The 66,140-nt window shown below is 42.5% G+C and overlaps 1 protein-coding gene across 1 annotated transcript; it reads right to left on the bottom strand.

Annotated features, from left to right (window-relative positions):
- Positions 1-9,291: 9,291 nt before the first annotated feature.
- LOC129705100 (V-type proton ATPase subunit d 1) lies at positions 9,292-53,493 on the bottom strand. Its single transcript, XM_055648496.1, has 8 exons — positions 53,263-53,493; positions 23,871-24,042; positions 17,903-18,081; positions 15,758-15,837; positions 15,175-15,252; positions 12,040-12,216; positions 11,525-11,602; positions 9,292-10,609 (listed from the first exon to the last, which is right to left on the bottom strand). Exons 1-8 carry the CDS (start codon positions 53,390-53,392, stop codon positions 10,448-10,450), a joined length of 1,056 nt encoding a protein of 351 aa, XP_055504471.1. The 5' UTR covers positions 53,393-53,493; the 3' UTR covers positions 9,292-10,447.
- Positions 53,494-66,140: the final 12,647 nt, after the last annotated feature.

The raw sequence follows: 66,140 nt of genomic DNA, 5'->3' as shown, positions 1-66,140 counted from the left end.
ATGTTCAAAAGGTACGTCAGGAATCTCATTGGAATATTCTAGTCATAGGGTGACACAGTGTGGAAACAGGCCCCTCGGACCAACTTGCCCATATCCACCAACATGTACCACATTAGTCCCAATAGGAATATGCTTTTGGCCCATATCCCTCTAAACCTATCTTATCTAAATGTTTCTTAAACAATGCGATAGTACCTGTCTCAACTACCTCCTTGATTTTGCCTCAATTAATGCAGTTCCAATAATTCTTAAGCAGCCTGGTCCTGCACTAAACATTATACACTTTATCATGTATCTGTACACTGTGGACAGCGTGTTCTAGTCAAGTACCTGTATAGTCTTTTCGCTGACTAAATTGCATGCAATAAAAAGCTTTTCACTATACCTCAGTACACGTGACAATAATAATCTAACCTAAACAACACCCTTCATTTACCCCATCCTGCCCCTCCCCCTGCCCATAATCAACTAGCCTAAACATTCATTCCCTTCACCACAGGCACACGGTGGCATCAGGAGGTACTATTTATAATGCATTGAGGAACAGATCGGGTGGACACACAGAGTCTCTTGCCCAGAGTGGGGTAATCAAGAACTAGAGGGTATAGGTTTAAGGTGAAGGGGAAAATATTTTAATAGGAATTTGAGGGGTAACCTTTTTCATGCAAAGGGTTGTGTGTGTATGGAACGAGCTGCCGGAGGAAATAGTTGAGGCAGGGACTATCGCAACGTTTAAGAAACAATTAGACAGGTACATGGGTAGAACGGGTTTAGAGTGATATGGGCCAAACGCAGGCATGTGGGACTCATGTAGATGAGACATATCGGTCAGTGTGGGCAAGTTGGGCCTGTTTCCACACTGTATGACTATGACTTATTGCAGTTACTCACCTAGTCCAGTCCAGCAGCACTTCTCAACCCCATGACCCCCAATCCCAAGGACAAGGGCTTCAGGCACTTGGAAGCACCATCATCTGTAATTTCTTTTCCACTTGCCAACCTCCCAGACAAGGATGTATATCGTCCTTCACTATTACTGATTTTAAATGCTAGAACTCCACAAAACCACCAGCACTGAGGAAGCACTTTCACCAAGTGGGGTACAGTGCGGTTCACAGTTTTAGCTAATTACCACCTTAGAATCATAGTCTTACAACATGGAAACAGGTCCTTTGGCCCAACTTGTCCACACCGGCCAACATGTCCCATCCACGCTAGTTCCAACTGCCTATGATTGACCCATATCCCTCTAAACCTGACCCATCCATGTACCTGTCTAAATGTTTCTTAACCATTGCAATAGTACCTGCCTCAACTATCTCCTCCGGCTGCTCATTCCATACACCCACCACACCATTGCGTGAAAAAATTACCCCTGGGTTTCCTATTAAATCTTCAAGGATAATGAGATATGTGCAATAAACGTTTACCTTGTTCGTATGTCCTGATCCCAAAGAATGAATTAAAAAAATTGGAAACTCACTCTGTGGTATGTTGAGTTGTATGAACCTGAAATGTTATTGAATTTTAACTTAAGTTTAATTTAAGTCTGAATATGTTCTGATCTGCATTTAAATGATGGGTGGGGTTTGCATGTCTTGCACTTTTGTTAAATCTAAGATTTAGATTCTTTCAGTCGTTGTAGTTAAGCCCTAAATGACTGTTTAAACAATGCCCTTTCGGATACACAGTTGTTGCTGACAAAAAAGAGTTGGTTCTTTATTTTAATCCCAGTAACCACAGGCAGGAAAGGATTTCATGCTGGAGACACTGCAGAAAGCAGACTCATTGTCTGTATATTGTGGGGCTATTATACTGTAGCTATTTGACACTGGGCTTAGCTTGGGGCACAGTACAGCTGGTAGTGCTGAGTCAGGGCACCGGCTTTACACTAATTTCTGAAAAGACAAGTAAAAAATACTTATGTGAAACTCTAATTGCTCTACTAATGGCCGAGTTTCGATTTAACTATTTCTTCCCATTCCATGCTAACGTAGGTTTAACTAAAAGTGGCGCAGTGACAGAGCTGCTGCTGCCGCTGGAGGCCTGGGTTTGATCCCGACTACAGCTGCTGCCTACACGGAGTTTATACGTTCTCCCAGTGACCCATGCGGGTTTTCTCCGAGATCTTTGGTTTCCTCCCACACTCCAAAGACCTGCAAGGAAGTAAGTTAATTGGCTTGGTGTATGTGTAAATCGTCCCTTGTGTGTAGGATAGTATTAATATGTGGGGATCACTGGTCAGTGTGCCGAATGGCCTGTTTCCACGCTGTATCTCTAAAACAAAAGGGGAAAGAATAGCTTTCCTCTGATCACATCTATACAAGGATTCTAGTCAGCAGTAGTTTGGTTTTTAGTTTAGTTTAGAGATGCAGGGTGGAAACAGGCTCTTTGGCCCACCGACCAATGATTATCCCATATACTAGTTCTATCCTACAAACTCGGGACAATTTGCAGAAGCCAATTGAACTACAAACCTGCACGTCTTTGTAGTGTGGGAGGCACCCAGAGAAAAACTACGCTGTCACCGGGAGAACTTGCAAACTCCGTACAGACAACATCCCTAGTCAGGATTGAACCCAGGTCTCTGGCGCTGTAAGGCCGTAACTCTACACCTGCGCCACTGCTGCCCAAATCTTTGGTAAAAAAGGAGGCAAAGGGCCTGATTCAACGCTGTGTCTCTAAACTAAACTAAGATTATTGCCATACACAAGTACAATGTGTACATAAAACAGACGCAGCCCACTGAGACTATGTGCAATAGTCACCAGGTTTAGGTGCCATTTTACATTCCCAGCTGACACTGGCCATAAAAGCCTGTTGCAGTTGCTGCCTCCATCCAGTCGATTCTGACCTCCGGCACCACCTGTGTGGAGTTTGCACATTTTCCCTGGAACCGCAGAGGTTTCCTTTTGGGTGCTCCAGTTTCCTCCTAGATCCCAAACACTGGCGAGTTGGTAGGCTAAATGGCCTCTAAAATAAGCCACAATGTGCAGGGAGTGGATGAGAAAAAGTGGGATAACATGGAAGAGTGGGCCAAAGTGCCTGTTTCCATGCTGTATCTCTGAACAACAGCTTCAGTAAAATACGTCAACATTTTAATTGCGATAGTAACTGGACTTCAGATGGTTGGTCGCCAAACACCTTGTCGATCAATTCTGATGTCGATTGTTTGTTGAGAAGGAACCCTCACAAGTAGACTTTTTGGTTGATTATATGGAAACTGATAACTTTCCCCCAATTGTTTTTTACAATTTCAAAGCTCCTTTCCTCAAAGGTGGCTCCAAAGTTCAGGAGGAAAAGGGGGTTGAAGGTCAAACAGTCCCGTCTCTCTTGGCGACGTGCCCAGGCTGTGGACTTCAACCATGTGGAGGTCAAACACTTCCTGGATTTTTAAATGAACTTCAATAATAGGTTTGGATTGTTCAGCCAGACATACTGCAATCAGTAAAACTGATCTGCCCTTTCAAGTTTGAAATCAAGACATTTATAAACAGGCATTCAGCATGTGAACTTAGAAAAAGGTAAACTTCAAAGTAGTGTTTATCTTGTATCAAATTTGTCAAGATAGGCAAGAACATAAAATAAGGCTTCTTGGTGGAAAAAAATAGCTTTAAAGTAAATTAGGTTGATTTTCAAATTGGTATTTGGGCCAAAAACTGTTGTTGGACAATCAAGCATTTCTACAGCTTTGATATTAAAAATAGTCAAACTTCACTGCCAGCTTTATAGCTGAGCAGCATTTTGGATATACACACTATCCTTGCTCTGCTAACTCAGTTGATGTACAACTTCTTCCTCTTACACAGTGGAGTCCTGGCATCTAACTATTTACGTAATTCTCAAGCCTTTGCCAGCGCAGTACAATCAGACAAATTTTCTTCCTGTTTCATCATGCATAATGTGTGGACATTATGCATTTAGAAGCATTAACATAAACATGGGCAGCACAGTGGCAGAGTTGCTGCCGTACAGCACCAGAGACCCAGATTCAATCCTGCCAACGGGTGCTGTCTATACGGAGTTTGTACGTTCTCCTTGTGACCTCCGGGGGCTCCAGTTTCCTCCCACACTTCAAAGACGTAAAGGTTTGTAAGTTAATTGACTTCAGTATAAGTTGTAACTAGTCCCTGGTGTGTAGTGTACGGGGTCAGTATGGACTCGGTGGGTCGAAGGGCCTGTTTCCACCCAGTATCTCTAAAACTCGTGTTATCCAGCTTGGTGAAGGAACATTTTCTTTGACACAAGTACTGGGTGGCTGGAATATGTCGACATGGGTGGCAATGAAGGCAGAAACTATGATGCCATTTAAGATGTTTTTAAGATACTGTAGGTTCATGGATATGCAGGGACTGGAGGGATATGGAGCACAAACTGGCTGGGGAGATTAGTTTAATTTGGCACGATGTTCGCCCCGGACATTGTGGGCTGAAGGGGCTGTTCCTGCGCTGCATTGTTCTATTAATAATTGATTTTCATAACACTTAATTCTTTCTGACCAAAACCACAACAAAGTAGCAAGAACTAGGTTCTGCACAAAGATTATAGAGTTCTGCACAAGTGTTGGATTAAAAGTGAATCTGTAGTTTCAGGAAACCCCACAAGGCGTTGGTACAGATTGAAACTGTGGTCTGACATCTCCTGGGGCTCAGCATGTTCTGAATCTGGAGAACGGATCTGTACTAATTAACTAATTCTAAGATCCAACAATGTCCAAGAACTATGCTGGCTTGGAGCTAATTAAACTAAACTTTGGGTTACCAATAGTTCTCAGAATCCTTGCATGACCTGCAAATATTTACACTGGGAAAGAACAGCCTCTTGCTCACAAGGAAATATTGGGGCCAATCTGTGTCAGGTCTCAAAGGTACCACCAGAGAACTTTAACCTGTGCTGCAAATCTGTATCAAAACCAGCTGAAGCAATTACTTTATTGCACTGAAAAACTTATCTAGGCTCCATTTAGACTTATTTGCAGTCTTAATTCTTAGGGCAGCACAGTGGTGCAGCAGTAGAGTTGCTGCCTTACAGCGCCAGAGACCCGGGGTACGATCCGGGGTGCTCTGGTTGCCTCCCACACTTGGCTTGGTAAAATTGTAAATTGGGTGTAGGATAGCATTATCGTGCAGAGATCGCTGGTCGGTGCAGACCGGGTGGGTCGAAGAGCCTGTTTCTGTGGCATATGTCTAAACAAAAACATTCTTGGCCAGAGCTCCATTAGATGAAAACCTCACAAAGCTGCCCAGCAGGAAATCCAGAAACATGAACGTTAGTCCAGAAAGTGCGAGTGGACATGGTTTATTTTCCCCATTGTGAGGAGCAAGATCAAATCAAGGAGAAGCTGATTTGCCATTTTGTTTGGCAGACGACTAGCTAACATGCAAAGTTTATCGGTCTCATCTTGCCATATGTTTCTCGGTATTATTTTTTTTTTTAGAAACAGGAAAGACATTCGAGGATTTCTGCAAAACAAAAGCTTAACTCCTTCAGAATATTCATTAAAATATTTTTCTTGTTAGTAAGCATTATCACATTTGGCAAGGCAGTACATAAAAACAGTTGAGCAGTTGGGGATTAAGAGGAAAGGGTACATTCAACCACTACTTGTAATGATCAGCACCACACATTCCTAGAGTCAGTCCCTTATTGTATCAAAGCACACAGACCCAAATAAAAACTGGAAAGACTAGCTTATGCTAATATTTGGGTAAACCACAGGATTGCGATACACTATTTCATTATTAATCAACGTTGGCAGCTGTGTATCAGCATCCTATGCCTCATATCTGGAGTTCTACAAATCTGGAAATGTTAACTTCACGGAGGTGGATAGCAAGATTATTCTATTGTTTAAAATATTTGTTTTGCAGAAGAGATCAGCACTAAGAACATGGCACCCTAAACTTTACGTAAAAACAAGACCCGCAGGTGCTGGCTTACACAAAAGCAAATAGGATGCTGCCTGATCACCATTTACTCTAATCTTTATGCTGTAGACTTTAAAGACACAGCGTGAAAATAAGCTCTTCAGCCAGTCTAGACCGGGCCAACCAGTGATCACCCTGTACACTAGCACTAACCTACACACTAGGGTCAATTTATAATTTTTCCGAAGCCAATTAACCTACAATTCTGCACGCCTTTGGAATATGGGAGGAAACCAGAGCACCCACAGAAAACCCACGTGGTCACAGGGAGAACGTACAAACTCCATACAGATATCACCCATAACCATGAACCTGGGTCTCTGGCGCCATGAAGGGCCTGTCCCACGAGCATGCGACTCCATGCGGCAAGCGCAACCTAACCAGAAGCGGGGGCCGCTCGGAGGTCGAGTGAGTGACATAAAGTGCGAGCGAAGTCCGCGCGTGACGTACGGCGTCGAGGAGGCTGCGGGCCGGCAGGCCGTTGCCGCGCGGAATTTTTGAACGCGGTCAGTTTTGCGGAGCCCCGCGCGGTGTCGGGACCAGCTCCGCACAACTCCATACGGCTCCACCGATCGAAGTGGGACCAGCCCCGCGAGGCCGTACGGCTCAAGCGACCACGTTAGGTAGCGTTGCCGCATGGAGTCTCTTAGGTCGCGCTTGCCGCATGGGGTCACATGCTCGTGGGACAGGCCCTTAAGGCAGCAACTCTACCACTTCACCACTGTGCCGCCCAAGAGGCTTGGTTAGTACTTACTACCTACCACATCAATTAAAATGGTTGTTAACACTGTGCTGTCCACAAAAACAGAACAGTTTAATCCCATTACACGTGTTAAGCATAACTGCAAGATTAAGATAAAACATGCATATTATTTGCTTGCAAGAAGGTACGCCGAGTATAAGAGTCTTGGCATTTGCATTACTATCAAGGCAGAAAAAGACAGCTCAAATATTGAGGTGCAAATAGTTAAGTTGAGCATAGACTTTTAGAATAGACGCATAAAATAGGGGGATGGCAATAGATTGACCAAAAACATGGTACAATAATAATGCCAGCGACGAGGGTTACAGGAAGGAAATATAATAGTGTTGTAAGTTATGATACTCAAGGACATAAAAGGTCTGTTAAGATAATATCATCAAGCATGCCTGCCTCCCTGTGCAAGAGAAGGTTATACCAATTAACTTCCATAGATATGATCAGAATGTAAGGCACCATGGCCAAGAATGCCAGGCACAAGAATGGCAGAGTTTTTGGCAGGGCTCTATGCAGGGTTGTGACCGGAAGGATCATTCCTTCGTGCTGTGTGCCACATTGGTGGGATGTCCAACTTAGATACAAGACCAGAGTGCGATAGACCAAATACTTGTTGGGGAAGAAGACACGAGGTACAAAAGTTGAATATTTTTAGACAATATGATGGAAATTTATTTATCCCAGGAGGGAAATTGGTCTGCCAACAATCGTTAAGCAAGATACAAGAAACATGAAATTAAAGTGATATGGAGTCCAGGACTGGGGATGTGCAAAGATTGGGGAGGGGATTCAGTGTACCCCACGACAGAAGGAGGAGTTGTACAGTTTCATAGCCACAGGGAAAAAGTATCTCCTGTGGCTTTCTGTGCTGCATCTTGGCGGAACCAGTCTGTTGCTGATGGTGCTCCTCAGGTTGACCAGTGTGTCATGGAGGGGATGAGCTGTATTGTCCAAGATGCTCCGCAGTTTGAGGAGCATCCTTCCCTCCAAGACCACCTCCCATGAATCCAACTCCTCCCCCAGGACATAGCCAGCCGTCCTGATGAGCTTGTTAATTGTGTTAGCATCCACGGCATTCACCCTACTGCCCAAGGGCGAAGATGGCACTGGCCACCACCAATTGATAGAACATCTGCAGCAGCTTACCGAACATGTTTAATCTTTTATGTCACAACACGTTTTAAGTTCAATCCTACTTCAGTGACCAACATAACACCAAGCAAACATACTTTTTATACTTAATGGGTAAATATCAATGATTCATATTTTGCAATTGGCAGTGAATGATAGGTTCCAACCATTCATCTCACTACCCAAAGCCAAAGACCTGCTTTGGGAGCTGGCATTGGAATGTAATTAGGAATTCACCTTGGCGTAGCAGCCTCTACCAAGGAATCTCTGACGTGTGAAGAGGACAAGCCGTTGATGTCCTTAACTAAACTAAGCAAATCCACAAGACATTCACTAATTCTTCATTCAGAAGACCTATTACTGGTTTAAATAGCCAATGTAGAATGCAAGAGGCACAGGACATTGAAATCTGACGGAGTGAAGGTACTTTAGAATGAAAATGAAGTTGCGACATAATCCATAGTCATTTTACTGTGCGGCAGTACTGTCAAAGGGCTGCACAGTGGCGCAGCAGCAGAGTGGCTGCCTTACAGCACCAGAGGCCCAGTTTCATTCCAACTATGGGTGCTGTCTATATGGAATTTGCACATTCTCCCTGTAACTGTGTTGGTTTCCTCCCATATTCCAAAGACGTGCAGGTTTGTAGGTTAATTGACTTCTGTAACTTGGCCCTACAATACAATACAATTTATTTGTCACTTGAACCTCATAGGGGCTCAAGTGAAATGTGGCCCTAGAGTGTAGAATGAAACGTGTATGGGTTGAATGTTAATTGGTGTGGACGCCATGGGCTGTAGGGCCTGTTTCCACACTATATCTCTAAAGTAAACTAATTTTACAAGCTTACTTAGGAATACAAATCAAACAAAAGACTTTTGCTTTTAGAAATACCAGTTTTACAGAAATCCTGTAAGCAACAGGCAACCAAAGGGGGGGGGGGGAAAAGAGAAAAAAGTTGAGAGGCTATGGAGAAATTTTATCCAAGAAATTGCGAAATTCTACCATTCTCTCCGCCAATGGATTGTGGATGTGCGGTTGTGTATCATTAAGGCAGAGATGGAAAGATCTAAACAAAACCAGAGAGGTTGAAAATCTGAAGTATTATTGCAGAGATAGAAATAGTGGCTCTCAAGATGGATGTTTGGATTCAAGCTAAGAAAGCCTTAAGTCAGTTGGCAGGAAATTGGACAAAATCAAGGATCAGAAAGAAGCTTATTGTATAAAACAGCAACCGTGACTTTTAAGTTTGGCTTGCCCTATTTGTTTAGGTGTATACATGCAACGAAAATCCTTCACAATATTCTTGCACTGTAAGGAAGGTAAAGAAACAAATTAGAACTTTAATTCTCAAGCGAATGGAATGGGTGAATACCACACACATAATCTAAATTATATTGACTGATCAATTCCAGGCTACAAATGTTTAACCGAATGGTTCAAAAATGCTGTTTAAATAAATGAAAAACTCAGAAGATCTACAATAATTAGGAAAGATTTATTGACCTGTCTTCAAAGAAGCACATTTAGAATAAACAAAAAGAAAAGAAAAATATAACTAAAACTAAATCTGGAACTGTTCAATGCATTTTTGAACATCTGGACCCAACTTGGTTTCACATTAAAATATTTAATTATAACTAAATACATCTGAGTTGAGCCATTGTTTTGTTGAAGGACCTGATCACATATACAATATACAGCTGTCAACAAATCACAGGATTAACTTTTAATTTCAGGTTAATCAGAATGCCTCCTAATTATTACACAAAATTATTTCACAAATACAGTTAGCACATGAATTACCAAACACAGAAATCACTGGTGCATACTCAGGTATCTACCATTCATTTTCAAAATTTCCATTTTTATATTTCAACATGACAAGAAAAATTGCTCAGTGAATAGGAGTCAAGCAAGCAATCCTTTTCCCAATGTAAACAGTTTAGCGTGAATGCTGGGGTAATACTAAAATACCACGTGCACAAATAAACGTTCCAAGAACAATTCTGAAAGAATAAGATCAGACAATTGGCTCCAACATTTAAAAATAAAACATTTTTTAGCTCCCAAGTGCTATTTGGAGTATTTGCTGGAAATAGCACATTGCACTACCATCGATCACAGGAAATCGTTACATGGACTGACAGTCTGAAAAGATAATGCTGACTTTCTGATCCATCTGTTCACCTTGACTGCACTGAAATTAAGACACTGCAATTTATAAAGATTTTTTATGCACTCCAAGAGAGAATAGTAACATTGCCAAAAGCTCAGTTAGTTTGCCACACAATATTTGGTAAATCAGGTATCAAAAAAAAAAAGTCACTACAATTAAGCAGAGAAAATAGCATTGGTGTTGAATTTAGCAAAATCAACTTGCAAATGCTGCAAAGATTACCATAATTAAAATTATTTATAAGTATTAACAAGGATCTGGTGTTACATCGTCTTAATGTTAGATCAAGGAAGTGGTTACAGGTTAGATTGCCAGCAATGTCTTTTAAATAAAAATGACGTGGAATATATCCAGGAAACGCAACACAAGCTTTACAAATGAAAACATTCTTAACTAGAAACAGTGCAGGGAGATGAATGCAATTAGCACTTCATGTATCAGCAGCAGATTGAGATTTCAGAAGATGGGAATATAGTTATCAATCTTGGCCCTGTGCCTCTGTGCAATACACTCTGCGATCCATACAATATTCCTGCATTCCTGTTCTTTAAGCTTCACATATGCATAGAAGACACCAAAGTGGAATTGATTCAAGAATGCCAACTTGTTCAGTTTTACCTGAAAATATACCATAGTTAATGTTAGTCTTGCATAAAGGTTAGAATTCTTGCATTTTGTTCATCCCAAACATTAATTTTTTTATTTTTTTTTAATCGAACTAGAGGCTAATTGGGTTAGCACACCCATTTCTTAATAAAAAAGCACAAGGCTTGACGACATTTCCTCAGAGCTAATGATATTTTGACGGCACCTTAAAGAAACTAATTTCGATATCTAAATGTTCCAATAACTTCCAAGCATTTTACTTATTCTTCCAGTGACTTAAAAAAAAGGCTCATCTAATGAAAACTCAGAATATTTCATAGAAAATTGACGAATTTATCAAATTGTTGCCAATCTCCCCGTTAATAAAAAAGTAAATATTTCATCTAAATGGATCAGTGATGTTCCACTTAATGTGTATGACCAAAGTAACTGCCTGGATAGAGTGGATGTTTCCATAAGTGGAACAGTCTAGGACCAGAGGCCATAGCCTCGGAATAAAAGGACGTACCTTTAGGAAGGAGATGAGAAGGAATTTCTTTAGTCAGACGGTGGTGAATCTGTGGAATTCATTGCCACAGAAAACTGTGGAGACCAAGTCAATGGATATTTTTCAGGCAGAGATTGATAAAAATCTTGATTAGTATCGGCGTCAGGGCTAATGGGGAGAAGGCAGGAGAATGGGGTTGAAATGAGTCGTGATTGAATGGCGGAGTAGACTTGATGGGCCAAATGACCTAATTCTGCTCCTATCACTGATGAACCTCATTGCTTTCACCTTTAAGTTTATATCAATACTGTGGGAGGGTGAAAAGTGTAATAATAAATTATAATATAATAAAATAATTTTCACATTCTGGGTGAAGAACTTAAACAAACACCTCATGCAGTCCTCCACTTCTCACTCTAGCACTGATTAATTTAGCATACCTCGTGTTCAAAAAATCTATCCTCAAGTGTTTTGTCTCCAGGATTACTGCCAGCTCCTTCAAACAGTAGTTTGTATTCCTGTGGAAGAGACAACAGTGCAGTAGGAATCAATACTTGTCTCCATGAGAAGCACAGACAAATAATTTGTCACAGGCGACTGGTTATAAAATGTGCACTAATAGTTTTTGTTGAATATTCACTTTATTCAATATCCGCCAATTTACACAACTTGGAAGTCAATAATACTTACTTAGATACATGTAACAATAAAAACCCATTGAACTCAGAACCATCGATTTGCACTATGTCAAAGGATAATGCAGGAGATGAGCATCCTGAATATATTAAATTACGTGTTTTAAAACAAAACCACATGCTTTTTTGATGATATTAAAACAAGAAATTAATTATATTCAAGGATGTAGAAATCAAAATTATATTAAACAGGTATCATGTATGAAATTAGGCAATTATTTTACAATTCTTCGCAACACAACTTCCCCAACAATACTTACTGGATAATAGTCCGCAACAGTCTTCACCTGCTCATAGTCATCAGCTCTAGCTAATTGAGCAAGTCCTTCAGGATATAGTTTTCCGCAATGAGGGAACAGTTTAGCTCGATCTTCTTTAGAAAGTTCGGTCCCAAAAGAGTTTATGGTGATGATGAAAGCACGCCTGTCTGCTTCAAACTAAATGATGCAGAAAATACATTTTACAAGCTGCCCTTTCAACATCATGCTCATTTGGTAATGCAACCCACATTAATAATGACATTAAAAGATTGCAGCATTGAAATGAATTCGGATTTTACGTATGTGATTACTCAGCACTTCAAATATAACATGCTTTAAAACATTTTTATTGAAATATTTAGTTTTGGTTTGTTATTGTGTACCAAGGCATTTTGTGCTTGTGTATGGCATGATTTGCCAGTCTTTTGGTGAAGTTTTACACTGAGGAATTTGAAGCTCTTGATCATAAGTGATAGGAGATGAATTAGGCTACTCGGCCCATCAAGTTTACTCCACCATTCAACCCTGGCTGATCTATCTTCCCCTCTTATCCCCATTCTCCTGCCTTCTCCCCACAACCCCTGACACCCATACAAATCAAGAATCTAACTCTGCCGTAAAAGAATATCCATTGACTTGGCCTTCCACCTTTTGTGGCAAATAATTCCAGATTCACCACCATCTGACTAAAGGAATTTCTCCTCATCATCTTCCTAAAGGAACGTCCTTTTATTGAGGCAATGGCCTCTGGTCCTAGACTCTCGCACTCGTAGAAACATCCTTTCCACATCCACTCTATCCAGGCATCTGAAGAGGATCATCTCCACTTCAGCAACATTGATAAATACTAGGAAGTGTATTCCACATACTTCCTAAAGTCCATGGCCAGTTACTTTGTTTTGCTGACATTGAGAGGCGGTTGTCTTAGCATCATGCATACTCTCTCTCCTGCATGTACTCCATCTTATTCTTATTTGAGATTCAGTCCACTATGGTCATGCCATCTACAAACTTGTAAATGTAGCTGGAGCAGATTTTGGATGCACAATATTGTGTATAGAGGGAGTATAGCAAGGATCCAAAAAAGCAGCCTTGCAGGGTATCGGTGTTGAGACTCATCACGGAGAATGTTTTGTTGCCTATCCTTGCTGATAATGGTCTATGGACCAGGAAGTCAAGTTGCAGATGAGGGTGCATAGTCCTAGGTCCAGGCATTTGGCGTTTGGCTGGAATTATGAAGTTGAAAGCACAGGTATAACCAATAAATAGGAGGTTGATATAATTATCTATATTATCATGATAAAGACATGGTCAGAGCACAGAAACAGACCCTCCGGCCTGATGCATCCATGCCAACCAAGATGTCCTTTGCTCCGTTTCCCTACATTTGACGCATACCCCGCTAAACCTTTCCTATCTATGTACTGCCTATTTTAGTATCATCTCTGCAGACTTGCTAATTGAGCCATGTACATTTTCATGCAAATCAATGACATAGATAACAAACAGCTATGGGCCAGCACTGAGACACACCACTGACCGCATGCACCAGTCTGAATAACAACCTTCCACCAAAATCTGCTTCCTACCATTGTCAACTCTGCATCTAGTTAGCCAGCACCCCGTAACCCATGCAATGCTCCAGGGATGAGCCTAGGGCCAAGGAGATGGCATCCGTCCTGTACCTCTTGCGGATGCAAGGGAATTGCAGTGGATTTGGGCTGAATGGAGGCTGGAGTTGATGCTTCCTATAACGATCCTCACAAAGCACTTCACAATGTCACATGTCAAGGTACTGGATGGTACTCATTAAGGGATGCTGCCATGTTTATCTTTGGCACCAGAATGATAGTGACCTTCTTAAGGAAGATTGGAGTAGGAAAATATTACATATGCTCATGGATACTCCTGCCACTTAGTTCATGCAGGTTCTGAGCACATGGCTGGATACACCATCTGTGGGTTCTCTCAGGAAGGCAGATCTTAAATCTAGTGACTGAGGGTACAGGTGCTCCCAAGGCTGTCAGGCAGTAAACCTTAACCCACTAGCCTTCTGTTCAAAATGGGCCTAAAATCCATTAACCTTTTCGGGGAGGGATGCGTTGTTGCCAGTGGCACTGCCCACCTTCACTTTGTTGTCCGTTACAGCATGCAAGCGCCTTGCTAAAAACAGACTGGCACCACATGGTTTGTCTGGGACTCTAGCTTGTCCCAGAAAGTTTTCTTGGTGTCCCTGATGGCTATTCAAAGATTGTACCTAGATTTCCCGTACAGGTCAGAATCATCTGCTTTGAATGCCACAGACTTGGACTTCATCTGGGAGTGGATCTCACTGCTCATCCCTGGTTTTGGGTTAAAGAATACTCAGATTGCCTTCTTACACACGCAGTCCTCTACACTCTTACTGATAAAGATGGAAATGGCGTACTCATTGAAGTTGCTTGCAGAGTCTTTGAATATGGACCAATCCAGCGACTCAAAGCAGTCAAGAATGAGTTCAAGTTTTTCCAGACCAGCTCCGTACAACTTTCTGTACTGGATCCATATGCTTTAGTTTCTACTTGTATACTGGGAGTAGGAACAGTCAGGTGGATATGTTTTAATCAAAATTATGAGGGCTGGTCGGGTTGGGACAACATCCGCAAGGACTGATGATCAGCCAAGAACAAAACCCAAATGAGGATTAAAGTTTTCTTAATCAGATAGCCTAACAATCTAAACATTTTCCCAGAAGAGTGCAGTAGAGATCAGTATTCAGCTCTCAGCTAATCAATTTATATTGGTGGCATAGATAAAGAGATGGGGTGCAACATATCCAAGCTTGCATCAGATAAACAGCTTGGTTGGAAAATGAGCTGAAGATTTTTAAAAAAAACAAAAAAAAAACAATGTCAGGTTGAGCAAATAGCAGGAGAAATAAAGTGCAATTAGAAATTTAATTAATCAGAAATTAATCAGAAATTTCAACCAACAAATAAAATAACAATATTACAGATCTCTGAAGACAAGGTCTGGGTTTATATTGACTGGTAAAAGAAGCTTTAGGAGATGACCTACAATTTTTGGTAAACGTGATATATTAAATTAATGCTGAAAACAAGAAAACATATCAGAAGATTGAGTCAGAATTCTCACCTCCAAAATAGGACACATGGCATCAGCAGTTGTACCTCCCAACATTTTGCAGAACTTGTAAAACGATTCAAGATATGCCTTAAGGGTTTGGTGGTAAAGGGGCAAGAAAAGCAACAACATTAATTACACAGCAGACAAAGTTATGCATAATAGCTCAGCGAATTCCACCGCCTTTAAATTGTAGAGCCTACGGCACTGGCTAACAAAACCAATGTAATCAGATGGCATGCCATTGAAATGCAAGTCTCACATTGAAAAGTTATTGAAGGGAAACATTGAAAGAACTTGCATAAATCTTTTCAGTTGGCACTCAGTCATATGCCAAACCACCCAGAATTTAATATGATTGGCACCACCAATGCTGGTACAGAGCTTTGGTTTGATATTTATGGGACTGTTGTTCATGTTTTTAGTTCTACAATGTATAATAGGGAATTTACTGGCTTTGTTGCATCAACCTATGCATGTTAACTATGGCTGTCCAAGATGAAGACATGTGGCATTTCTTATCGTTGGCATCTTTTACGGTCGTGGAGAGAACTTAATTTCAATTTTCAGAAGCACAAGCAAATTAGAACATTACCTTGTACAGCGTATTACGAATAATTTCAATATTCATTTCATCAAGGTCCTGTTCTGATATACAGTCCTGGAAAAATGCAGCTGAAATGAAGACAAAGACCTCATTGAACTCATCATTTTGTATTCCAAGCAGAGGTTCAAAACCAAATGAGTTTACTTAAAAATATATATCAAGGACTGTTCTAGTTATATAATGTTTATGCTTCAAAATACACAGGACCACTAACTCAATATGCAAGTTCAAATCTGGAAGTAAGAAAATTTAATTTAAAGGGTATCCTATGGATACACAGCACAAGGACAGGGTCTTAAGCCCATGCTGAGCATGATGCCAAGTCAAACCAATGTCCTCTGCCTGCATGTGATCCATATCCCATCATTCTTTGCATATCCATGTTCCTATCCAAAAGTATATTAAGTATCCCACTTGTATTCCTGTCCCTTTCCTGGCTGGAATACATTTAGAAAAGACCCCTGCTTAAAGGCAAATGGAAGAAATGGAAAAACAGGATAATAACAGGTACCCTAACATTATAGTCAAAGGTTAGTTAGGTTTCCAAAATATTCAGGGTTACAAAAGTTTAAAAATAAAAAGTGTTATGTGTAATCTAGCATGATTTAAACATCAGCTTGGTAATAGAATGGATATCACAGTCACGGTGGCGCAGCGGTAGAGTCGCTGCCTTACAGTGAATGCAGCGCCGGAGACCCGGTTTCGATCCCGATTATGGGTGCTGTCTGTACAGAGTTTTACATTCTCCCCGTGACCTGCGTGGATTTTCTCCAAGATCTTCAGTTTCCTCCCACATTCCAAAGACGTACAGGTTTGTAGGTTAATTGCCTCAATAAATGTAAAAACATTGTCCAGTATAAAATTGCCCAACTTCCAATATATTCCCTGGTGGACTCTTCGGAAATGATGACTACAAGGTACAAGATACCTGGCAGTTTGCCAAGAATAAACAGGCATTTGATGTTGCAGTGACATGGATTGTAAAACAAAACTATAAACTTGCATATCTTCTGGACTGTCAGCATGTCAACAAAAGATTTAATGAAATAAATTATCTAGGACGTTGAACCTAGCCAAGGATTTGTGCAGCACTGTTTTAATAGATTCTAATTCACACAAATAGGATCCTTAAATATTCTCACGTTGTCAACAATATTCCATTGTTTTTAACAAAACAGCTTTTATTTTCCTGCAGAATTCATCTTTTTTTCCTGTTTTGATCATTTATACCTTAATCTTAGTTTTACTTTTGAAGGATAAAGACTAGCTGTATTCCAGTTTCAGAGAACACTGGAACTTGGAGAATTCCTTTGTACAGCATTCTATACTCTCAATTTGATTTTTTTTTAAGTTAACTCACTAACATACTGCAATTTAAATTCAAAAGTAATTTCCAATCTGCACTGCCCACCTGTATACCCAACCAGTAAAAATTGTGTCAACGAAAATTACACTTTATTTCTCTGTAATGCTGCCTAACTTGCACAATATTTCCAGCAGTATTACTTTCAAAATCTAAATTTGTGTTAATTAGAAAAGATACCCGTTAACATCTAATTAACACGCAAGGACTACAGCCACCTTTCTAGTTTATGCAAGGTAAAAGAGGAATGACTGGGTAGCAGAGCTGTCAGTCCCAGGGCAATCTTCCATTTTATGCAGTTTGTCCAAATAGGAAAGCCAAACCTGTTATCATACGTGTTCCTCAACTCTGTGCAAAATCAATACTCTATAATTCCAAGAAAGATTATTAGACATTTAGGAAATAAAATAGCATTTCTCCTATTCAAATAACGACTATGCAAAGACCAACAACCATGTTTTAGGTTGGCAGACTTTTAAATGCAGCTCTTATCGTGAGCAATCATCCTATTCTGGTCTCCAAGAATCAGCTCTTTCCTAGGCCCAGTCTCTCAAAATGGACTAAAAATTGTATTTAACAAAGTAAATAGCATCCGGCTTCGTCTTGAAGTTCCAAGTCAAGGAAGGAAGAATTTAAATCTTTATCTTCACGGACAAACTCTGAATCATGAGCAAAACTTTAATAACAAAAGATGTTTGGATGAATCATGTTACAAATGTACATCTTTCATTAGAACACAACTCTTTAATGCTCGCCGACGCATACCTTACCTAAAGGAGTATCAACCAAGATGGCATTGTAAAGTTCTGCTGGTGTCTGAGCAATATTTACAGCCTCCATTTGTTCAAAGCTGCCTAAGGGATGGCACTTTGGAACTAGTTCAGAAATGGATCGTTGGTGTAACGTTCCAGTGATCAGGAGAATTACGTTATCGATCATGTAGCTGTACCTACACAAAATAAAATTGCCTATTAATGTTCAGCTTTACATGGCCATTGCAAATATAAGAGAATACCATTATATTGAAGAAACATCCAAAATCAGCATCTCACATTTAGAAAGTGCCTTTAACAGCAAAATTTCATGGCAAAAAATTGTAAATGTTAAAAATACTCAGGAGGTCAGGCAGTATCTGGAGAGAGAAGCATTTAGTATTTCTGGTTGATGGCTTTCTTCAAAACTGGAAACAAAAATTTCAGACAAGAGAGTCAAGAGTCGAGGGCGTTTTATTGTCATATGTTCCAAAACGGAACAATGAAATTCTTACTTGCAGCAGCACAACAGATATGTAAGCACAGTACTCTAAATACTGTATGTACTATTAACATTTACGGTTTCTAGTCTCCTACACCTTCTTCACGACGGCAGGAGTAAAATGAGGGTGTGGCTAGAGTGTGGGTCGGTGATGATTCCAGCTGCCTTTGATGGGGGGGGGGGGGGGAGAGAAGAGAGGGGGAGAAAGGGCTTCTGATCCATCTGGAGTGGTAGCGAACAGAGCGGCAGCACACAGAAGGAGAGCCGCTACCTCAGTGCCAGCTCAATCCTGATCTTGGATACTGTGTTAAGCCTACAAACTCTCCTTGTGACCGCTTGAGTTTTCTCTGGGTGCATTGGCTTCCTCCCCACATCCCAAAGACATGTAGGTTTTGTAATTCAATTGGCCAGTTCAATTCACACTGCTCCTAGTGTGTGGGTAATTGACAGAATCTGGAGAGAGTTGAAGAGAATGTGGGAGAATAAATGAGATTCATGCAGGATTTGTATAAGTAACTGGCTGATGCTTTGGGTCAGGTCGGGGGGGGGAGTTCCCCACCGCCACGGGTACCATGTAATCCCGTGCTACCTGCTCCATGGTCGGATTGTCGGCGACTAAACCGTCTCCCCCACTAAGTATGCCAGGTGAAGAGGGGGCTGTGGACCCCCAGAGGACCAGAAACAAGACCTGTAAAAGGGCGGATGAGTTCCTAGTGAGCCAACGGCCATCCACACTTCAGTAGAGGTTGCGATCACTGTCGCACATAGCATTGTAAGGCACCGTGCCCGTTGATGTTTTCAACGATGATGATGTTCAGTGTAAACTTAATGGACTCATGAGAAGTAGCTAGGGATTGAAAAGTAAATTCTTGCACATACTGAAAATCTGAAACAAATATATAGTGCTGGTAAAACTCAGCAGGCCAGGCAGCACCCACGGAATAGGAAATAGGTGTGCTCCAAGCGATTAATCCATCCACTGGGAGAGGTAAATGGCCCAAAATATTAACCGTGCGCCTACACTCCACATGTCAGAACATGTCAACTCCATACAGATTGCAGACGAGGTCAGGATTGAACCATAGTCTATGGTGCTGTGAGACTGCAGCTTTTCCAGCTATACCACTGTGCCAGATTTAGTGCATAGTTCTGGTGCAAGTTGGAAATGCTTGCTTATGGGTCAGGAAGCAGGTCAGCATCCTGAATTATTATTGACCCATCCTGGGTATAACCCAGCATTCTGGGCTATTGGCTCTCTTACTCCCTGTGTGTATGCTGCTGGTCTAGTTTTCACCTTTTGTTTCAGATTTCTTGTTTTTGCAGTCTCTGGCCTGTTCTGGTGCAACTCTGTTGTTCTCACTTCACATTGTTGACCTGTGAATGTTTCCAGATTTTCTCCTTTGCTTCAAGACTGCCAGCGAATGTTGTTTTGAATCTCAGTTCTAGCAGCTTTTTTCCCTCACCTATTTACGCCTCCTCCAGACTAATTAACTGCTATTAACAAATGTTCACCATTCTCTCCTCATCAATACCAATCCTAATCAGCCTTTGCCTACATCATTCCCTTTGACACCCCCTTCCCCATTTTCTTTTTTTTTCCTCCAGAGTTTTGAGGAATAGTAAACAAAATGTGATTTTTTTTTCTTTCTCACACACATGTCCACAAGTCATAGGAATAAGATTAGGCTGGGTTAGAACAGGGTCTGAAGAAGGGTTTCGGCCCTAAACATTACCCATCTCCTTCGCTCCATAGAAGGGTTTTGGCCCGAAACATTACCTATCTCCTTCGCTCCATAGATGCTGCTGCACCCGCTGAGTTTCTCCAGCATTTTTGTGTACCTTAGAATTAGGTTATTCGGCCCATCAGGTCTACTCTGCCATACAATCATGGCTGACATCACAGGTGTTTCCTGACCTGCTGACTATTTCTAGCATTCTCTGTTCATATTTCACATTTCTAGTATCCGCAGCTTTTTTGTTTGCTTTTTATAATCATGAAGACACTTCACCCGAAAGGCAAGAGGCTTTGACACAGTAGGAAAACAAACAGGTGAGCTTTATTCTGGGGGAGGTGAAAGAAGGTGCTAAGAAGAGAGAATGAGGGAGATTTTGAAGATGGAGGGAGCTATAACATTTTGATGCTGCAGAACCATCCCAATGATACAGGAACTCAAGGGCATAATAGATCACATAAGCAAAAAACTCCAAAAAGCTGGAAGAGGTACTGTGGCATACCAAAGACCTGGGTTCGATCCTGACTATGGGTGCTGTCTGTTCCGGGTTTGTGCGTTCTCCCTACAACCCTGTGGGTTTTCTCCGGATGCTCAGGTTTCCTCCCACACTCCAACTAATTTGCTTTGGTTAAATTTCAAAATTGTCCCCAGTGTGTGCGATAGTGTTAATGTACGGGGTGATCGCTAGTTGAGTTTAATGGCCCGTTTCCGTGCTGTATCTCTAAAGTTTAAAGGTTTCGTAAGTGAGCACCACTCAGCGGGCACAAGACACAGACAGTACATTTCTGAAAAGGAGGTATAGTGAACGCCTACAAAAGACAAGAAAGGAAATGAGAATATTTTGAATTCTTAAAGGCAAATCTGTTTCTATTAATTCCATCAGTATAATATTCAATTACACAATTCTGCTGGCAATGAAGAAAATCTTACAATCTGAGGTTTAGACTAGACTATTTATGTGTCTGCAGCGATTAAAACAACCACAGTTGTTGACAGTCGCCTTCTCCATTTCACTTAATCAGACCGGGTTCAGTTATTCCCAAGTTGCTTCTTGCCCATTGTTTTGTTTTTTTTTTAATTTAAATTAACAGCCCAGCCTAAAAGTAACACAATGTTTTGATAAAAAACATCACTTCCTTCAACTAAAAAACTTCAAAAGTTATGAGTAGCTTCAAAAGCTGCAGGAGGGCTTACGGCAAATACGATTTTCTTTGGCAAACAACACTACCAACATTTTAAATGTATTTTTGCTTAAATACAAAAAAGATTTGAGGTGTGAAGTTAAAAGAAAATAGACTGACAATAGACAATAGGTGCAGGAGTAGGCCATTCGGCCCTTCGAGTCAGCACCGCCATTCAATGTGATCATGGCTGATCATCCCCAATCAGTACCCCATTCCTGCCTTCTCCTCATATCGCCTGACTTCGCTCTTTTTAAGAGCCCTATCTAGCTCTCTTGAAAGTATCCAGAGAACAGGTCTCCACCACCCTCTGAGGCAGAGAATTCCACAGACTCACAACCCTGTGAGAAAAAGTGTTTCCTCGTCACCGTTCTAAACGGCTTACCCCTTATTCTTAAACTGTGGCCCCTGGTTCTGGACTCCCCCAACATCGGGAACATGTTCGCCTCTAGCCCCTGTGCAAAGCCCAATAATCTAGTAGATTTCAATAAGATCCCCTTCGAAAGTATCCTGGTTACATAGAAAAATTCCAGAAGATTAGTCCATCTTTTCCCTCTGAGCAGATCATCCACCATGTCAGGCTACCACGATTCGTGAGATCGATCTGTTCTGCCTGTCCGGCTATTTCTCTTTTATAATTGACTCCAGCATCCCCCACCACCGATGTCAGGCTAACTGGTCTAGAATTCCCTGTTTTCTCTCTCCTGCCTTTCTTAAAAAGTGGTAGTGCTGGTAATGCTCAGGTCTGGCATCATTTGTGGAGAGAACACCAGTTTAATACTTCACATCAATGATCATTTTTCGAGGATGTAACTAGTAGCGTGGATAGGGGAGAACCAGTGGATGTGGTGTATCTGGACTTCCAGAAGGCTTTCGACAAGGTCCCACATAAGAGATTAGTATACAAACTTAAAGCACATGGCATTGGGGGTTCAGAATTGATGTGGATAGAGAACTGGCTGGCAAACAGGAAGCAAAGAGTAGGAGTAAACGGGTCCTTTTCACAATGGCAGGCAGTGACTAGTGGGTACCGCAAGGCTCAGTACTGGGACCCCAGCTATTTACAATATATATTAATGATCTGGATGAGGGAATTGAAGGCAATATCTCCAAGTTTGCGGATTACACTAAGCTGGGGGGCAGTGTTAGGTGTGAGGAGGATGCTAGGAGACTGCAAGGTGACTTGGATAGGCTGGGTGAGTGGGCAAATGTTTGGCAGATGCAGTTTAATGTGGATAAATGTGAGGTTATCCATTTTGGTGGCAAAAACGGGAAAGCAGATTATTATCTAAACGGTGGCCGATTGGGAAACGGGGAGATGCAGTGAGACCTGGGTGTCATGGTACACCAGTCATTGAAGGTAGGCATGCAGGTGCAGCAGGCAGTAAAGAAAGCGAATGGCATGTTGGCCTTCATAGCAAGAGGATTTGAGTATAGGAGCAGGGAGGTTCTACTGCAGTTGTATAGGGTCTTGGTGAGACCACACCTGGAGTATTGCGTGCAGTTTTGGTCTCCAAATCTGAGGAAGGACATTATTGCCATAGAGGGAGTGCAGAGAAGGTTCACCAGACTGATTCCTGGGATGTCAGGACTGTCTTATGAAGAAAGACTGGATAGACTTGGTTTATACTCTCTAGAGTTTAGGAGATTGAGAGGGGATCTTATAGAAACTTACAAAATTCTTAAGGGGTTGGATAGGCTAGATGCAGGAAGATTGTTTCCGGTGTTGGGGAAGTCCAGGACAAGGGGTCACAGCTTAAGGATAAGGGGGAAATCCTTTAAAACCGAGATGAGGAGAACTTTTTTCACACAGAGAGTGGTGAATCTCTGGAACTCTCTGCCACAGAGGGTAGTTGAGGCCAGTTCATTGGCTATATTTAAGAGGGAGTTAGATGTGGCCCTTGTGGCCAAGGGGATCAGAGGGTATGGAGAAAAGGCAGGTACGGGATACTGAGTTGGATGATCAGCCATGATCATATTAAATGGCGGTGCAGGCTCGAAGGGCCGAATGGCCTACTCCTGCACCTAATTTCTATGTTTTCTATCATTCACTAGAAGTAATGAAAGTGCATTCATCAATTCAAGTCGACAACCTTTCATTATTTTTGATGGAAGGTCATTGACAGGAAATGTTAAATGCTACAGTCAAGCGCATTTAGTCGCCATGTGTATCAACAGAACATTGCAATTCTCACTTGTAGCAGGTAACAGGCCCGTAAACACAATGCACATAGATAATATAACAACAATTCAATGTTAACAAACCCAAATACTAGTGCACAGAAAACACCCCTCCAGACTTAGTCACACTTACTTTGAACTGATCGTGTTAATGTTTCTGCTGTGCCAATAACCCTTTCTAGCTTAAGCCCTCCCTTCACCACCTCCAGTTTAAATTTCATTTGGAATATTTTGGAGGACCAAGAAACCAAGAACTCCAAATCCTCTGTAACCAAAGACAATCCGTAGTTCTTAGTTGAGGTTAGTGTTGTGCAGTGTGCAAGAGCTTGTTGGTCTCGAGCTAGAGCCCCAAGAGCTCCTTTGTTCTTCCCTTACAATTTATGACTCACGTGATAAAGTCCAGAAAGCTCGCCAGTGGCTCGTATGCATGGTTCCTCATGTGCCTGAATTCAACCACCATCTTCTCCTTCAATTTGTCATCAATTACTGACACGGTGAGTGGGGAGGCCTCGTTTGCCAGGAAATTGCCATAGTCCGTGCTCTGAAGATGGAGCTTCAGATCTGCAAGATGCAAGTTGAGATGCAAACATAATGAAACAAATAGTTCTAGCCAAGCTTTTCCACTCAAAACATAGCTTTCAAACTATACATTTAATGAATTGGGGCACAGTTGAAGGTGTTCCCCAACAACCTCCCCCACCCATCGCCCAATGTTTGCAAGTGGGCATTCACATAAATATTACAAGCAACTTCACTTTGCTCCTATATCAAACATCAAGACAAACTATTTGCAAAACCCGACTTGTATTCTCCATGATTCTCAAAGATTACACAATACATCACTTGTGGGGCAATTTTCCAGTTGGTTCAAACTTTGGCTTTGGGTTACAATTTCTTATTCTTTCATTTGGTATGTGCAGAAATGCCTGCAATTACTGCTCGACAGGTGGTGGTGTTTGTAAGTCAGGAAACAGTGAAAATGCTCCGTAGAGTGCTGTTTAGGAGGCAGTTCTAGGATGTTGACACCAAGCTGTATGAATGGTGGTTTGCAGCTTTAAACCAATACAGACGGTAGATTTCACATGGTGTCCGTGCCTTTGGTGGTAGAGTCTCACCTCGCTGAAGGTTCTTCGACTATACCTCACTAAGTCCTTGCAGTGTACCAGTACACGCCCACAGCAGCTTTTAATGGGAGAGACCTGACTTATAGACAACATTCCTGAGAAATGATCCGGTGAGGTTGTAAGTGCAAATACATCCTCACGCGCGTCAAATCTTCGGCAATAAAGGCCAGACTTCCAATGACCAACTTATGATCAGCAATCTGGTTGGTTGTAGTACATCAAATGTCACCGTAGTATTATTGAAATATAAGAGTCTCTTTACAACATCCCTTCAGAATTTCAGATCCCTGTCAAAATATTCTTCAACTTCTACAATACTTTATTAGCCAAGTATGTTTTGCTACATACGAGAAATCCTTTAGCTAATAGACATTGATTGATGCCGATGATAGAAAAGCATTATCTAGATCTCAAATTGTATACAACTCCATTAAATATCCTGTCAGCATCCAAACCACCACAGTCCGGTCAATTTTCAGGATTTAAAATTGTCCATCCTGGCGACATTATGTAACATTTGCTGCAACATGATGATTGACACTAGCTGGTGCACTGTTGTCCAATTTGCTTGTGAAAAACCTTGGCTTGACCAACTTCTATCTAACCAATGCAGTGACGGAAATCGGTAAAATATGGAGGGGCCGGGGGAAAGGGGGGGGGAGGGGGGGGGGGGGGAAAGCAGAATTTCTTGGCGGCCGTGCGTGCATGTACACACTCGCACACACACACACACACACACACACATGAGGCTTCAAAGGCTTCTGCCTTGGGCCCTGTGAACGGTAATTACAGCTCAATCCAGTGCTAATTGCAGCCCAACTCAGCCCGTCTCGCCGGGTTAACCTACAGCCCTCCCTGGACTGACAGAATCCCAGTCCGGAGCCGTGGAGCTAGCGCTGCTTCTCCACACTGACTGTAAGCCTGGATGCTCCTCGCCCATCTGACTCCCGACGTCTCTGGCCACCCCCGGGTGTGTGGGGGGACACTCGGGTGGGGATGGGGATGGTCCAGTGGCGGTTCACAGCGATTGCAGCGCCGGAGAGCCGGCCGGGATTGATCCTGGCTGCGGATGAGGTTCACGTCTGTGTTCAGGGCTGCCGTTGTGACCCTATGACCTGGGCACGTCTCCCTCCTCCAATCACCGCACTCTATCCTCAGTCCCACCCCCCCTACGTCCGCCTCTAACCGACACCTCCCTCCTCCAATCATCGTGCTGAATCATCATGTCCCGCCCCCATTGCCTGCTGACCGATGTCTCTCGTCCAATCGGCGCCCTCGATCAGCAGTCCCACCCCCACTGTCTCGCGGAAAACGGAGATTTCACCAGGTTTTAAAATCCGGATTACAAAAAAATTGGGGGGGGGGGGGAATTGCCTCCCTCCTCTCCACCCCGGGATTTCCGCCACTGAACCAATGGGTCTGTGGACGTGCACAAGGTCCCCATTCAAAACTTCTGTAGTCCAGCAATAACTTGCAATAAAAAGGTCAAGGGGCTACTACTACCTACTGAAGTATTTATCTTCAGTTAGGAAGCCCATGAGTCGAAGAAAATGTTTGGACCTGGCACAAACAGGCACCGAAACAAAAACAAAAAATCTATACTGCAGATGCGGAAATTCAGAAATAAAAATAAAGCTGCTCCGCAGATCAAACAGCAACTCTGGAAAGATAAAACCATTAATTTTTGAGAAAGATTTTGTCAGAAATGTGCAATATTCACAAACGTACATTGTGTTAACCTTAACCATTTTGACTTTTACTGTAATTCATTTAGTTCAAACAGCAGCTTGAATGCAAACTCTGATTCTTACAATTAAGTAGGATGCATGCAAAACATGGTTTTCTCATTACATTCAGGACACTAAGAAAAATAATTGCATGTTCTACAAAACAATGTATCTAGTTTCAACATGTATTATCAGTTGTGCTTATTACCCACAAACATCGTTTTTAAATAACATAATTTAAAGTATACATTTCAATTAGAATCCAAAAATGTAAAATTTAAACATCTTTATTCTACTGAAATTTAAACCCCTTGAGAAATCAAGCATTTTACATTATGTGAAGTATTTGGTTTCCTGATCAAATATTACCAGATGTTTTAGTTACAGAACTAAAACCTAAAACTAACTCAATGCAGAGGATTGTTATAGTTATTTATAAGTTATAGTTATCAACTTATAAGCACGGAAACATAACCTTTGGCCCACAGAGTCAACAGTAACCATCAAACGCTCATTTACACGTCTATTCTCCTCACATTCTCATCAAATCTCTTCATTCTATCATTCACCTGCTCATCAAAAGCAATTTACAGTGGCTAATAAACTTACCAACGCATGTCTTTGGATGTAGAAGGAAAACCACACAAGTCACTGGGAGAGTGTGCAGACCGCACCAGAGGTCTGGAAGGAACCAGCTTTGCCACTGACTTCACAAATTCAACGAGATCCCTCAACAAGAACTCAATCAAGGACTGCCCATTGAATTAAACCTCAAGCAGACCTTCATTCATTATAGTGCTGAACACTTGCACTCACTTGCACCATGGTCTCTTGGATGTCCCGGTTATTAACCATTAACTCCCCTTCCCATTCCCACATAGACCTCCGTCCTGTGCCTCCGCCATTGTCAGAGTGAGGCCACACACAAACTGGAGGAACACCACTTCATATTCTACTTGGGTAGCTTACAACATGGTATGAACATTGAATCATACAATTTTAGGTAACCTCTCACCAACACTTCCCACCCCCCAAACTCGTCCCCCTTTCTCCGCCACAGCCACCCCCTTTCACCCCTACCCCATGCCCCACCTGGATTCCCACCAATTGCTCCCCTTCTTACCCCCCCTCCACACTCCTGGCTTGTCTGCGACTCTTCAAAACTGACTTAAGGGCCTGTCCCATGGTGATTTTTTGGCGACAGCCAGCATCATTGACTGACATATCAGGTCACCGAAAAATTTGCGGGCGTGATACAGCGTGATGACGTATGACGCGCTATGTTTTTTCAAGTGACGCAACATTTTTTTGTCGCCGTTGGATTTTGAAATGTTCAAAATCTTTTGGCAACACTGATATGACGCCGGCATTTGCCAGAAAAAAAAACGTGAAGTGGGACAGGCCCTTATAACTTGTCTTTGTTCTAACCATCTGCCTATCAAATCTCCCCTCGCCTTTGTCACCCCATTACTTGCCACACTTTATCCTGTCTCTCCCTTTTTTGCGGCTTTCTCTTTCCCTACAATCAGTCTGGAGGGCCTCTGAAGGAGGGCCTCTGAAATTGATTTTGTCCTTCTCCTCATTGGATAGCACAAAGCACCTTGTGTAACCCTGACCCAAATTTCGAGGACAAGTTCCCACCCTAACAAACCCCTTACATGAATGGGTGAAACATACTAAAAATAAATTAGAAATACATTGCCTTTATACTGCCCAATATATTCATGACCACTTCTTCTTCTTATCGAGTCCACACACAAGATTAGAAGTTGTTCAGCCAGAGCTGGACACACTTCTCGGCATCTGCATACAATGGTGCCTGTCTTGCGCTTCTTGTGCTTGATGGTGGAAACAGGGCCGCCACATGAACGCTCTTTCCTTGACCCCTTCATGACCACTGTTAAATGTGCAGTGATTGCATTAAGTCAAGTCTGTTTCCTAATAAACCTTTTTTGGCATAGATTGATAAAGGTAAATGTAACAGAATCTATATAGAAATTTGGAATAGTTCAGTTGAACTGAAAATTCAGGACAAGGAATGATATGTTAGCAGTCCAGTAATTGCTTACCCATTGCGAAACAAATTTGAGAGTTTAAGTGCACATCAAGGGTATTTCACAAGGCAGCGTTGCTGAAGATTGCTCAAAAATAGTACTGTGATTTTCCTAGTCATGCTAGTCAGGGAGTATTCCATTGTTTGTTCTTCCCCATTTCTTTCTACCCACTTCACTCCACCTTTATTTCTTAATTCACTAAATTTCAACGCGTATCATTTCTGGCAAGAGTTGCAGAAATGAAATTTACAATCTTTAGAGTTTCAAAATGATAGCTCTCCCACATAAAGTTTAGATTTATCAGGAAACAATTTAGCCTTCTTACTGGAACTGGAATCAGAACAGCACAAGTTCTTGCAATCAAAAATTGATAACTTTCACACTGATAAAAAATAAAGAACATTCTTACATAAGTTGGCTTCACCAATTAGAAACCTTATTCATATTTAAAGTGTGAATGCTATTTTTGCATGGATGTAGCAATGTTAATGAATTACTATTGCAAATCATGAAAAGGAGGAAATTGTTGCACTAAGAATGAGAAGATCATTGCAAGTGAGTTTCGTTCACTGCTGCATTGAGTTTCATATGTGGAGATCAATCCAGCCACAACTGTGAAGGGCAGGAAGAGAGAGGTTACTGACACAGTGAGACCAACGAGCTGAAGTGTGCTCATTTCCATGCAAGAGATAACAAGGGTAAAGCTGATGAACTTAGAGGTAGGATCAGGGTATGGAAATATGAAGTTATGGCCGTTATGGAGACTTGGTTGCGAGGAACGCAACTGGCACCTCAACGTTCCAGAGTCTTGATGCTTTAGATATGATAGAGAGGAACATAAACGAGGTGGAGGAGTTGTGTTGTTAATCAGAGATGGCATACTGGAGAGTATAGCTCAAAAATAAGAAAGGTGCAATGGGATTGTACCATAGGTCTTCCAAGAGCCGGCGGGGGAAAGATTGGTTCTAGATGTGGACTCTTATACAATGGCGAGACCAAACATAGACTGAGCGATCGTTTCACTGAACACCTTCACTCAGTCCGCCTGAACCTAGCTGGTCTCCCGGTTACTAAAAACTTTAATTTTCCTTCCCTTTCCCTCAGACCTTTCTGTCCCAGGTCTCCTCCATTGTCAGAGTGAGGCTAAACACAAATTGGAGGAACAGCATCTCAAATTTCGCTTGGGCAGCTTACAGCCCAGTGGTATATTGATTTCTCTAACTTCAGGTAGCCCCGGCATTCCTTCTCGCTCTTTCTCTCTCTCTCTCTACCCCTCCCCCACCCAAGTCACACTAGCTTCTCATTTTCACCCAACAGCTAACATTGGCCTGTTTCCTTTATCATTACTTTTTTGGCATATCTTCCATTCATTGTTCTTTATCTCGACATCATCGTCTATCTCTCTCTCGTTTCCCTTATTCCTTACCAGTCTGAAGGGACTGGACCCGAAACGCCACCCATTCATTTTCTCCAGAGATGCCACCTGCGCCCGCTGAGTTACTACAGCTTTTTGTGTCTATCTTCGGTTTAAACCAGCATCTGCAGTTCCTTACTAAACATAATTGATATGTAGATGGATTACAGAAAGATGCAAAAGCAACGGGGTTGTCATTATGGGTGACTAACTTCCCCAAAATTGTCTTGTACTTCCTCAGTGCAAAGGCTCAGGCAGATGAAGTAGAATGTGTTAGGAGTTTCTGAGAGATTTCTCGAAACAGTTCTTGCATAGTCTAATGAGTAGAGACCATACTAGACCGCGTATTGGGGAACAAGCTTGGCCAGGTGACTGGTGGAAGAGCATTTTGGGAAAGGTGGTCACAACTCCAGACATTTTAAGAATGTTATGGATATGGCTGGACCTGGGGGGGGGGGGGGGGGGGGGGGGGGGGGGGGGGGGGAGGGGAGGGAGGAAGGGAGGAAGTACTTGATTGGGACTAGCAGATTACAACATCATTAGGCATGCACTAAGGGAGAGTTAACTGGGAGCAGCTGTTATTGGATAAGCCGACATAAGACATGTGGGAATCATTTAATGGCCATCTGATCAGAGTTCAGGGCCAACATGTTCCAGGAAGGAGGGATAAGGATAAATGTGAGGGAACCTTGGATGATCGGGGAGGTTGTGAATTTGGTCAGAGAGAAATAGGAAGCATATGTAAGGTTTAGGAAGATGAAATCAGACAGAGCCTTTGAGGAATATAAAGCGAACAGGAAATAACTCAAGCAGGCAATTAGAAAGGTCAAAAGGGATAAAGAAATATCATTGCAAGTTGGATTAAAAAATTCCAAGATTTTTTTATATTCAACAAATAAGAGAATAACTAGAGAGAATGTAGGACCACACAAGAATAAAATAGGGAATTTTGCTTGGAGGAGGATGATGGAGGTGAGTTACTAAATGAGTACTTTGCAACTGTATTGTCGAAGGACATGGAAGATAGTGAGATCAGAGCATACGAATATACTGGAGGTCAAGGTGGTAGTGGTGTTCAAAAATATTAAAATGGATAAATCTCCTGGGCCTGATGGGAGCCATACCAGGTTATTGAAAGCTGCAAGAGGCAATTGCATGGGCTTTGATGAAGATCTATGTATCCTCCCTAGCTGCAGGTGATATCCTGGCGATTGGAAAGCAGCTAATGCTGTCCCTTGTTTAAGGGAAAAAGAGACAATCCAGGAAATTATAGGACCACGAATCTAGTGGTAGCTATTGGAGGGGATTTTTTGGGCATTTAGTAGAGAATGATATAGAGGAACAATCATCATTGTTTTGCAGCTGGTCACGTTGTACTAACTTTGCTGGTCTTGTTGAGGAGGTGACAAGGGTGATAAAGGTAGGGCAGTGGAGGTTGTCAGCATGAATTTTAACAAGACATTTGATAAAGTCCCTCATGGTAGACTGAACAAGAAGATGAAGACGGATCCATGAAGACTGAGTAATTTGGCTTATCCATAGATAACAGGATTGTGGTAGAATGACAGTAATCTGGCTGGAGATCTGCAACCAGTGGTGTTCTGCAGAGATCTGTGCTTGGACCTCCATTTGTGATATATATATATACACACAAATGACTTGGATGTAAATGTAGATGGGATGGTTAGTAAGTTCGCAGAAGACACCAAAATTGGTGGAATTACGTAGCGTGAAGGCGGCTGACAAAGAACTGACAAAGGTTGAGTAGACTGGGTCTCTCTTCCTTGAGGGATGATATTATTGAGGTCTATAAAATAATGAGAGGAATAGATCGGGTAGATGCACAGAATCTCTTGCCCAGAGTGGGGGAATCGAGGACCAAAGGACATAGGTTCAAGGTGAAGGGGAAAAGATTTCATAGGAATCTGTGGGGTAACTTTTTCACATAAAGGGTGGTGGGTGTATGGAACAAGCTGCCAGTTGAGGCTGGAACTATCCCAAAGTTTAAGAAACAGTTAGACAGTTAGACAGGTACATGGATAGGACAAGTTTGGAGGGATATGGTCCAAGCTCAGGCAGATGGGACTAGTGTAACTTAGACTTGTTGGCCGGTGTGGGCAAGTTGGGCCAAAGGACCCGATTCCCCATTGTATCACTTTATGATTATCCCCTGGCCAGGATAAACTCTGTAGCACCTGAAACTCCTCATCCTCCATCTGGCCCTCCTGTCAATAGCATTCCTATATCCTCTAGCCGGGCTTAACTGCAGTACCTGAAACCCATCATCCAGCCTTTATCACGTCCATTGGCACCTTTCCTATATCCCTTGGATGGGATCTCACCCTCCACTCTAGCCTCCAGGCAATACCCCTGCGCCTACTCATGTAGCGCCTCTCATATTCCTTACTAGACCTCCCAAAACACTTTGCACCCAGTAAAATGCAACCAGTTTTCACATAGAAAGCTCCTGTAGGGAGCAGTGACATGTTGACCCAGATCAGCTGTTCAAGGGAAGATGTGAAGCGGAATTGTTGGCTTTAGTTCAGACCCCCTGCAGTTCTTTAATACGGAGTCCTCTGGATGTTTGATGTTCTCTAGGTATGGCAGCTAGGTTTCTGGTTAAATGTTCCATGCAAAGGAGGACCCATTTGATAGTGCAGTGGTTCATCAATGTGGCCTTCCCAACAGCTGAACACTCAGAAATTACTGGCACACAGGGAGGGCAGCTCTTCCTCTGCCACGGAATTCTCTGCCCCGAAAGGCAGTGGAGGCCAATTTGCTGGATGAATTTAAAAGAGTTAGATAGAGCTCTTGGGGTTAGTGGAATCAAGGGGTATGGGGAGAAGGCAGGCACGTGGGTTACTGATTGTGGATGATCAGCCATGATCACAATGAATGGCGGTGCTGACTCGAAGGGCTGAAAGGCCTCCTCCTGCAGGTAGTTTCTATGTTTCTTTGTCAGTTTGGGTCATTTTCAAGCAGTAATAGTTATCAACGTGGATCATAAAACCTTCAAAGTTTTAATAGGAAATTGCAGCAAGTGACTTTACCAGAAACTCCAGCATTCCACATTAAACTATTCACTGTCACTGTCTATCGACTGAATGAGACAAACTGATGTCTCTTGTACCTTCTCAATTGAGTGTAAACAATCCTTTGGCATTAATTTGAAGAAGGATAATTCCAAATCTCCTGGTCAATGTTTACCCCTCATCCGCTGACACAAACAGAGGACAAAATTATTTTTATGCTACTGAAACTTGTTACTTTTAGCTTCTGCACTTCTACGTGAATTGTGATCAGACTTCAAATGCCTCACTTCACTGTAAATTACCTTGAGATATTCCATGGTCAAACATTCTGCTATGCATAAAACAATTAGGATTTTTTTTTACAATGAGCAAAAGTGAAAAGATGGATATATTTGCTGGAATTTGATAAACTTAATGCTACCTGGCAGTTGTTTAAATCTGCCACCTTTAGTACCTTAAGCCAATTAACCTTCAAACCTGTACATCTTTGGAATGTGGGAGGAAACCGGAGCAGCCGGAATAAGCCCCCCCGGTCACAGGGGGAACGTACAAACTCTGTACAGACAGCACCAAGATCGAGCCTGCGCCTCTTTTGCTGCAAGGCAGCAACTCTACCACTGCACCACTGTGCCGCTCTCAGTCATCTTTTCAAGATGACATTGTCATGCTTAAAAACCTTCAGGGGTTATCCTTCCAATATTCCAACCAACAACCACCACCACCTAGTTTATTATTTTAATACTGCATCACTATTGACAGCTATGCCTCAAGCCACTCTGAACATGATTGGGTCAGGAGTAGACCATTCAGCCCTTAAACCTGCCCTGCCATTCAATTTCATCATTGCTGATCTTCCCCCGGGCTTCGGTTCTTCCATGCATGTTCTCCAGTCCCAATTCGACGATTTTTAAATTAAAAAATAGGTGGCGTTTCAGGTCGAAACACTTCTTCGGACTCTGCAAAAGGGTCTGGACCGGAAACGTCACCTATTCATTTTTTCCATAGATGCTGCCTGACCCGCTGAGTTACTCCAACATTTTGTGTCTTTCTTCGGTGTAAAGCAGTTCCTTATAGACATAAATCTTCCACAGTTTCATTAATATAAATAAGAGGGCGTATGATCAATCTTGGTCCAGCCCATTAGTTACTCATTGCCAGCCTGAAAAATAGCCCTTTATACCAGCTGTGATAATTAATCTTCAAACCATGGTATTATAATATCACCTACTCTTACGTTGTGTATCAGCCGTTTGTGGTATCCTGATAAATTTAGTTTTGCTTTTAGAGATATATCACGAAAACAGGCCCTTTGACCCATCTAGTCCACGCGGATCAATGATCATCCACACACTAGTTTTATCCTACACATTAGGGACAATTTACAGAAGCCAATTAACCTACAAAATCTGTATGTCTTTGGAATGTGGGAGGAAGCCAGTGCACCTAGAGAAACCCTAGGTGGTCACAGGAAGAACTTACGAATTGGCACAGACAGCGCCCGTAGTCAAGATCAAACTTGGGTCTCCAGCGCTGTGGGGCAGCAACTCTGATGCTGCACCATTGTGTAAAAAGTATTTTAAAATGCTTTCTTAAAAACAATATACACAACTAACAGCTATCCATGCTGCGTATTACCCAGCTATCTTCCCCAATGCTGCAATGATGGCAGAACTAAGCAGCATGGCAAGGTGCAAATGTATAATTTCTCTAAAGTGTTTTAATCCTGGAATCAATAGAACTTTTGCATTTTACACCATTGAAAACCCAGGTAGGGGTTCAGAAATCCCTCGGCAGGCCACCATAAACTTAGCCTCAATTTCTGCTTGTTGAATTTTGTTAGAGAATAATTAACAAAATCTAGAGACTTTACACTCAAGCAGACCAGTCAGTCTTCATACTCATGGGCTGTGAACAGTGCAAAATGTTTACACAAGTTAAATATGTGAACTTTCCATTAGTCACTCTTTACGTTACAATTAATTCAGATTCTACATGCTCCAAGACACTTTTTTTAAATTTGAACATCTGGTTAGCATTTTTACTGGAAATGCATACCCATCTTTAGAGACTTGTACCTTTGCGCCATCAAGCATTTTGAAATGAGAACATTAACTACAGGGAACAGAGTGTTCTCCGTATGTTATTTTAGTGCTTCTAGGATTTGATTGTTATTTCCCTGAAGATTCAGTTTGTAGAACTTGTAAACTATAACCAAAAAAAGTTCTGTTTTATAAACTCCTGGAATATAAATCACATTCTCTTAATTACAGACAGTGAGCAAAAAAAAATACAACTTGGTTTTCATTTCAATAATGACAAACAACTTTCTATGAAAAAAGGCAACACAATCTGTCAAAATGTAATATTAGTAATTAATTGTATTTAAAATAGCAAATCCAATTTTTTAGAGTGAATTAGATTACCAAGAACTGGAATTTAGAAATCTGATGTGGCAATTTGCTTTTGTGCCTCAGAGATTACAGGTAACTAATTAATGTAATAACTAATCTATTATTGCTATACTGGACATTAGATAGTTAAAAATGCAACACAATAGAAGTAGGTACTTTAATATTACACGGTCCTGTGGGGTTAACTAGAGCAAAAATTATCTGCAGGCCCCGTTACCTTTCTATATAAATTAGTTTTGGATGAGGGCTCACACAATTTATCAGCCACGGTAACGTTACAATCAATTCAGTTTTAGTTGAAAGCTTATTAAAATGTAGAATTAAATTTTAGGTAGAGCAAGGCAAGGCCAGGAAAAGCTAGGGGAGATGGAGAGAGAAAGAAGTGAAAGGAAACATATGCTAAATATTCTGCTCTGAATTATTTGTCACAACATTGCCCAAGATAAACGTGCAGTTTATATCCATTAGCCTTCATGTTGTCCCACTCACCAAAGAAAGATGACGCCTTCTAGAAAGGCATGTGGTGAGAGTTGGTAGATGTTGATTCATGAGGTTGCTTCTTGCTGAGACACAATATTAAAAAGTTAAAATACTTGGGTCTGGTTTTGTCCTGCCTTGCCGCTTTTCCAGCATCTACCCCACCCCCAACTGCAATCGGTCTGGAGAATGTTCCAACCTGAAACCACCTATCCATATCCTCCATAAACGATGCCTGACCTGCTGTTATCAGCATCTGTTATATTTGCTTTGGCAACTGTCGGTCATTTGCCTTGCCTTTACTTTGATGAATATACTATGATACAGGATTCTTTCTTTGACCCATGTTCAGCTTGAGAATTTTACATTTTGTAAAATGCGACCTACAAAATCATGAATGACAGGGCAGTAATGCTACCTATTGTGCATGCATTTATTGCATCAATTGCAGTTGGCCAGATATACCAAATATTTTTGTATCAGTGTTATATTTATTGTTTATGATTGCCTGGTACGCCCTGATGTTTTGAACTTTGGATTATGGGCGATGTATTTTGAGTCCAGCACTGTGGGATTTTTGACGGATGATTTTTTGTTATTCTTAGTACATCTAATTGATGGGTGATTCTTGAACTGAAATGTTAAGGGTCTGTCCCACTTGGCCGTCATTTGCGCACCATTTACGCGACCTGGTAGTGTGTGGGTAGAGCGGGACGGGCGCGTGGAGTGGCGTGGAGGAATGTGGAGTTGCGCTATCACGCAGCGCTCCAGGATTTTGTTCTGCACGAAATCTTCGCGCACCACCGGCCTGTCGCTTAAATGACGGCCAAGTGGGACACCCTGGCGCGGTGCAACGTCTCACCTCCAAGCAGAAGCAGATTAGCGATCGCCGAGCTCAGCCTGGGGCTCACGGCCGTTACGGATCCGGATCTGCCCCTACTCCTATTCCCAGAGCGAGGCCAAGACGATTGGAGATAGACACAAAAAGCAGGAGTAACTCAGCGGGACCGGCAGCATCTCTGGAGAGAAGCAATGGGTGACGTTTCGGGTCGAGACCCTTCTTCAGACTGAAGAGTCTCGACCCGAAACATCATCCATTCCTTCTCTCCAGAAATGCTGCCGGTTCCGCTGAGTTACTCCTGCATTTTGTGTCTATCTTCAAATGACGTCACGCGCTCCAGACGGCAGTGCGGACGCATGATGACGCTCGCCAGTCACTACCAGCCTGTCGCGTAAATGACGGCCAAGTGGGACAGGCCCTTTAACTCCACTTCTTTCTCTGGCATGTGATTGGAGGATACAAGTAAGGGGGCCCCTGCATCACTCACCGACATTTCCTCTACCTTCAACATGATCTCACCACCAGTCATATCTTCCCTTCCCCACCCCTTTCAACTTTATTCAGAGACCACTCTCTCTGCAAATCCTTGGTTCACTCGTCCCTTCCCACCCACACCATTCATACCCCAGGTAATTTCCCCCTGCAACTGCAGGAGATGAACACCTGTCTCTCTACCTCCTCAACCCCAACCCCTACCCCAACAACCCTTCCAGGTGAAACGGGTTCACACACACCTCCCCGAACCTCATCTACTGCACTTAGTGCTCCCAATGTGGGCTCCTTTGCAATAGCAAGACCAAGTAACCATTTCACCGCGTTCGGTCTGGCGAGACCTGCTGGATCTCCTGGTTACTAACCATTTTAACTCCCCTTCTTATACTCCTCCATTAGCTGAGTGAGGCCACACACAAACTGGAGGCCCCCTCACCTGTATCCACCCATCACTTGCCAGGCTTTGTTCCACCATCACTCTTTCACACCTTTCCACCCCCCACCCCCCCCACTACAATCTGAAAACCAAAATATCGCCTGTTCCCATCACAGGTCTTCCTGACATGCTGTTTTACTACAGCACATTTCTGTTTTGCTCAAGCTGCCATCATCTGCAGATCTTTATGTCTCCAAACAGATGCTGAAACTGGCAATAAAAACAAAATGAATAAGCACATGGGTCAGGCAGCACTTAGAGAGAAGCAGTTGAAGACAATTGGGATAAACAAGTTTTAAGAACAAGCAAAACTGGGAAAAGAACAAAAGGAAATGTTGCGAGTAGATGGCAGGAGAGATGAAATGTTAGAAGAGATGACAACATTTGGCGATGGAACGAAACAATGAGACAGCCCTTCTGCCCACATGTCTGCACTTCTGTTAGATATCCCGATCCAGCTGTGGCATAAGCTTAAACCAGAAGTGGCATCCCCCCCCCCATGTTTTGTAATCTGGATTTTAAAAGAAGTGGGGAGGGGCATGATGATTCAGCATGATGATTAGAGGATGGAGGTGTTGGTCAAAGGCGGAAGTAGGGGGGTGGGACTGAGAGAGCTTGGTGATTGGAGGAGGGAGACGTGCCCAGGTCATAGTGTCACAACGGCAGCCCTGTGCACCTCATCCCACAGCCAGGATCGATCCCGGCCGGCTGGTGGAGCAAAGATCAGAGCGGAGCTTGAATCTGCCCGTTCGTGGGGCTTTTCATTGCCCGGCCCGGCGCAGCTTAAAATCGACCTATGGATCTTCCACCGCCCTGCAGTCAAATTGCTGCGTCGAGGCGATCGAGGCTCCTGATGGTGAAGCCCCCGCCGGGCAATGAAAGGCCCCGCGAACGGGCAGATTGAAGCCGAACATTTCGGGGTAGACAAAGTTGCTGTTGCCGGAGTTCGGCGTCTTTCACCAACCTGGTCAGTAGCCGATGTTACCAGCCATAGGGCCCACGGCCAAAATCTCGCATGTGCCATTATAAATTCAACCGTCTCGGATGGTAAAGGATTAATCTTTTCCTTTTTACATATCTAAAGAAGTTTGAGTCTGTTTTTATATTTCCCCACAAGCTTTCTTTCATGATCTTTTTTTTCCCCTCTTAATCAACCCTTGTCCTCTGTTGAGTTCTAAATTTCCCCCAGTTCTCTGGTTTGCTGCTTCCTCTGGCCAATTTATATGCCTTTTCTTTGGATTTAACACTATCCTTAATTTCCCTCTTTAGCCATGGTTGAGCTGCCTTCCCAGTTTTATTTTTTCACCAGACAGGGATGAACAAATTTTGGAGTTCATTCATGTGGTCTTTAAATATTTCCCATTGCATCTCTACCATCAACCCTTTAAGTATAATTTGTCAGTCCATCCTGTTTCATACCTTCAAAGTCTCATTTGTTTAAGTTCAGGACCCTAGTCTCTAAATTAACCGTGTCACTTTCCATCCTAATGCAGAATTCCACCATATTATGGTCATTGTTGCCCAAGGGGCTTTGCACAACAAGATCACTAACTAAGAAGATCACTAACTAATCCTTCCTCATTACACAATACTCAGTCTAGGATGGCCTGTCCTCAATATATTTGGTTTAAAAAAAAACATCCCGTATATATTCCAGGAAATCCTCCTCAGCTCTGCTACCAATTTGGTTGGCGCAATCTATATGTACTAATGTAGATTAAAGTCACACATGATAACTAGTGTACCTTTGATATGCACATCCTTAATTTCCTGTTCAAGAAGGAACTGCAGATGCTGGGCTATCCCCAACCTTCCTACTCCTGCTTGGTGGGCTGTATACAACCCTTGCTAGCGTTTACTGCCTTTGGCTATTTCACAGTTCTATCCATACCGAGTTTGATTTGCAATCATAGTGCTCCAAACAGCATAGATCAAAACCTATATCTATTCAACTTTTGCACTGAGCTGCAGTATACCTGACCTCTGGAGGAAGGATGGTGTATTTGCAATTTTCATTGCTGGTTATGTGGATGCCTAGGAATTTGAAACTATTGATCATCTCCAAAGCAGTACTGTTGAGAACAAGGTTATGATCACTAACCCCCGCCGCCCCCCCCCCCACCACCACCAACCACCACCCTATTTCCTAGGTCAACTATAAAATGCATAATAAGTTTTGCAAATGGGATCCATCTAATTATAGAAAAAACATTACAGCACAGACACTGCAATACATCTGAGTTTCAGAAGTTTAACACAAAGTACAATCGGAATCACATTTCTCCCCCAGGTTTGTGAAATCCTATCAGGTCTTACCCACAAAGATTAATGACAAAAAAACTGTCAAGTGCCCACTTGGCATATTTCACTTCAAGTAATTTCCAAACTTTTCCTTTCGGCTTGGCAAACCCTACGCCAGACAACATTGATGATCAGGAAAAAAGAGGGCATTTTATTTATGGCTGCAGTCACTTGAGAATGTATTTTCTTTTTACTATTATATTTGTGCTACAGTCTTCCTCTCATTAGGCTGCCTCTTGGGTCTAGGATCTACCTTGCCTCCATTTGCTTTATGGGTTTGGAGATTTTCGTGTAGGGCAGGTGGCGAGTTGGCGCACTCCTTCCACATGCTTCCTTCACAAAGATATGGGATGTTCATTACCTTTCTGGATGTCCTTCTCCATTAGATTTGTCCCATGAGCACAGAATCACATTACTTTTCCTTCAAGGAGATAATTTTATCTGCCCTCCTGGAAAATCTCTTACTGTGATAGTCCTCTGAGGAGAGTGCTTTTATAGGAAGCCTGATGTCATGTATGCACATGTATCCAGCCCATCAAAGCGAGTTCAACATGATTTGTGCCTTGTGCCTCTGTGAAGAGGGTGTCAGCCTGGAAACACAACGATATTCATTTATTCCCTTCCTATGGATTTAGTATATACGGTAGAGAATTTATCAGCAGATAATTTATTTTCCACCCTGCTTTTGCCATTTCATTTACATTGCCTGCAGAACTTGGCATCATTAGTCTGTCACAAGAATCCCAGCATTGGCTCCCATCCACTACTACAAGGAGCTTTGTTATGCTCCATAAATTTCCGAGTTTCAGAAAAGGGAAATTTGGGTTGTCTTTGCTTCCGAAGCAAAAACGCAACGGGATATCTAATGATCTATAAAACAGGGTAGACAAAAGTGCTGGAGAAACTCAGCGGGTGCGGCAGCATCTATGGAGCGAAGGAAATAGGCTGAGGAGCTATCGCAGTGGAGTAGATAAAATGTTCAAGAAGGAACTGCCGATTTCCTTCCCTCCATAGATGCTGCCGCACCCGCTGATCGTTCGTTGGCATGGACTCAGTGAGCCGAAAGGCCTGTTTCCACGCTGTATCGCTAAATTAAAACAAAGATTTCAAAATGTAAGCATCTCATCTTAGTCTGTTATAATCCCATTCAGCATTAGGTACGATTGCAAGGCTGCTAAACTGTTTGATTTACAATACTGTTAGTTTACAATGCTAGTTTATAATGAGTGTCAAGTGAAATGAATAGCATGATTTAGATAAAATATTTAGCATTACACAGCTACCCTTGTAAAGGGTTAATAAATGCACAGAAAGGCAAGACATAACGTCATGCAGAGGTACATGCATTCCCTTGATCTCTCTCCTAAATGCACTGAACTCTCTCAAAGATGGACAAGGACAACAAAGGACATTTATTGTCACACACACCATTTCTAGTGTAGTGAAACTCGAGTTGCCATTTGCAGCACACCAATAAAAGTAAGACACCGCATTAAAAAATAATTTAACATAAAACATAAAAACATCCCCCCACAATGGTTCCCACTGTGAGGGAAGGCAACAAAAGTCCAGTCCTCCTCTTCTTCACCCCATAGTCGGGGCCTATTTGAGGCCTCCGCAGTCGCCGCAACGATGATGCCTCATGGGCTCACAAAGGCTTTATGTCAATACTCCAAGCACCGTTTAATATCCCCTGAACCAAGATCCCATCACTGAATATCAAGCTATTATCTCCCAATCATTTACATACATCCTTTTCTTTGGAGATCTGCCTTGCTGACTCAGTCTAACTATGCACCATCCAGTTCTACTGAATCAGCGAGAATCACAAGCAAAAGCATCCGTGTAAACCCACTTTCCAGCCTGCAACTTTATTCTGTCACTTTGTATTTCAGCCTTTTACTCAAATTCTTTCTCATTGTCCAATTGCTTCCCGCATATTTCCATCGCACCTCTGCTGTAATTTACCACTTTACCATTTGTTTGTTCCCCAATCCCATTGTAATCATGGACACCTCCATTTTCTACCGTTTTACCCCAGACCAGGATGGTCCAGTGGCCTTTGGTTCTTCCTTGAACAGAGGCTCAACCTGCACTTAATCAAACTCTTCCTCGCTTTGAATAATTTTATAAACTTTCACCATGTTAAATTTGAAGCTATGGGAACCCACATTAATACAAGCAAAATCTATTTATTGAGAGAAACATGGAACAGCCCTTGAAAGCAACCTTCCAACTTTGCCATCTATAATCACTTGTTCTACAAGTATTCTTCAATTTAAGAACATTTGATTTACAAACGATTGCGAGAATGCCATTCTTTGTGGGCTCAAGTCTTTGATTCACAGAGAACTACTTTACACTGGAATGAATAATGTAGCACTCTCCATCCATCGGGATATATTGGTAGGAGTGTGGTAAAGGCGTATTAACCACAGTTGAGGAGATATAAATAGATGGAGATGAATTGAGGAGATGCAAATAGATGGACGTCACGGTGGCACAGCGGTAGAGTTGCGGCCTTACAGTGAATGCAGCGCCAGAGACCCAGGTTCGATCCTGACTACGGGTGCTGTCTGTACGGAGTTTGTACGTTCTCCCTGTGACATGCGTGGGTTTTCTCCGAGATCTTAGTTTTCCTCCAACACTCCAAAGACGTACAGGTATGTAGGTTAATTGGCTTGGTAAATGTAAATATTGTCCCTAGCGAGTATAGGATAGTGTTAATGTGCGGGGATCTCTGGTCAGCGACCTAACCGCGTTCTTAAAACCGCCCAATTGCCTGATGATTTTGTAGACATCTTCAACCTCACCCTTAAAGTCCAAGGTTCCTACCCACTTTAAAAATACATCAACAATGCCAGTGCCTGAGAAGAGTATGGTGACATGCCTCAATGACTACCGACCAATGACACTAACATCGGTGATGGTGAAGTGCTTTGAGAGGTTGGTTGCGGCACATATCAACTCCTACCTTAGTATGAACCTTGACCCCTTACAATTGGGCTACTGTCACAACAGATTAACGGGAGATACAATCTCGCTGGCCCCACTCTGCACTGGACTCTCTGGGGACAATAAGGACACACAGGTCAGGCAGTTGTTCATCTACTACACCATCGCTCGATGTTCTACATTATCATATTCTCCAAACTTGTTATCAAGCTAAGGAACTGGGTCTCTTGCTTTCAATGTCAGCAAGACCATGGAGTTTATTGTTGACGTTAGGAGGAGGAAGCCAAGGATCCTCAAACCCGCCTTCTTCGAAGGGACGACAGCAAAGAGTTAACAACTTTAAGCTCTTGGACATGCATATTTTTGAAGATCTGTCCTGGGCCATGCAGATCGATGCAATCATAAAGTCCATCAATACCTCTACATCCTTGGATGATTGAGAAGACTCAGTGGGTCGATGAATACTCTTGAATTTCTAGATGTACGGTAGAGCATATTGACTGGGTGCATCACTGCCTGGTTTGCTACCTTGGATGCTTTCAAAAGAGTTAGAGCTCTTAAAGATAGCGTGGTCAGGAGATATGGTGAGAAGGCAGGATTGTGGATGATCAGCCATGATCACATTAAATGGCGGTGCTGGCTCAAAGGGCCAAATGGCCTACTCCTGCACCTATTGTCTGGCAACTCAAGCGCCCAGGATCGAAGCAGATTAAACAAACTGGTGGAAACCGCTTGGTCCATCACAGGTGCTGACCTCCCCACCAATCGAAGGGATCTACAGGAGGCGCTGCCTCAAATAGGCACCCAGCATCAAACACCCACACCACCCTGACCATGCTCTTGTTTCACTCCTATCATATAGAGTGGTATAGGAGTTTGAAAATTGTGACCTTAAAAAATAGTATTTTTGCACCACTCGGATTTTGCACTATAGCCTTGCACCCTTCTGCTCTTTTGCTCTCATCATTGTATTTATTATTGTATGGTACCATTTACTCTGAGCTTCACATGAACAAGGAATTTCATTGCATGCTGATGTGTATTGACATTAATCTGAACATTTATTCTATTAGTTTCTATTAGATTCAAATACTAATCAACTATATCTTGTAGAGCTCTAATTAAATCAGCATGTGCAATATGTGCTTTCCACATAATTTCAGTTGCACATTGAAAATGCCTGAAGTAACATTTATAAAAATGTGTTCTAACCACTTTGATTTATAAACAATACTTATCGTTTCAATTATAACTGTTAAGTATCTTAGCTAATGTCCGTCATGTCACTGGCAAGACAAAAATTGTATTTCTCAGGATCAATGTGAAAGCGGTCCGTGTGCGTGTGCATGATGGATACCAATACATTCAAAGTCAGGTTGTTTCATTACTAGGCATTGTCCATGGACATCAATGTGCTCACAGTGCTTCGGATCCTTCTTGTAACTGGATGTTTCTTCCATCTATCAAAATGAATAACTTTAAAAAACACACTAATTGTATGTACTTTAAAAAAATACCCTATTGCTACTTATTCTCTGCTCCCAATATCTCCTAACCTACATAAAGAAAACTCTTAAGAGTGAAACATTCCAATGATCAATAGCTCTGACGCACAATATGTATTTTTAAAAGGACAAACTGCTGTAGTAACTCAATGGTTCAACAGACAATAGGTGCAGGAGTAGGCTATTCGGCCCTTTGAGTCTGCACCGCCATTCAATGTGATCATAGCTGATCATCCCCAATCAGTACCCCGTTCCTGCCTTCTCCCCATATCCCCCGATTCCTCTATATTTATAGCCCTACCAAGCTCTCTCTTGAAAGCATCCAGAGAACCTGCCTCCACCGCCCTCTGAGGCAGAGAATTCCACAGACTCCCCACTCTCTGTGAGAAAAAGTGTTTCCTCGTCTCCATTCTAAATGGCTGACTTATTCTTAAACTGTAGCCCCAGATTCTGGACTCCCCCAACATCGGGAACATCTCAGGCAGCATCTTGGGAGAACATAGGAAGGTGACATTTGGGGTCGAAGCTTTCAGTCTGAAGAAGGGTCCCGACCAGAAACATGACCAATCCATGTTCTTCAGTGATGCTGCTTCACCTGCTGAGTTACTCCAGTACTTTTATTTTTTTGGTAAAAGTTTTCTGTAGTTTCTCGTTGCCACATAATATTGTTTTTTCTAAGCCATTTACATGTTGCCCAGAGAGAACAAAATCAAAAGTTTAATGTTCTCCCAAACACGTAAAGCCAGGAAAGGCAAGTTAAAACACTTAAAAAGCGACTCTTCATTTAAACGTACGCGTTCAGTTATTCTATTCAATTTTAGCGCAAGGTCAGCTCTCAAGTCCACATTACTAACGCAGATTTGAGTAAATTTCAAACGTCTACAGTCTAAGGACAACAATCAGTTAAACTATCATTATATTAACTAACACCACTTTCACTTCAACTGAAGTTTTTCTTCATACAATCTCCTAACACTGAATTAATCAGCAACTTCCTTCGTACCAGATTCAGGATGAAATTCTCAACATGCTGAGATTAGTCAAAGTTAATATATAACTCACCAAATAGAATGTAGAACGAATTAATTATAATTCGCCACATTCTTTTTCCAAACATTTATACATTGAGTGTCAAATTTTCATGTATTTGCAAACTGATAATGTCGGAAATTGGAACATTTGGACAATGCGAACATCATGTTCAGATGACGAAATGGATTTACTGCATTCCTGGAGTTAAATATTCAGGTGATGTTGGATAATGATGTACTATGCTGTTCAGTACAATTTAATAAAAAACATTTTTTAATCCTAAAGTCATGCTAAATCAATAAATACTTAAACAGGCAACCGTTCTTAAAATATCTGTGTACTGCAAAAAACACAACTTGGAGCTACCTCACCTACAGTGCAATGCACTGCCTTAAAACCTTTACCCCAAATTCACAGCAATGTAGGAGGAATTTTCAACTAGTTACCCTATAGTGACAGGCTTGGCACTCTGTCCTTTACATAGAAAATAGGTGCAGGAGGAGGTCATTTGGTCCTTTGAGCCAGCACCACCATTCATTTTGATGATCGTCCCCAATCAATAACCCATGCCTGCCTTCTCCCCATATCCCTTGATTCTACTAGCCCCTAGAGCTCTAGCTACAATGCAATACAATTTATTTGTCACTTGAACCTCATAGAGGCTCAAATGAAATGTTGTTTCTGCAGTCATACACACAAGAAAAAAAGACCCAAGACACAACACAATTTACACAGACATCCATCACAGCGCATCTCCTCCTCGCTGTGATGCAAGGCAAAAACTTATCTCTCCCCTGCATCCCCATTCCCCTCCTGATGTCAGAGTCAAAGCCCCCGGTGGGTGATGGCAATTGTCCCGCGGCCATTAATGCCATGCCGGGCGATGCAAGGCCACGCTCCGGGTCTTGTTGTTGGCGCCCCCGGCGGGCACTAGACAAGTCCTGCAGCCGTTGAAGCCGCGCCGGGTGATGTCAGGCCCCGCTCCAGATACTCCTCGACCCCGCAACTCGGGCGGGAGAAGTCACCGTTACGGAAGCCCCGAAAAGCGGTCACCCAGCAGGGACCCGCGGGCTCCCGATATTACTGTCCACCGGACCTGCGGTTGGAGCCTCCGAATCTCCAGGGATCGGGTCGCAGCAGCGCGCCACCACAGTTCCACCCGCTCCGAACTCGGCCAGCTCCGCGATGGTGGGTAAGTCCGCAGCACCGTGACTGGAGCCCCAGGTCGTTCCTGCTGGAGGCCGCTCCACGTTGCTCAGCCCCAACGACAACGGAGACCCGACAGGGAAAAGGTCAGGTTCTCCGTGCAGGGAAAGATTTTAAAAGCCCCCCCACCCCACCCACACACATACCCCATCAAACAAAAAATAAATAAAAACTACATTAAAACAGGGCAATAAATAACAAAAAGACAAACGGACTCCAGAGGCCGCTGCGACACGAGTCGCGCCGCCCACCGGAAGTGTCGTCTTTCCATCTATCTGACTCTCTCTTAAATCCATCCAGTGATTTGGCCTCCACTGCCCGCAGGTAATTCCACAAATTCACAACTCTCTGGGTGAAAAAGTTTTTTCTCACCTCAGTCTTAAATGACCTCCCCTTTATTCTAAGACTGTGGCCCGTGGTTCTGGAGACGCCCAACATTGGGAACATTTTTCCTGCATCTAGCTTGTCCTGTCCTTTTATAATTTTATATGTTTCTATAAGATCCCCCCCTCATCCTACTAAACTCCAGTGAATACAAGCCTAGTCTTTCCAATCTTTCCTCATATGACAGTCCCGCCATCCCAGGGATCAATCTCGTGAACCTACGCTACACTGCCTCAATCACAAGGATGTCCTTCCTCAAATTAGGAGACCAAACCTGGACACAATGCTCCAGATGTAGTCTTACCAGAGCCCTATACAACTGCAGAAGAACCTCTTTACTCCTATAGTGAAATCCTCTTGCTATGGTGATGGGAACCCCACAGTTCCCTGCCCCCACCGTAGTGATGGGAACCCCCTCTTTTCCAGCACCCCCACCATGGTGTGAACACTTCCCTCAACACCTTGGTCACTGCTCTTTCCCTTTGTATGCTAACCTCCCAAACCACTAATATTTCACTCTATCCCCTTTCACCCGTACCCCTCCCTCCAGCTTTACGTTTCACTCTTTTCATCTGTAGCACCTTTTGTCACCACCAGCCAATGTCACAACGCCTCACTCTCTCCCCTGCATCCACCAATCACATAACGGGCCTTGTCCTGCTCCCACCTCTTTCCCACTTTCTCTGCCCAACTCCATCAGTCTGAAAGGGTCCCAACAGGAAACGACAGCATCTGTCCATTTCCCTTTGTGGTTAGATGCCTGATCTGCCAAGTACCTCCACCACTTTGTTTTGGACCAGGTTACATTCCCTGGTTAAAGTAATCCTAGTAGCCTCCTGTTGCAGGGAAAGTAGTTTAATGTTCATGACACTTGTTTTTAAATCATTACAATTAAGTACTCTTGCCCCTTCCATTCACCCAGCTGTAGCTTTGTTTGGAATTGGCCTAAATCTATATTTGGTTTAGTATGTTTGTCTGTTTTGCCTGAATCCATTTCCTCTCCTATCTGCTCCTTTCTAAAGGGGTGACCAATTAGTGTTAGTTTCCACCCAGTATCTCCAAAGACTGGGTCCTCTGATGCTAGAAGAGTCTGCCAGGGTTAGGCTCTCTTCCCCTTTCTGCCAAATGTTGCATAAACTGGGACAAACCTCACTACTGTTCCTTTACTTGTCCGTCTCATTTATTTCAAAGTATTTCTTTGTCAGTTAAAGTAGTATCTGGTTTGTCACGGTGTGTTTCTCCAGATATTTGAACTGCCTGTATGCTTGTTTCTGTTTGTGCACAGGGTTTCAATGTCCATGGTAAAGGGTACAGTATCAGGGGCAGTGTCGGGGAGAACACTTCATATAATAATAATAAATTTTATTTATGGGCGCCTTTCAAGAGTCTCAAAGACACCTTACAAAAATTTAGCAGGTAGAGGAAAAACATGTAAGGGGAATTAAATAAATAGTAGACATGACTAGTACACAAAGTAAAGACAGAATTCAATACAAAACACAATACGAGGCAATTAATGCACATAAGAAAAGGGAGGGGGTCGTGGGGCTAAGGATAGACAGAGGTGAAGAGATGGGTCTTGAGGCGGGACTGGAAGATGGTGAGGGACACGGAATTACGGATCAGTTGGGGGAGGGAGTTCCAGAGCCTGGGAGCTGCCCTGGAGAAGGCTCGGTCCCCAAAACTGTGGAGGTTGGACTTGTGGATGGAGAGGAGACCGGCTGATGTGGATCTGAAGGACCGTGAGGGTTGGTAAGGGGAGAGGAGGTCAGTGAGATATGGGGGGTGCTAGATGGTGGAGGGCTTTGTAGGTGAGGATCAGGATTTTGTAGTTGATCCGGTGGGAGATGGGAAGCCAGTGAAGTTGTTTGAGGACTTGAGTGATGTGATGCCAGGATTTGGTGTGGGTGATGAGTCGGGCGGCTGCGTTCTGGACCAGTTGGAGTCGGTTGATGTAGGTGGGGCTGATGCCAAGGAGAAGTGAGTTGCAGTAGTCCAGTGTGAGTGAGTGTGAGAGTGTGAGTGTGAGTGCGAGTGTGAGTGCGAGTGTGAGTGTGGCCGCCGCCAAGAAATTGTGTCCCTCCTGACCCTCGGTCCCCTCCATGTTTTGAAAGCGGTTTCCATCTCTGGTTTTGAATATAACTTGTTCTATGTGAAAATGGTTATGGAGTTGGTACAAAGGTAAGGCCCCTGTTTGGAACCTTCTCTTGGGCTTCAGTGTGGATGAATGTTTGGGAAAAATTGACAATTATTTTCTCTAAATGGGCTCAGCCTTCTCTCAGCTTGGGCCCACTTTAGCTTAAAGATTATATTTCCCGTCCCCCTCATTAGGGTTTATTCACTAAATTTGTGGTCTGGGCCTACTCGAAGGAGTTTAACTGGGACCATTGGTATGTACTTGTGTCTCGATTTAGTAGTGAGTTTCTGTCTGTACCTGGGGCTGTCAGCATTCAACACCATTATTCCATCAAAACTGATCACCAAACTCGGTAACCTGGGCATCGACCCCTCCCTCTGCAACTGGATACTGGACTTTCTAACCAACAGACCCCAGTCTGTGAGGTTAGACAAGCACACCTCTTCAACCCTCACCCTGAACACCGGCGTTCCTCAGGGCTGTGTGCTGAGCCCCCTCCTCTACTCCCTCTTCACCTATGACTGCACACCTGTACATGGTACTAACACCATCATCAAGTATGCAGATGATACAACGGTGATTGGCCTCATCAGCAACAACGATGAGCTGGCCTACAGGGAGGAGGTCCAGCACTTAGCAGCATGGTGCGCTGACAACAACCTGGCCCTTAACTCCAAGAAGACCAAGGAGCTCATTGTAGACTTCAGGAAGTCCAGAGGCGGCACGCATACCCCCATCCACATTAACGGGACGGAGGTGGAACGTGTTTCTAGCTTCAGGTTCCTGGGAGTCAACATCTCTGATGACCTCTCTTGGACCCACAATACCTCTACTCTGATCAAGAAGGCTCATCAGCGTCTCTTCTTCCTGAGGAGACTGAAGAAGGTCCATCTGTCTCCTCAGATCCTGGTGAACTTCTACCGCTGCACCATCGAGAGCATCCTTACCAACTGCATCACAGTATGGTATGGCAACTGGTCTGTCTCCGACCGGAAGGCATTGCAGAGGGTGGTGAAAATTGCCCAACGCATCACCGGTTCCACGCTCCCCTCCATTGAGTCTGTCCAAAGCAAGCGCTGTCTGCGGAGGGCGCTCAGCATCGCCAAGGACTGCTCTCACCCCAACCATGGACTGTTTACCCTCCTACCATCCGGGAGGCGCTACAGGTCTCTCCGTTGCCGAACCAGCAGGTCGAGGAACAGCTTCTTTCCGGCGGCTGTCACTCTACTAAACAACGTACCTCGGTGACTGCCAATCACCACCCCCCCCCGGACACTTATTATTTTTTTATTCAAATCGTTTGCTATGTCGCTCTTCAAGGGAGATGCTAAATGCATTTCGTTGTCTCTGTACTGTACACTGACAATGACAATTAAAATTGAATCTGAATCTGAATCTGAATCTGTTGGTCAGAGTGGGGACAGTGAGGGAGATATATGGTGGTAAGATATTGGTTCCACATGCCAATGTGGTGGATTCCTCTCCGCCAGCATAATACCAGTGATCACCTTCTCCTGTCAGCACTTGACTGGATGGCGCTGCATTCTGTCTCTGGACTTTGCATGGCGTGTACTTGTGCTTGAGGAAACGGTGACCTGAAGACTCGTCCAATCTGATGTCTTGACTGAAGAACGGCCACTTTAGTCTGGCCCATGAGATCATTACCCTTGTCCAAATCCATTTGCCTTCATTAGGCTCCCCACTTCCTCATTGTCTTGGCAGTCATCCTAACAGGGATTTATCTGGGCTTTGGCCATGCCATGTAACAAATAAACAGTGCTGGCAGAATTCGGCGGGTCAGGCAACATCTGTAGAGGAAATCGACAGATGACTTATCAGCTTGGAAGCCTTCAGACTGGAGTAGTGGGAAAAGGTTGGAAAAGGGAAATGGGGCAACCTCGCTGACTCACCATTGGGCGAATTCATGCCCCAACTATCCCCACAAATCCCAATCTTCTGGCAAGGATGCTGTAGCTGATGAAATGATGGGAAAATAAACTATTTACAATATAGTAAATAGAATATAGAAAATAATAGAAATGTAAAAGAAAATTTTCTGTTGACAATGTGGCAAATGGGTTAACTTCACAACATTCACAAAAGAGCCATATAGTCTAACCTATAGTACTCTCCATAATTTATTTATTTGCCTCTGTACCACAATTTGAGATTTGATTTTTTTTTTTTTAATCACATGTGGTTAAAGTGCATATTGTCAGATTTTAATAAATAAAGGCAACTTTTAGACATTTTGGTTTCACCATGTAGAGATTACAGCTGTGTTTATACATAATCCCCGTCTTCCCCCCATCCACACCTTCCCCCATTTCAGGGCATCATAATGTTTGGGACACTTGGCCTCACAGGCGTTTGTAATTGCTCAGGTATTAGAGACATCAGTCAAACCTTAGGCTTACCAAAATCAACTGTTTGGAACATCATTAAGAAGAAAGAGAGCACTGGTGAGCTTACTAATCGCCAAGGTACTGGCAGGCCAAGGACGACCTCCACAGCTGATAGAATAATTCACTGGATAATAAAGAAAACCCCCTCCAAACATCTGTCGGACAGATCAGAAACACTTTTCAGGAGTCAGGTGTGGATTTGTCAATGACCACTGTCCGCACAAGACGTCATGAACAGAAATACAGATGTTACAGTGCAAGATGCAAACCACTGGTTTAGCCACAGTTCTGGAAAAAGGTCTTGTGGACAGATGAGATGAAGATTAACATATCAGAGTGATGGCAAGAGCAAAGTATGGAGAGAAGGAACTGCCCAAAAACTCATTGACCAGCAGTTTATTTTTACAGCAAGCCAATGATCCAAGGATCCCATACATACTGCTAAAGCAACAAAGGAGTTTTTCAAAGCTAAAAAATGATCAATCTTTGAGTGGCCAAGTCAATCACCCGATCTGAAGTCAATTGAGCATGCCTTTTATATGTTGAAGAGAAAACAGGAACTAGCCCCCAAAACAAGCATAAGCTAAAGATGGCTGCAATACAAGCCTGGCAGAGCATCATCAGAGAAGACACCCAGCAACTGGTGATGTCCATGAATTGTAGACTTCAAGCAGTCATCACATGCAAAGGATATGCAACAGAATACTAAACATGACTACTTTCATTTACATGACATTGCTGTGTCCCAAACATTATGTTGCCCTGAAATGGGGGGACTATGTATAAACACTGTTATAATTTCTACATGGTGAAACCAAAATGTATAAAAATGGCCTTAATTAAAATCTGACTGTGCACTTTACTTTCAACGTTTCATTATTAAACAAGATTAAAACCATTATTACCACTGATTCAAATTACAACCCTAGAAAGAATTGCCCATTTCATGTTTGATATCCAGTACATTTTAATTTAGCACCATACCTTAAGACAGGGGGATTCAAGAAAATAATGCAATTTTATTCATACCTTCACAGTTTAAAAAAATCTCTTCTTGTCATGCCATACAAACCTCATTAGCTTCCATAGTAAATATTAAGGCAGTAACTATTCATGTAATTTTGCTTTGTTTAATGGCAAATATTTTTAAGACCAAATCCTTGTTCATTATTCACTCAGCAAAATGCATTGACATTTCCCCATTGATTTGGCTTCTTTCCTCACCTCTTCATATGTTGAATATCCCGCCCCAAATCTGTACGATTGAATATTAACATTAATCTTCAAAGATAAGTTACTCCACACATACGAAACCATAAGCAGCTGACCTTAACTCTGGCACTGCAAATACCATTACAATGAAAACGTTAGGAAAAGGGTTTCGACCCGAAACGTCGCCCATTCGTTCTCTCCAGAGATGTTGCCTCACCCACTGAGCTACTCCAGCATGTTGTGTCTCCCTTCGATTTAAACCAGCATCTGCAGTTCTTTCTTACACATTAGGAACTAAATGGGCTCTAGATAATCGCACCTTCAGTTCTAACATGTCCATTTACAAGTTATGCATACAATTATTCTGCTCTTTCTACGGAACACCATTTCGCAGTGAACAACAGTCCCAATTTCTAGGATTGACAACCAGATATCCAGGCCTTATGTAGAGGCCCGGGAATGATGTGTAGTCGAACATGTGACAAATACCACATAGGGAAGATATACTTAGCAATTTGCGTGAGGACGAGGACGCGGGTACAACCGTTCTTGATGGAGGAGTAATAAAGAGGGCGGGCGTTCACCCCGTTCCCCCAGCAGGGTGACAGGCCCTGGAGGCAGGACTGACCATCTCACCTTCCAAGGTCTCGCACTGCACCAGATTCAGGTAGTCGCCCTGCGACAAGATGCCAGCCTTGAAGCCCCTCACCAGTCCCTCCAGGTAACCGTCGTTCACGTTGAAGTAGAGTTCGTTGAAGGAGCCCATGTCGCCTGAGGAAGGAGCCGTCCCGCGAGTCGGTGACACGGCCGCCCGACACCACCTGACCGCTCAGCTGATCCGCGCCGCGCACGCGCCGTGCTAGTGCACCCGGGGACGGCCGGCAGACGCTGAGCATGCGCAGTAATACCACTCGGACAGGGAAGTTGCCGGCAAACTCTGAGCATGCGCAGTGATACCACGGGCTGAGAAGTTGCCGGCAAACTCTGAGCATGCGCAGTAATACCACTCGGACAGGGAAGTTGCCGGCAGACGCTGAGCATGCGCAGTGGTACTATTTTAAATTAAAATAGGACCCCCTTAAACACCACCAACTTTTATTCTCTGGTCATTTTAAAATAAAATATTACATCCCTTTGATATTGTTCCTTACATAGTGGATTGGTTCCACTATATTCTATTTCCATTCTATTAGTCCATCTGTCTGAGGTCATTCTGCATCCTCTCCATACAGTTCTGTCTCACCAGCAAACTTGGATATATTAATTTCCTAATATCGTGCTTCACCTGCATGTGCTTTGTGTATGAGGACAAAGACACCTAGGTCCAGTCTGAAGAAGGGTCTCAAACCGAAATTCCACACATTCATAACTCTCTGGGTGAAAACGTTCATCACAGTCCTAAATCTTTGAGGACTGAGATGAGGAAAACATTTTTCACACAGAGAGTGGTGAATCTCTGGAATTCTCTGCCACAAAAGGTAGTTGAGGCCAGTTCATTGGCTATATTTAAGACGGAGTTAGATGTGGCCCTTGTGGCTAAAGGGATCAGAGGGTATGGAGAGAGAAGGCAGGTACAGGATACTGAGTTGGATGATCAGCCATGATCATATTGAATAGCGGTGCAGGCTCGGAAGGCCGAATGGCCTATTCCTGCACCTATTTTCTATGTTTCTATGTCCCCCATTCCTTCTCTCCAGAGTTGCTGCCTGCCCTGCTGAGTTACCCCAGCATTTAGTGTATATCTTCGGTTTAAACCAGCATCTGCAGTTCCTTCTTACACATTGGATATATTACACCTCTCCCGCTTTCGTAATGAGTCCAAAATAGTACACAATACTCCAGATGCATTGTCACTAAGACCCTATCTAATAGCAGTGTCTTTTTTACTCCTGTGCTCGTATCCTCTTGCAATAATATCCAAAAACCTTCCTTCCGAATAGATCGAAGGAACTGCATTGCTGGTTTACAAAAAGACACACAGAGTGCTGGAACTTTCCTAATATCTTCTTCTCCTGCATGTTAACTTGTAGTGCTTTGTGTATATGGAGATCTAGGTCATTTTGACAGAAACCTAGCCTAATCTATCACCACTCAGAAAATTGTGAAATATTGCATTTTGATAATTTAAATCAGGGCAGAGCTTGCACAGTAAATGGTAGGGTCCTGGAGAGTGTTACTGAACAGATACATAAATTAACTTATATATATATATATAGTTCCCTCAAAATGGTGACACAGGTAGACAGGGTGGTGAATAAACCAAAACACAAAGTGTTGGATGAACTTCTTGGGTCAGGTAGCATCTGTGAATGGGTGAAGAAAGCGTTTGGCATGTTTGTCTTCTTTGGTGAAAACACTGAGTACAGGGACGTCATGTGAAAATTGTACAAATTGTTGGTGAGTCCATACTTGGAGTATTGCGCACAGTTTTATTAACTGTTAAACCATCATAGCACATAGAAACTTAGAAACATAGAAACTAGGTGCAGGAGTAGGCCATTCCACCCTACAAGCAAACACCACCATTCAACATGATCATGGCTGATTATCCAAAATCAGTACCAAGTTCCTGCTTTCTCCCCATATCCCTTGATTCCGTTGCCCTAAGAGCTATATCTAACTCTCTTTTGAAAACATCCAATGAATTGGCCTTCACTGCCTTGTGTGGCAGGAAATTCCACACATTCATAACTCTGTGGGTGAAAAAGTTTTTCCTCATCACAGTCCTAAATAATAATAATAATAACACATTTTATTTGTATAGCGCTTTTCAAGGACTCAGTCGCTTTACATGGTGAGTCAAGAACAAAACAAAATAGAGCAGTAAGACAGAGATACAAAGGGGAGGGGGACATGGGACTAAGGGTATGCAGAGGTGAAGAGATGGGTCTTGAGGTGGGACTGGAAGATGGTGAGGGACTCAGAAGTTCGGATCAATTGTGGGAGGGAGTTCCAGAGCCTGGGAGCTGCCCTGGAGAAGGCTCTGTCTCCAAAAGTGCAGAGGTTGGATTTCAGAATGGAGAGGAGACCGGCTGAAATGGATCTGAGGGACAGTGAGGGTTGGTAGGGGGAGAGGAGGTCACTGAGATAAGGGGGGGCCAAGTGGTTGAGGGCTTTGTAGGTGAGGACCAGGATTTTGTAGATGATCCGGTGGGAAATGGGAAGCCAGTGAAGTTCTTTTGAGGACTGGGGTGATGTGGTGCCAGGATTTGGTGTGGGTAATGAGTCGGGCGGCTGCATTCTGGACCAGTTGGAGTCGGTTGATGTTGCTGGAATTGATGCCAAAGAGAAGAGAGTTACAGTAGTCCAGTCGGGAGGAGATGAAGGCATGGATGAGTCTTTCAGCAGCGGGGGGTGTGAGAGAGGGTCTGATTTTGGCAATGTTGCGGCCTACCCCTTATTCTTAAACTGTGACCCATGGTTCTGGACTCGCCCAACATCGGGAATATTTTTTCTACATCTAGCCTGTCCAATCCTTTAAGATTTTTATATGTTTCTATAAAATACCCTCTCATCCTTCTAAATACAAGTGAATATAAGTCCAGTCGACCCATTATTTCATCTATGTCAGTCCCGCCATCCCGAGAATTAACCTGGTGAACCTATGCTGCACTCCCTCAATAGCAATAATGTCCTTCCTCAAATTAGGAGACCAAAACTGCACACATTACTCCAGGTGCATTCTCACCAGGGCCCTGTACAACTGCAGTAGGACCTCCTTGCTCCTAAACTCAAATCCTCTCGCAATGAAGGTCAACATGCCATTAGCTTTCTTCACTGCCTGCTGTACCTGCATGCTTACTTTCAGTGCTTGATATATAAGGACACCCAGGTCTGATTACACCTCTCCTTTTCCTAATCTGACACCATTCAGATAATAACCTGCCTTCCAATTCTTGCCACCAAAGTGGATAACCTCATATTTATCCACATTATACAGCATGTGCCATGCATCAGCCCACTCACCCAACCTGTCCAAGACACCCTGCAGCCTCATCCACATGGCATCCTCCTCGCAGCTCACATTGCCACCTAGCTTTGTGTCATCCGCAAACTTGGTGACGTTTAGCATCATATCAACGTCATATCATAGCAACTCCAGCATATTTCAATATTTTTGTCCTGTTCTGTAGGTTCTTCAATATGCACAAATAAATATGCATACTGTAAACCAAAACTCATTACCACTCATTGATTCTGATCAAACAAAGTAAATGGAAATAAGGAAGGTCTAAGGAAGGGTTCCAACATGAAACATTATCTATTCCTTTTCTCCAGAGATGCTGTCTGACTCGTTGAGTTACTCCAGCACTTTGTGTCCATCTTCTCTAAATGGAACTAATTAATTCCTTTAGCTACTGATTTTATTCAACGGGTACAGTTTCTTTTTGCCAAATTGAGCAGAAAGTAAAAAAACAAGAATGTTCAATAATATTCCGCAAATGCCTGTACCCAGAGAATTTTGGCTTTGTTGGCTAGTGCAGCGACCTCTGAGAGATTACCTTTCTGTTAAAGATACATTTTTTACACATAAAAACATTTATAAATAAATGGCTGCAATGATAAAAGCAGTGGAAAGCGAACCCAAATCAATGTTGTGAATAAACTGCCTTTCATTAAAACTTAATGATTCTTCCATCATTTGCACATGTTCTGTCCATGGAGAATAATCTTACCAGTCAGGATTGAGTTATCAGGTGCGTACCACAAATAAACTCCAGATCATCTGTAATTCTTAGTGTTAGTAATGCAGTCTTTTAGTCAGTGAAAACAAAATAGGATGGGATTTAATGCTATTTAATTGACCTGACCTCCCATCTGCCTCATTGGAGATCTTTGAACTATACTTTAATTGGACTTTATCTTGCACTAAATTTTACACACTTCATCCTGTACATGTACATTGTGGATGGCTTGATTGTAATCATATATTTTAGTTTAGTTTAATTTTGAGATACAGCGCAGAAACAGGCCCTTCAGTCTACCAACTCCACGCTGACCAGTGATACATGTACACTAGCACTTTGTACACTTTTCTGGACAGGTTTCTATAACTTCAACAGTTGTTAGCACAAGTAAACACACTAGGGACAATTTACAATCTTTACCAAAGCCAATTAAAAGAAGGGTCCCGTCCCAAAACGTCACCCATTCCTTCTCTCCAAAGGAGCTGCATGTCCAACTAAGTTACTCCAGCATTTTATGTCTATCTCCAATTAACCTGCAAACCTGTACATCTTTGGAGTGTTGGAGGAAACCGGAGCAGCCAGGGAAAACCCACGGAGTCACGGGCAGAATGTACAAACTCCATACAGACAGCACACATGGTCAGGATCGAACACGGGTCTCTGGCGTTGCAAGGCAGTAACTCGATCATGGTAAAAAAATTCTAGACTTAAAGTAATAATTTTAGAAATCAGATTTGGCAGTCGAATAGACCTACAGGAAATAGATGCAAATAAATAACTAATTTCTCAGAATTTTCTATCCAGGTACTTGCAATTTAACATTATGACATGGAACCAGATTGATGGGATCGTAATGCTATCCGTTTAATGTATCCACTTTTTTTTTTGCTTGCTAATTTATTGTTAAAATGTTGATAAACTTCCTAACCCTATCATCAAATGTGCACTCTACAACCTCACAACATTAAAAAATAATCTGTTCCTTTCTGTTTTTAATTTCCTCTTCACCAATTTCTTACTTTTTAGTCCCCACATATTTTTACAATTACTTGTGGAGCTTAGATTAAAAAGTACATTTCTGTCTGTTCTGTCAATTTATTCCATAGCCACCTCAACTAAGAAGATTATAACATGAATATACCCAGTCATTTTATCATATGGATTAATGTGCTGCATAAATTAATACTATTCAGGACAACTATATCCTTATTAAATAGGGTTGATGATTCTTCAGGGCTTTTTTCGACAAGTTTCTGTAACTTCGACAGTTGATTGGTGAGAATTGTGGATATATTACTAAATTAAACTTCCATGACCATCTACTGTCTTCATGGCAACTGAGTACTGCCATTTGTGCCTGCGCTAAACATTAAGTTCATAACTTCATATGTTATCGGAGCAGAGTTAGACCATTTAGCCCATCAAGTCTACTCCGCCATTCAACTATGGCTGATCTATCTTTCCCCCTCAACCCCATTCTCCTGCCTTCTCCCCATAATCCCTGACACCCCTAAGATCAATACCCTGGCAGATTACTTTCATTTCCTGTGTAAATTTAAAAAAATGAAATCACACTCTATTTTGTGATATTTGTTTTTATGTTTTGCAATAAATAAATCCATGAAACCTCAATCATTGTTTGAGGTTCTTTTCCATTACATTTACAATTAAGGTCTTCCATCTATGACCTGTTTGGTAAAACGGCTAAAACAATTAAGTACAATTAAGTGAGGACTCAGTGTTCACTCTGTATTAGCACTTTATTATATAAAATGTCAACAAATGTGGAATGAGCAATTGATTTAGTGTTGACATGCCAACCATCAATAATGATTAACGATGTTCTGGGACCAATGTGATATTGTTGATGTGACAGCCAGTTGTGATGCAAAGATGCACAAAAAAGAACATCTTGGTCACTTACCCGTAAGATCACCTGCCTGAATTCAGGAAAATACAACTAAATTATTAAACTACAGCTAGCCTGACAACGTAACTCCTGTTTCACTGGATATTAAATAAAGTGTCTCACTGCAGGCGACTTGCATAGAACTACGATGAGAAAGAATCAATACAGTAATTAGACAGTTGATATACATCATTAGTTGGAGGCAAGGATTAATAAGTAGAACATAGAACCTAGAACAGTACAGCATAGGAACATTAAGATAAACACGGGTGGATTACCTTCATTTCCCGTGTAAATTAAAAAAAACAAGATTCTTCAGAAAATGTGGTTGTGCCGAACATGATGCCAAGTTAAACTGCCTGTATATGATCCATATCCCTCTATTCCCTGCTCTTCCATATACATATTTAAAAACCTCTCAAATGCTGCTACCTTATTTGTCTCCAACTTCTGACAATGCATTCCAGGCCCCCACTATTCTGTCTAAAACATTTGCCTTGCATGTCGCTATTAAACTTTCCCCCTCTCACCTTATGCTCTCTCGTGTTAGACATTTCCACCCCGGGGAAAAGGTTCTAACTGTCTCCTATCTATGCCTCCCAAAATATTATATGCTTCTATTAAGTCTCCCCTCAACCTCTGACATTCCAGAGAGAATAATCCAAGTTTATCCAGCCTGTCCTTGAAGCTGAAACCCTCAATTCCAGACAGCATTCCTGGTAAACCTCCTCTGCACCCTCTCCAAAACCGCAACATCTTTCCATTAATGGGACAACCAGAACTACATGCAAAACTTCAAATACAGACAATACTCCAAATACTCGAAATTAATTGTGATTATCCTTAATATACACTTAAATAACACAGTAGGTGGCCATGCAGCCCATGGGGCCCATGCCAGATCCCAGGGATGTCCCTGAAACCCTCAGATACTCTCGCACATGTGCCTTTTGCTATTAACCTACACAAAGGTAATTAACAGTGACCAATTAATCCACCACTACTTTGAGATACGAGAAAAGACTGGGGCAAGTGGAGGACACCCACATCACAGCAGGAACATGCGATCCCTGCACAAATTACAGCCCAGGTCAGGATTGAGCTCAGGACCATGGAGCAGTGTGGCAGCTGCAGTAAACCAGCACCCGTTGGTTCGGAAGTTCAGATGGTTGGGCATCTGGCCTGCTCGCTATTCCATACTGTGAGATGGATGTCCAGTGTGCAGCCTCGTCGTGTGGTTGTGCTCTTCACATCCTCCACCATCATTGGAAACCATGAACGAGATACATAAAGGGGTCAACCATACAAACACTGTGAATGCCATAGCAAATTAGAATCTGGGCATTCTGTTGGGAGAGACTCCTTCCTAATGAAAAGCATTTCCGCTACCTTCAAGTCACAAATCAGGAACATGGACTCGGCTGTTTGAGTGCAACTCCAACAAACCACAAGAAGCTCAATGCAAGACAGACTGCTTTATTGTCACAAGTCAAGTACGCGTTAGCAAGCAACAAAAGCTGTTTGCTGTACCTCGGTACACGTGACAATAAACTAAACTTAAACTCAAACCTTAAAATATCAGTCTCTGCTCCACCAATGTATGATAGCTTTCAGTAGGACGCAATGCAGCAGGATTTTAAAGCTGCTTTGACAGTCCTCTCTCCACCCCCCTTAAACTTGTGACCCCAACCATTTAGTTGGACCAAGGCATCTAAGGCACAGGAACACCATCACCATCAAATTCCCTTCCAAATTACACAGCACGCCGATGTAGAAATATATGAGTTTTCCTTTATTGGTAACAGGTTAAAATCCCTAAAGCATTGACCAAATAACAGTGTGGGTGCTCCATTTCCATTTAGATTACAGGTTCAAAACAGCAACCAATCACTATCTTTAAAAAAAATTACAAATTATGGCCATTTCCCATGTAAGTGTAAGACATAATATTGGAAAAGGTGAATCTGCCATACAATGTTTTCTTTAATGGATTTCAAAATTATATGGTAGGATTCTCTTTCATTAAACACTAACTTACAAATCCATATCTTGTCGAAAATGTAATTGTCTCAATTGCATGTAAGAGAAAACAAGCTCCAATTTTAGTTCCAAATGGATTTCTGATCAGATCTTGGTGAACTGCTCAAACAGTAAGTATATTTCTACAACCTTTGATCAACTAACCTTTTACAAATATGCTTCTCTTGAATTAATAAAGTGCACTTACATTGCCATTAATTTGCTCAAGAAATAACCGCCTCTATTTAGTTCCAAATGGATTTCTGATCAGATCTTGTTGAACTGTAGGAGCTGTGGTCATACAACATGGAAAAGGACACTTTAGCCCAACCCATCCAAAATACCCCATCGAAGCTGATGCCATTTGCCCACATTTAGCCCATATCCCTCTAAACTTCCCCATCCATGTCCCTGTCCAAATCTCTTTTAAATGCAGTTATAGTACTTGCATCAACTACCTCCTCTGCCATCTCGTTCCATTTACCTACCGCACTCTGAGTTTAGTTTAGAGAAACAGTGTGGAAACGAGCCCTTCAGCCCATCGAGTCCACACTGATCATCAATCACCTGTACACAAATTCTATGTTATCCCACTTTCGCATCCCAGGAGCAATTTACAGAAGCCGATTAACCTTCAAACCTGCACGTCTTTGGAACATGGGAGGAAACAAGAGAACCCGGAAAAAACCCATGCAGTCACAGGGAGAACGTACAAACTCCACATAGACAGCACCTGTAGTCAGGATCAAACCCAAGTCTCTGGCACTGAGAGGCAGCAGCTCTACCGCTGTGCCACTGTGCCACCCTCACTGAGTGTAAGCATTGCCCCTCTCCCAACTTAAATCTATGTCATCAGCTTCCTGACTCCCCTATCCTGGGTAACAGAATTTAGGCATTCACCCATTTATTCCCCTCATGATTTTATACACCTCTATAAAATGATCTCTACGCCTCCTACGCTCCAAGGAATAAAATCCTAGCCTGTCCAACCTTTAGCACAGGCTCTGGAGTCCTGTCAACATCCTCTAAAATCTTCTCTGCACTCATTACAGCTTAATGACAGTTAATAATACTTTACACTGAAAATCTGCAGCAATGGTGAAGGAAATGATGTCCATATTTACCAGAGTAACATGAAGCAGAGCAGTATTTATTCAGTAAACCTCATGGTGGCTGCAATGTGTGTTATCTACAAAATGCAGCATTTAAGACTTGTTTAAGACTACTTTCCAAACCTGTGACATGTGGATATGTAAAATTCTGATCATTCAATTGGATGGATTTTGATTATTCATTCACATGATGTGGGCTTTGCAATCTGAGACAGCTTTTAATCGTCCATCCCCAATTGCCCTTAAGAATTTCATGGTGAGCTGCCTTCTTGATCCGAAGCAATTTTGAGATATGGATATATTTGGACAAATATGTAGCCAGTCAAAAGTTGAATTTGCTTGAATCCTAAAAGATAAATTTCACCGTTGAGATTACAAAGAGGGGCAGGCACTGCACGCACGGTCCATCACAGGTTTTGACCTCCCCACCTTTGTAGGGATCTATAGGAGATGCTATTTCAGAATAGCAGTCAATATCATCAAAGATCCACGTCACCTTGGCTATCCACTTATTTTGCTATTACCATCAGTAAGAAAGTGCAGGAGCCTGAAAACTGAGACCACCAGGTTGTGGAATCGCTTTGGCCAGCAACCATCAAGGTTCTGAAACACTAACCTCAACAACCATGCACTATATCTTTGATTGTTTACGGACATTGGTTTTTGCACTATTATGGTTATTAATTCATTGATTTTTATTATTACATTTTATTTGTGTGTATTACATTTACAGGCCTGTTAACCTGCTGTAAGTAAGAATTTATTTGATCTGTTGCCTTGATAGATTTGGCTGGTTATGGCAAATAAATAAATTACATTTGGGAAATAAGCAGGTATTGGCTGTGCCGGTCTAATTGAGTTTGGACAATAGAGCTACTCACAAGAGGCAATGAGTGGAGCCCATTTACCGAGCGCAAAAGTCAATACCGAAGCATTTTCAACCTCCTTCAGTCAGTGTATGATCCTCCTTGGTTGCCTCGTGAGGTGTCCACCAACTAGTGAAGCTAATCTTCAACCAGTTCAATGGAACATCAAAAATTGTATGAGTGCACTGGTGACAGCAAAAACACGAGTCCTGACCACATACTGGCTGCAGATCTACACTTCAGAATTAATTACATCTTTCACCAAACTATTGTGGCATCTAAAACGTCGGTTTGGAAACTTGGTCGGGTAAGTCCTATCCACAGAAAATGGAGGCCATGGGGTCTGTCACACATCTTACCTCAGCCCAAGCTAATTTTTCTCTTTGAGTGAGTGCCCAGACCATTCAGATTGTGTTGGAGAGCCAAGCTAGTCACTGGCAAAAATTGCTTTACTGCCTGATCTACATCACGACCAGCTACTACAGCCCATAAAATTGGATGGATGATATCCCCTCTTTCCCCAACTGCTTTGGTGATGTGTTTATGTCTCCAAGTTCTCGGGTATATTTCACTTTCGGCTAAGGACAAAATTCCGTCTGTTTTTCTTAACAGTGATGTCTGAGGCATAAATACTTGTCAGGTCCCTGGGCCGAGGCCAATAATCCTGAGACCTAAAAAGGCAAATAGAATTTCAATTTAAAGTTTAATGCTTCCATTAGTCTCTCACTCCACCAGGATCGTATTGAGGTGACGTGTTAGGAGTTTGTGCTAAATGTTTCGAGTTAGGACTCAAATCTACAGCTTTGGACTTAGAGTGCTATCCATTTAGCAAAGACTGACAACAGCCTACATTAATTAATTTTAAACAAACGTTGCTTGCGGTGAATATATATCCCACTCAGTGCTGTCGTCAGTGTGACGCTGAACAGTGTGACGTGATTCATCCAGTCAGTATAAACCAGGGACTCTAAACCCTGCAGCTCAAAGACAGGTGGAAGCTCTCAGCAACCACTGAAGAAGGGGGGGGTGAGAAAAGTTTGATTCCATTTCATGAGCTGTTCTTTTTTGGTAAATTGAGATTATTTAAGCAAAGAGTTTCTTAAGACAAACTTCAGCAGTTGCATTAGGTGCTGATGATAGATGAAGTATGGTTATTGTACAGCGTGTTCATAGAAGCAGATTACATTTCCGGGGCTGGGTTGCTGCTTGCAGCTGATTGTTGTTCCTCTATCCTGCAGGTATCATGCGTAACACCGTGCTGCTGTGCTGCTGGGCTCTACAAGTGGTTCTCACCTCCGGTACCACCAGAGCTGAATTGGATTCCAACACCGTTAGCGAGGAGGCCACATACACCGACCTTGCCTTCCTGAGCAGGAGCAAAGCCCTGCTTTCCGCCGCAGGTGTGTATCAACCATCTCTGTTTAACTCATCACTCTCTGCACTGTTCTTGGCGTGAAGCTCTCCGAATGAGTGTCTGAATCTGCTGCTTAAACCACAACTAACTTTGCATTTTATCCATCGCGGGGGCTCAGCATATTGAATGGGTTTGTGGCTCCAGTGGGAGAATGGGAGGTGAGCCTGGTACAGATTCAACAAATATATTATAAAAGTTTTTTACCCACGAAGAGAAATGAATCAATGGCTCAGTGAATCAATGGCTCAGTGGCTCACAGCCATCATCCAAAGCATGCTCACTTCATCTATAACAGTCTGGTACAGCAGTTTAGACACTCACTCCCGAAATAAACTACAGCGCATTGTTAACAAAGCATCCAAAATCATCAGCACTCCCCTCCCATCAATAGAATCACTCAATATCAAACAGTCCGTGTCAAGGGTGAAGAAAATCATTTCTGATCCCTCCCACCCAGCTCACTACATCTTCCACCTGCTGCCGTCAGGAAGGCGCTACAGCTCACTGCCCGCCAAAACATCACGATTTAAAAACAGTTTCTATCCCCATGCAATTCGAATTCTGAACATCCTATGACAACATCACATAGCCACCTCGTGCATGTACTGTATACGGTTTGTTGTTGTGTTTTTATGTTTTCATGTTATGTTTGACGGGAATCAGCCTACTGTATAACATCCTGTACTGAACCTGAATTCCACCAGCTTGACTGTGTGGTCATTAAATAATCTAATCTAATCTAATCAAATGCACTCTTTCAATATATGGAGGAAAATTCTTAGAGCAATCTCTTAAAAATCTTTTCATTATCTCCCAGAACATCTCTGATTTCTTCATGATCAGAGTCTGAAGAAGGGTTCTGACCTGAAACGTCATCCATCCTTTTTCTCCAAAGATGCTCCATGACCCGAGTTACTCCAGCACTGTGTGTCTATCTTTGGTAAAAACGAGCATCAGCAGTTCTTTGTTTCTACTTAGAGCATTGTTCTACATAGCTATCTGTAACTTACGTTGGGATATCCCTTCAAGTTTATCCACAATAAATTCTCTTGTGCTGTATCAGCTTCAGAAATAACAATTGCCAAGTTACCCTTACACTTCATTTTACTAGTGAGTGAATCTCTTGTGTGGCTCACAGGAAAGATTCAAGATTCAATTTTAATTGTCATTGTCAGTGTACAGTACAGAGACAACGAAATGCAACGAAAGACGGGGAGACAATGTATATTTCCCTTATCTCTTCTCTGTTTGACAACTTTACGTGGTCAGATTTTTTAAAATGTTGTTGCTTCTCACTAATTCTTTTGGATCCCTCATCTCCAAACCTTTTCCTGGAGAATGCTGATGTTATACAGCACAATTCCTTTAACTGTGCCTCATTCTTTAAAAATGGAACAGCATAGAACGAAGGGAGATGGTTTGTGAAGCAGTTTTTACTTTTAGTTCTTTTTATTGCGATCAACCAAGTCGCAGCTGCACATTTTGAAAGTTCAGTTTGCATTAACA

This window comes from Leucoraja erinacea, chromosome 17 (genome assembly GCF_028641065.1).
Source record: "Leucoraja erinacea ecotype New England chromosome 17, Leri_hhj_1, whole genome shotgun sequence".
NCBI lineage: Eukaryota > Metazoa > Chordata > Chondrichthyes > Rajiformes > Rajidae > Leucoraja > Leucoraja erinaceus.
Note: the sequence above shows the minus strand (reverse complement) of the source record. Positions and strands in the feature narration are given on the sequence as shown.

What these genes read in the sequence shown, in the direction of transcription:
- LOC129705100 (XM_055648496.1), bottom strand. Translation starts at nt 53,392, where the DNA reads ATGGGCTCCTTCAACGAACTCTACTTCAACGTGAACGACGGTTACCTG. An exon ending in CTGTTGCGGACTATTATCCA is followed by an intron (nt 11,603 to 12,039) that starts GTAAGTATTGTT and finishes TCTCTTCCACAG; the next exon opens with GAATACAAACTACTGTTTGA. An exon ending in ATAGATTTTTTGAACACGAG is followed by an intron (nt 10,610 to 11,524) that starts GTATGCTAAATT and finishes GTATATTTTCAG; the next exon opens with GTAAAACTGAACAAGTTGGC.